The sequence below is a fragment of the Lupinus angustifolius genome, chromosome LG11, assembly GCF_001865875.1.
Source record: "Lupinus angustifolius cultivar Tanjil chromosome LG11, LupAngTanjil_v1.0, whole genome shotgun sequence".
Classification (NCBI taxonomy): domain Eukaryota; kingdom Viridiplantae; phylum Streptophyta; class Magnoliopsida; order Fabales; family Fabaceae; genus Lupinus; species Lupinus angustifolius.
This window is the reverse complement of record NC_032019.1, coordinates 9,474,661-9,546,451: the sequence shown is the minus strand read 5'-3', so window position 1 is coordinate 9,546,451 and position 71,791 is coordinate 9,474,661. Positions and strand designations below refer to the sequence as shown.

Below are 71,791 nucleotides of genomic sequence, written 5' to 3'. Positions count from 1 at the left end.
GTGGTATATGGTATATCATGTATAAAGAGATAACAAATTTGTATGTTTTAAAATAGCTAAATCACTGTCAATAAATATGACATATTACCACAAAACTTACATAGACAATGTATGAGACATGTTAGCTAATAAATATATTTTTAGAGATTTCTCAGTATCAAAAGGAATTACAACAAGTTTTATCACATGAAGATTGTAAGGAAATATGACAAAATCTTACATCAAACTTGTATAGAGAGAAAAAGAGTTTAGATTACTCACTTGTGAAGCAATGTTTAATTAGTTACTTAAAACATAAAAGATAAAGACTAAATCCAAAACTTGCTAATCTTTGAAAGATCAATTACATATTTAAGCATGTATTTCATAAAAATTATTTGCTTAGAGTCAACAAACTTTAGTCACATCTTTTATCCCAAATTTTGTACCACTGTATATAACTCTTGTTTCTCATTGGTCAGAAAGGTAAAACATGAATTAAATATATATTAACTTTATTTTTTTTGACCAATGATACATAAAATGGTCCAACACGATCCAAGTTTTGGCCCAATCATGAAACCTAAAAACTAACATTCTATTAGATATGCAAAAATGAAGTCTCAAACTTGGCACTATAGTTCCTTATGCAGCTTGGACAATATTGAAAACTAGTAAACTATAAGGACTAAATGTAAAATAGTATTGGGCCCATACATCTTGGACTAAATAAAAAATAGTAGAAAAATATCTCATATCATTGAAAAACTCAGTGGCTTTCAATTAGGGTTTACTAGAAATTCATTCACACCATACCCTGACTCTTGAAACCTCAAACTCTTACCAACACCGATTCAGCAAGCAACAGTGTTCAGAAAAAAAATGTCGAAGAAGAATAACCTTGCCAAGAGAAAGAATCAGTATGAATTCGATCTCCGAAGTACGTTTTCACCTTTTTCAAATCTCTCTTTTCCTTCGTTTTCGCCTCATTCAAATTCATGCTCAATTTTATGATCTCTTGTTTTTTGTGCAGGGGAGAAGCAAGAGAAGGAAAATAAGCAAAAGAAGCTCCAGGCAAAGCAAAATAAAATGAAAGTAAGTCTCCCTTTTTGAACTTGCAATTTTTTTCTGAAGGTTTAATTTTGATCAGCTGTGTACAAAGTTGTTAACTTTAGTGCCAATTTTAGTTTTGCGAATGGTGATAATGGATTGAATTCTAACCCTATTTGTTAATATTCATGATAATAATTAGTTGAAAGCTGAATTAACTATGATTGAGCGTGTAGATTAGCTGGTATGTTAAAATTCTTAAATTAGGCTTTTGTAAATGCAACTGTGTTAACAACTCAACAGGGGAGCTTTGATGCCCTTATGGTCCTGTTTGGTTCAAATTTGGATTAGTCGGCACTCTTGTGGCATTCAAACTGTAACTGTAGAGTGAAAGCCAAGAGGAGGGAGGTTAAATTGTTCTTTTTCCTTTTGTGCGTGTTTAAGGATTAATTTTGATCGGCAGTGTCAAGTTGTTGTCTTTTGTGTCAAGTTTTTGTTTACTAATGATGACAGTCTGTCAAATTCATCATGATTTATGATAAAGCGTTATGGCTTAGTTTGACCCATGTAGCCGATTCCACCTAGTTGGATTAAGGCTTGAATGCTTGATAGTTGTTAGCAGTCAATCAAATTCAAAATCTGATTGTTATTCTTCATAGTAATTAGTTTACATTTGAAGTGAGTGAAACTGATCTTGTGAACTAAAAAGTAACCCTTTATAGTGCAATATAATATGAACAAAAGATCCAACCTTTCGAGGGTAAACTAAATTGTCCATTCTTTGCTTTTGATGAATGTTTGTGTTTAAGGATATATTTATCTTTTCTCTTTTTATCTCCTTTGTATTTAGGTTGATGGTAATGACAAGAAAAGGAAGAAGGGTGCAAGTGGATTTCAGGTGGGGAAGAGAAGAGTGAAGACAAGGATGACAGCTCTGGCTAAAGCTAAAGCTGCCCAGGCAATGGAACTTGACAAATGAGGTTTTACTTGTGTTTTAGATGACGCGTTGAAATTGATAGATTATAATGTTATTTTGTGCTGTAATCTTTTTTGTTCAGCTACTTGAGAGCATGGGCTGTAGTATATTAGGTAACTAATTTTGTTCTGGTTGTGCCTTTTTTTCCCCCAGTTTTCTCCCAAGGATCTAATCAACTGTGAACCCTTTACCTTATATCTTTTAATTGATTGATGAAATTTTACCATGATGTCTTCATTTTGCTTGCTTGCTGCCAATATATCATTACTGTCTAATAAACTAGTTGTGGTTGTGAGGGAGTTTAAGCATTTTGTTATCATGACTAGGTTCTTACTTTCTGTGAGCACTGGTGTGGACGTGTGGTCCACTGTTAAAGGAGGGATCCAGTAAAGTGTAACTTATGGCGTTCTTTAGGTTACTATTATAACTTATGTGTATGAATCTCAGTTGCTAGTGCTGGAACATTTGATTATTTGCATTGGTCTAGTGGTGTAAGGCACTGCTAGATCCCAGGATGACCAAAAGGTCAAGGGTTCGATTTCTGGGAGCAACACTTGTTGGGAAGGGCAACCACGTATCCCGAAAAGGATTAGTTCCTTACTCAAAAAGGTGAAGGGATTAAAAACCCTTAAGAATGCTTTTGTGTTTATTCTAGTGGGTAGTGTCAACATTAAACTGCTTAAATTCTGAGCTAGTAAGGTATTGTTAGGGCCCTTTTTTAGAGTACCGGTATATTAGACTGAACCTAAGCATTCTGAACCAAGAATACTTGTTCTTTGTCTTGTTTCAAATTCTTAAGAATGGTAAATATTTTCTTTCAGAGTCGATGTAAAACTGCATAGTTTCTTCACTCTGGGTTCAGGTGGGGCTGGAGCATAATATTTAGTATATGACTGGAAGACAGAATTCTCCTTTGAGTGAATTCTATAGGAAGAAGAAAACTTTTTTAGCACACACTGCATCTTTTTTTGGAATGTTCAATTTGACAATGTATTCTATGTGTGCAAAATTAATCGGTATGGACATTAATATTTAGTAGAATAGGTATGGGTAATGTTGAGGGTGCAACTTTTTATTAAAAAAGAAAAGTCATCATGTAGATATCATCTGAAAACATTCATATCTGCAGCTCCTTAGTTAAGCAATTCTTTAGTTTTTTGAAAGCAAAATGATATTTCTATCTTGAAATTTGAGCTTGAGGAGGATTTCACTATAAGTAGTCAATAGTGCGCTATCGCGATGGGATAGTGGCGTCATGATGGTTGTCAACCTTTCCATGCTTTGAAAGGGCGTGTAGCGACACAGATGGTCGTTGCGCACGCACCTGTTGCAGGTTAAAGAGCAGCGGCTTCATGGGCTAAATCGCGAGTCAGAACCTACTCCAACAATATTCTGTGTAAAACCCTAATTTTTAAAAGGGAAAAGCCCCTTTTGCCCTTTTTAATATGTGGCGTGGTTGTAACTTACCCCTCCATATTCTTCCCTCTTCTATAAACATGTGAGCAATGCATGAAACCCTAAAACACTTTTCAACAATATTTGCAAAACATGTGAAACCCTCTTCCACTCCTTTCCCTCTTTAAGCTCTGCAATTTTGGCCACTCACTCTCATCTCAACCTCCCCCATATACATTTTTAGGGCAAAACTTCTTCCTCTCACTTCCATTCTCACATACCCACTTCTTTCACAACCATGACTTCATCTCAACCTCTCATTGCCACACCATTTTAGTATTTTAGGCGTATTTTCCCGTTAGACATGATAGTCATCCTGCCACCTGCTATAATGTTTTTTGGGTCGACCGTTATATTCCGTTATCCAGGATTGACTCCCTAAATTTCACTTTTCACACAAGTTGACAAGTGTGGGTTACTCATGTTCTTGTACTTGTGGAAGCAGATGCCAGCAAAAAAATTATTCATAAAGAAATCAGAACTTATGGAATGCGCTCTTCACAATGTCTATAACGGCAATCTGGCTCACATGAAATATTTTGCTTCTTTTATGATATTCTTCTCAAGAGACTATGGAAAATATGCATTATTTGTGGTGGGTTGATTGCATGGTCACATGATAAGCTGTACTCTCTAGTATGGGCACTTGTAAAATACTGGTACGTGAGGGGTATATTTAGCTATTAATATACTACTTATGTTCCTATTTATCTATCTATTTTTCCCCAAAATATAATAAGCACAATCATTAGATTTCCTTATATGCATGTTTTTTCCAAAAAATAATAATATTTATTAGAATTAATTATGAGTGTTTCCCCCAAAATTTTCTCTCTATTTTTACTAATTAATATAATTAGAATTAGGTTTAAACCTAATTCCTTGTCTCCTCTTCTATGGGTGTCACCCTTTGTTTGGGGTGTGTTTCATTATCTATTATAACCATAATACCTTCATAGTCTCTATCAAGTCGGTCTACGACCTGAGCTGCCTTGTTGTCATTGGAGTTTCAATGTGTCTACCTGCCCTGTTTTGGAATTTTATTTTCTTAAATTTCAACTATAATGGCTGAAATAGGGTTATATGTGAATGGGGGAGAACAATACAATAAATGAAAATAACTGGACCTAAAAAAAATAAAGATGAGTTGAGTTTGAAGTTGGAAGATGTTTTCTTAATTGACAATATTTTATGTTAGTAAGGATTTGTTTTTCTCATATAATTGCAATGGTTATACCTTTCACATCAGAAGGTACTGTCTAATATGTACTTATGTTGGAAAAAAATGTGTACATGCACCTTGAACGTTTATATCCTTTCTATTTCAATTCTTTAATTATGTAAAGTGCAATGTCAACTATATCTCATATAAAATCATTCCTTTTTAGGAAACATTTAAGTTTCTTCATTTAGTTTCTCCATAGCTTTATTCTAATATTAGTGTGATGATGGCTTATAATAAAGCCAGTTAGGATTACAGGAGTGAGAGTGCTCTCAGGTAATAATAGAGAGAGAAATAACTTTTTCTTTTATATTTTAAGAATAAAAATGTAATTTCATTTTAAATATAAAGAATATAAATGTCAATATATATCATTTTTCCTTTTTCATAGCATTTTCTTACCATAGAGAGAGGAGTCTCACTTGAATTATAGTTGTATTGTCATAAATGGAGTGGTACCTCGTCCTCGTAAAGATTCGGTTATTCTTTAAATTTACTTGTAAACGTTAAATGTTTTGTTGTTCTTAGCATAGAGAGATGTGGATGTAGTTCTCAACAAATAACAAATATGATTTCATAGTCAAAGTGATATTCATATTTTCTTCAGAAATTTTTTTTCTTTACCAAAAGACACCACTTATTCCTCTCAATAGATAGAGATTGAGGGTTGCTTCATCAAACAACATAATTTCCTCGTTGTCAACATCAATCTCTTTAAAACGAGAGTGAAATCAATCTCTCTAAGAATGAGAATGAATATCCACATTGCAACTTAACAATTTTTGTGTATATTAATTTGATCCTCGAAAAAAAACTAAAATTTCAAACTAGTATTTAAAAATTACAAACGTAAGTAAAAACTATCCTGGTTAAGGTAATAAAAAATGTTAAAATAGACCAATTTAACACACATTTAATATTTTGAGTTTTTCAAAATTTCATGACCAAATTATGACACGCAAAAAATTTTGAAAGACAAAAATAGATATTTTAGCTTAAAAAAATTTAAATGGTTTTGTTCCTATTGTATATTTATTAACTATATAATAAAAAAACTCCTTCTAGTCACATGTTATCTTCTCTAACTTTTTTTCTCCTAAAAGGTTATGCTACTACTATGTAGGGGTGAGCAGGACTGGCCCCACCCACTAACCTGACACGGCACAATCATGATCGAACTCGAATAGCATCAGACTGATCAGGTCTAGGATCAAGTTCGAGTTCAAATATAGACCTGATTAATAGAGTTGGGCAAGGACTAAACATGACCTGACCCATTTCATAGTCACCCACTCATCATGTTTGTATGTGTTTTTACTCAAATGTGTCCAGAGTAACGATACATTTGGTTGAAAGTATCATTGGTTCTCTAATTTTTCATTATATATACATGATTAATAATATATATATATATATATATATATATCATTTTATATGTCAAATTCCATATTCATAATAATAAATAATGTTGATAAGTCTTTATCTAAAATCAGTATGCATGATATTTAGTCAGGTCTAGGGTTGGGTCCGAGTTCAAAAAAATGACTCCACCAATATTTAGGACCAGGTAAGGACAAGCCTTAACCTTCCGAACCTAGCTCTCACCCCTCCTACTATGTATTTTGACACACCACATCCTTATTTCTTGTAAATTTCATATTTTAATAATTTAATGCTCATTACTAATTGATCCATATGTTTTATTAAGTTAGAAAGTAATAATCATTGAACATTATAGGATATTGAAATTCTTTTTCACATCTAGACTATTTATGTTTCTCTTTCACGTTTCATTTCACATATTTGTCTCTCACCTAGCTCTTCATCTCTCATAGGAGTATATATGTGTAACTTCATATAAATTTTGATGGGTTAGCAGTTGGGTGAGCAAACATATATAAATCTTATAACAAAACTTTAATACAATTATCTCACTATGTAGTTGTTTAATTTAAATTGAAAATACAATACAGTTTCACATCATTTAATATTTACATTAATCTATTTATACTATTTAACGTTTACTATTACTCTAAGCATTACTGTATTTTTTCACTCCATCAAAACTGTGATATTTTCTTACTGAATTTTAGTATCACTATTCAGATTCTTTAAATTGTAGTTTTTTCCTATTATAATGAAAAAATCAAATTCGAAATTATAGTTTTTTACAACTTTTAACTATTTTTTAATGAAAAAGACTCATATAGTATCATGATTTGATCCCAATTTTTATTAAAAAATCAAGTTTGAAATTGGAAAAAATCATTTCATTTTCTACCACTTTTAAAATATTTATTTTAGAAAAATTACATACTATCATGTTTCGGTTTCTTATTTTCATTAGAAAATTCAAATCAAAATTTTATTTATTTTCATTATGTGTTTGAAATGGAAAATACATGAGTAACACATATGTTCTTACCAATGCAAATATACAGGTATATGTACGTTTTAACTATGTGAATGTACATGTAACATGTGTTTTCTCATCAATGCAAATTACGAGTAAGATATGTGTTTTTAACCATGAGAATGCATAAGTCACATATGTATTCTTAACCATATGAATGTACATGTAATATATGTGTTTTTAATCATGCGAATGCACGAGTAATATATATATTTTTAACCATATGAATATAGATGTAATATATGTTCTTAATCTTGCAATAAAAAATACTACTAGTATGAATGCACGAGTTACTGGCAGTTTTTAAAGAAAAATATGAAATATCTAATAATTTTGATTTAGGTTATATTTTTATTGGTCTGCAATGAGACATGTAACATCATAAATAAATACCCAAGCAACAAACTCCCAAATTTTCTCCTTTTGAATATATCAGTTCCTGCATAAAATCAATCATAGGAAATGGAAGTTCTTTGTATCTAGATAAAAAGAAATTATATCAATCTCAAAGCAAAAGAAGTATAAAACTAAAACTATATTTTGTAAAATAATTTATTATCAAGACAATATGATACACGTGGTAATAATCATAAAATAAAGAAGTTGGATGCTAGAATATGTTTGGTATATTTTGGTGATGTTCTATAACTTTCTCATCCACTTGGCCTCTTAAATAGATTTCATATTTGAGAATGATGTACTATTTGACATTTCAGTCCTATCCTGCAACACATTTAATATAAGCCGCTGTCAAAATCAGATGTTGCTCCACATGATATAATTCGTATTTTAATTAATGGGCACGAGTAGTTGAACCTGAAATTAAATTTACACCTGCTTTGGTCCAGTTTTTTTTGTTACAAAGGAAAGAACGCCAAATTAAACAAGTCATTATAAACTCTGAACCATAGATACGTTGAACAGCTTAATGTGTCAGTGTTAGATATGTATCATATTCACGTATCTGTGTGCTTCTATAATTTATAGAAGGCATGAAGGATCCAAGAAAGAAGAAACTTTCAAACACGAGACGGCATGCAATCCGGAAAGCTTGCTTCACCAAAAAATCTGCAACAATGTAAGAGAGGGTGATAATCCAATTTTACTGCCACATATCCTTAACTCTGAGGTTAGTCATGATTATAATTGTATTTAACTCTTAAAACTTTAAAAAAATTGCAACATATTAACACACTTATAATTGTAGCTAAACTCTTTGGAATTTAAAAAAAAATCATAAGAGCTTAGTATTGGCATAATTTTTTTAGTATGGAGATCCACTTACTTCAAGTGTAAGTTTTTAAAATTTATTTATTATCATAGTCATCAATTTTATGCACATCTAATGCTTTAAATCTACTCACTAATTAAAACCATTAAATTTTCCTAAAATTGATAGTTATGATAGAAAATAAGTTTGAGTAAATAGATTCCTGCTCATTTTTTTTTATCTAAACTATTTGTTTGTTCATTACTTTCTCTTTTCTATCAAGTTAAACAACTAAAGAAATATTTCATTTTATACACTTTTTATTTTCCTAAATATTTTTTCCCTAACTTTTATTTTCTGAACTTTTGTCTTCTGAACCAAATTCAACCTAGAGTTTAGCTATTTGAAATCCAATTTTTTTATACAAAAACTTAGGGTCCCTTTGCTTTGTGAAAATACTTCCAATTTTTATTTTCTATATTCATTTCTTGAAAACAATTTTCATTTTTAAGAAATGAAAATTAGAATTCATGCTTGGTTTCATTTGATATATTTTTGTTTCCAAAAAATGTAAACAATGAAATGTGTTTGTTTTATGCTTTTTCAATACAACATTTATTTCATAAATAATAAAAATATGATTAACTATGTATATTCTAACAAGTAAACATCAATTTTTAGTGAAGTTAAAATTTAAATGTAAACAATTTTTTAAACCCACATTTAATGTAAAGTTTAAAAACATTTTATTATTCAATCACTTTTTATTAAAATTATTCTCTCATACACTTATATCACATATCATAAATAATACATTTATTTAGTAAGAAAAATAAGATATAATATTAAGCCACACTACTTATGAAATACAATTCAAGTTTTATGCAAAGGAAAAAACTACAATTATCAATTATATATAAAGTTTTTCAAGATCTATGATAACTTTCCCAAATTTTGGTTGCAATAGTGTCACGAAAATGAAAACAAACATATTTTCAACCATATTTTCTATTTTCAATAAAAATGAAAACAAAAAATGGGTAAAGCAAAAACACCTTATGCTTAAAATATGTTTTCAATCTAGTAAAGTATGAGTCAATTGAATTGGATTTCTTACAAAGGAAAAAGTGGTCACAATGTAGTACGGTCATTCATTTTTCGTTTTAATTTCTAGGAGTTTATTAAGTATTAGTGTGACGTTGAGGAAATCCAAAAACCAAATCCAAAATAAGACATTATAAGTTGGATTGGAAATGAGTTGAGATATTCAAAATTTGTTTAACACTCGACTTTCAATTAGTCTGATAAGTATGATTGATATGAACCAAATGAAATGAATTTGAGATAAAAATTGAGTTTATTAAGGAAACGAACTAAACTTAAGCTTAATATAGTTTGATTCATTAGATTTATTAATTCACTCAATTATTTAGATATGTCTGTATATGAAAAATATAGTATAAGTATTATATAAATGTATATACTTTTATATTAATAGAAGAATAAAATATATTGAATTTGTTTCTATAAAATCGATTTAAAAGGTTATTTTTATTATATATATATATATATATATAGCATAAGTTTGAGCTAGTTAACCTGCTCAAATATTTATGAATTTTAACCGAATCAAGTTTACATATGAAAAATAGTTCGCATTGAACTAATATCGAAACTTGAATGAAACTAATTCTTATTGAATGGAGTTTAGCTAGGTCAATTCAACTTTACTTAATTAATTTCCACCCAAAAATATAGGGATTATTCCAGCTCGGTATCCTCGGGCTATCCCCTTCTACCCTGACTATCTCGTGCAATATTCTGATGTCCGCGTTGCTCGCCTTAGACGGGTCCACTCGTGGCAAATGCCATAAATGCTCCTAACGCAACATTAAGACATCTAACACACTATTTAATGCACATCTAACATGTTATTTAATGCATATTTGACATACCATTTAATGTACCGTTGACTTGCCATCAATATCAGATAACAAACCACCTGTCACGCTGCCAGAACATTCTACCTGCCCCGAAAATTCGACAAAGGCAGACCCGCAGGTCAAGCAAGGAGAACAAAGAGTACATCCCTTGTACCCGTTAAATGCTAGCCAATGACCAGATGCCATCTCAACATTTCCTAAACTCTATAAATAGAAGAGACCACACACGAAGTATAATTATTTTCATTCCCCTCATTTATTGCTACATTTATTACTCCAACTTCTATCTTACTTACTCTCATTATCTCTCTAGAATAACCAATTGAGTTGAACGTCAGAGAACCCTTTCAGGTACCTCCCCCGACAGGTCCAGATGGCATCCGACGAGATTCCCTGATTCTTCACCTTCTACCACATATTCATCACCAACCTTTCTACACCAGTTACCAACCATTCCCTTTTAGCAACAAAGAACATTGGCACCGTCTATGGCTTACCTACAACATGGTGACCACCCGTAACCAAGCCCAACCACCTAGCCAAGTAGAACTACTCAACACAAACATTCCCTCGAATCATGATACCCCTTACATTGACCCCTCACTCCCAACACTGGTACAATCATCTCAACAAGCCAACCAAAGTCATACACTCAACCCCATCCCAAAAGCCCCCACTACCCAACAACTCCTCCACATGATCCAAAATCAAGGCCAAATTATCCAATAGTAGGCCCAACTACTAGCCGAACTTCGCCAGCATAGACCCGAACCAGTAATGGACCCTCGCGGCCAGTTGCCGATGAGCACTCCGCCAAATCCGCTGAAGCGTCTAGACTAATACCACGACCAAACACGAAAACCACTCAGATAACTCAACCCCCCGACCACAGCTCCTCACGAGAAAGACATTCTTTCACAGAAACCATCATGTCTTCACCACTCCGAAAACATCTTACCCGACCTAGCAACATCGACCAATATGATGGAACAAGTGACCCACAAGATCATTTGGATGCCTTTGAAGCCTCAATGCTTTTACATGGGGTCACCGACCCCATAATGTGGAGCATTCCCCCTCATTTTGAAATGTGCTGCCTTATAGTGGTTTACTTGACTCGCACCAAACAATATTGATCAATGAACCACTCTCGCCAACGGATTCAACATCTGCTTCACAACCAGAAAAGAGCAACCTCGCTCTTCCTACACCCTATCCGGTATATGGCAGAAGTCATATGAACCCCTCCGAGCTTACCTAGATAGATTCAACTCGGAGGCCATGAAGGTTCACACCCAGAGCCCGAAAGTGGCGGTGCATATTTTAGTGATAGGCTTACAGGACGGCCTTTTCAGGCAGGAGTTGGCTAAATATTCAGACCTCACAATGAAAGAACTATGATCTAAGGCTCAACAATTCATCAATCTAAAAGAAACCCATCCTACCTACCCATCCACCGACCATAAAGAATACCAACTCCCCTCACGGGAAGCCAAACACCCAAAAACAAATGAAAACCTTTGAGATGACCCACCACGACAACCCAAAAAACCTAAATACATCTCATACACCCCCTCGATGCTAGTCACACTAGAATCCTTCAAGAAGTTACAGCCACCCATTTAGTCCAACTCCCAAAACCTAATCCGGGCAGAAAATGAGGGACCTAGGACCGCTCCAAATACAGTGATTACCACACCTTCTTTGGGACACTATTGAAGACCTGATTCAAGCTGGGTACCTCCAACAATTTATTGCTCGGATCCGCCAAGAGCGATCACCACCTCCACGTCGATCCAGCCCTCCTCGAAGACGTTCCCCCCAAAAACTCAACAAGAACGCCTTTCGAACAGGGACCAGAGAGACCAATATCGTTCCAACAATAGGCGATAATGGAGTCTAGTAGATATCAACACCTTATCCGGCAACTTCGCCACTAGTGGTACGTTCAGGGCAGCCCAGAAAAGGTATGTGTGGGAAATCATGTAATCAACTGTCCGGAAATCCCACTAGTATCAGGGCCACTAGGTAGCAGCCCGATCTCTTTTGATGATTGTGATTATAGCGTCGTTCGCGGTCATGACGATCCCCTCATCATCACCGCCAAAATGAACAATGAAAAGGTGGGATGTTTATTTGTTAACAAAAGCAGTTCAGCAGATATAATGTTTCAAGATTTGTTCACAAAGATGGAACTCAAAGACATAGATCTGTTGCCTTATGATGGATGTCTGGTAGGTTTTATTAGACAAGGAATCACCCCCAAGGCTATATCGAGATGTGGCTGATTGTCGAAGAACAACCTCTAACCTGCACAATTCAAGCAAAGTTCCTAATTATCGATTGTGTCTCAGCCTACAATGTCATACTCGGCCGACCCACGCTAAACCACCTCGAAGCAGTATTCACCACCCTGCATCTCTGCATGAAGGTTCTCTCATCCGACCTCCAGGTTTGCATGGTTAGGGGGGACCAGTATAGTGCAAGAAGTTGTTATCAGATGAGCCTTCGACCGAACCACACTTCAATACAAGCACCAACCCCAAGAAAAAACAGCAGGGCGTGCACCTAGTGGAGATAGATGCCAGAGCAGATACAAAAGAACTACGCCCTCAGCTAGAAGGAGAAAAAACCTCCCTTTAACTCAGCCCTTTAGCAGAAAATATGGTATATATCGGTTGCACTCTTGACGAAATTTAGAAATCCAAGTTGGTCAAGTGCTTGAAAGCCAACAAGGATCTTTTTGCCTAGTCCGCTGCGGATATGCCCAGAATCGACCCCTTAGTTGCCTGCCATCGACTCACGACCAATCCGGGGGCAAAGCCAATGGCCCAAAAGGAAAGAAAGATGGGCGCCAAGAGATAGAAGTCGGGTTTATCCGAGAAATAGCATATACCACCTAGCTATCAAATGTTGTGTTAGTCAGAAAACCATCTAGAAAGTGGCAGATGTGTATAGATTACACATACTTAAACAAATTCTACCCAAAAGATCCATCATCCGTCCGAAACATTGATCATCTTGTGGACAATTATCGGGTACCAATTCCTGACATTCATGGATGCTTATTCTAGATATAAATAGATCCCCATGTACCCTCTAGATCAAGACAAGACCGCCTTCATTACACCAAAGGTAACTTACTGTTACACAGTCATGTCATTCGGTTTGAAAAAGGCAGGGGCCACATACCCAAAAAATGAGAATGGCCAACACCTAGTAAACTTCACCAGCAAGGCATTGCAAGGCCCAGAGCTCAAATATCAAAAATTGGAAAAGATCGCCTACGCCCTCTTGATGGCAACAAGATAGTTACGACAATATTTCCAATCTCACCCGGTGGTGGTCAGAAGAAATCAACCTATCCGCCAGATTTCGCACAAGCCCAAGTTAGATGGATGAATGATCTCCTGGTCTATTAAATTATCACAATTTGATATACGGTATGAACCCATAACGGCTATCAAAAGCCAAGTCCTGTGCGACTTTGTTGCTGAATTGACCGCACAATCGGGCAGTTCTGAACAGGTATGGACCATCTATGTCGACAGGTCATCCAACATTAGAGGTAGGGGAGCAGGGATCTTATTAGACAATGGCTACGGGGTGACCATTGAACACTAGATCACCTTCAACTTTCCTACATCAAACAATCAAGCAGAATATGAAGCATGCATTGCTGGTTTGCAGTTAGCCAGAGAAATCGGGACAGAAAAGGTCTCCATATGCAACAACTCCCAGCTCGCAGTCTCTTAGATTACGGGGGTCTACCAAACCAAAGACGTGTTACTCGGGAAGTACTTAGCCAAAGTTAAGGAATTGATGGACAAGTTCGAAACGACCTCCATTCAACACATCCCAAGAGAACATAAATTTCGGGCAAACATTTTGTCCAAATTAACAAGCACAAAGAGCCAGGGTAACAATAGATTGGTGATTCAAGGGACAATCCTACAACCAAGTGTCATGGTCGTCGAGCAAATTCAGACCCCGAACGACTGGACCAGTCCGATCATCAGGTACTTATCCAACAACGACCTGTCGGTGGATCAGAAGGACAAACAAAGATTTTTCAGGTACAGTTTATGGTTCACCATAGTCCAAGGTCGTTTATATCACGTGGGCTTTTCTACTCCCATGCCTAAATTCCTCGGCCCCGATAGGGCTCGATATGTCCTCCAAGAAATCCACGAAGGGAGTTGCGGTCATCACCTTGGCACAACATCACTGAAAAAGATGCTTTCGAGTTCACCAAGAAATATGCACCCTGCCAATTGTTTGTTGACCTCCACAAGGCCCCTCTAAAAAGTAAACAACAACAATGACCTCATGGCCATTTTGCATTTGAGGTATGGACATTCTAGAACCATTTCCAGCGGCAATCAGATAACTTAAATTCATGATAGTGGCGGTCGACTACTTCACTAAATGGATCAAAGTTGAACCCTTATCTAACATCACAAAGGCCAACATCCGAATATTTACTTGAAGAAATATCATAATGCAGTTTGGGATACCCACTACAATCGTCACTGACAACGAAAATCAATTTTCTGATCGGAAGTTTAGACAACTGTTGTCAGGCCTTCACATCAAGCAACACTTCACTTTACTTAAGCACCCCCAGACTGGTCAAGCAGAAGCGGCCAACAAAGTCCTTCTCTATGGGATAAAAAGAAGATTGCAAGAAGCCAATGGAGCATGGCCGGAGCAGTTGCATCATGTCTTATGGGCTTATCGTACAACTCCTCACTCCACCATAGGGGAATCACCTTTTAACCTTACTTACAGGTTTGAGGCTGTGATCTAAATAGAGATCGGCGAGCCCACCTTGCGGACAATACACTTTGATGAAGTCACCAACTCGACCATCTTGAGACACAACTTAGAATGGATCGAAGAAAAGAGAGACCGGGCCAGAATTAGTGAAACTGTCGTTAAAAGGAGAGCCATTGAAAAATACAATATAACGTTGGTACCACGAGGTTTTAAAACAGGCATCCTAATGCTCATGAGGGCTGATGTCAGCAAAGCAAAAGGAAAACTAGAACCCAATTGGGAAGGACCTTACCGGGTAACCAGCAAAATCGACAAATGAGCCTACAAGCTCGAGGACCTAGAGGGAAGGAATTCCCCCGTACTTGCTACACGACAAACCTATGACAATTTTTTGCTTGAAAATGTAAATTATACGCTAGACCTTTAAACGGCTGAGCAAATGATGTAACCAAATCGAACTTATATGTTAACGATGTATTAATCAAATGTCTTTTTCAAGTCCCCTTGGTCGCCAACAATATACCCCTCAGAGGCGTGGACCAGTCCCCCTCTGCGGTGGTTCACTCCACAAACCCAAGCCAGAACTAAGTCCTATTGGTCGGCAACAAAATACCTCTCAGAGGCGTGGACCAGTCCCCCTCTGACAGCGGTTCACTCCACAAACTCAAGCCAGGACCAAGTTCTCTTGGTCGCCAACAAAATACCCCTCGGAGGCGTGGACCGGTCCCCCTCTGACGACGGTTCACTCCACAAACCCAAACCAGGACCAAGTCGTCTTGGTCGCCAACAAAATACCCCTCAGAGGCATGGACCAATCCCCCTCTAACGGGAGTTCACTCCACAAACCCAAGTCAGGACCAAGTCCTCTTAGTCACCAACTAAATACCCCTCAGAGGTGTGGGTCAGCCCCCTGATGGCGGTTCACTTTATAAACCCAAGCCAGGACCAAGTCCACTTGGTCGCCAAGAATATACACCTCAGAGGCATGGGCCAGCCCCCTCTGATGGCAGTTTCAGTACTTAATGATCAATCAACTTTCTCAGTTCAACAGTTAACCGGGTAATTGTCACTTAATGATTATTCAACATTCTCATCCAAAGTTCAACAATTAACTAGATAATTGTCACTTAATGGTTATTCGACATTCCCAGTTCAACAGTTAACCGGATAATTATCACTTAATGATTATTCAACATTCTTAGTTCAACAGTTAATCGGGTAATTGTTACTTACTAATTTGGACAACATTCTCATCCGAAGTTCAACACTTGACCAGGTAATTATAACTTAATGGTCATTTGACATTCTCATTCAAAAGTCAATAGTTAACCAGGTAATTGTTACTTAATGATTTATCAACTTTCTCATTTAAGTTCAATAATGATCACTCGAGCATCCACTACTTGAGGAATGTTCCATACTCTTACTTAAGTTTAATAATGGAGATTCGTTCAAATACCACCCTAACACCAATTAGATGTCACTGATTACCAGATAATTAATTGTCAAATTAATTGATTAGTTGATTCGATTATTCCAATCAACAAGGCATAGATATTAAACATAGTAGATAGACAGATCAAAGATCTTCATTGATAACAAGAAAATACAAGTACAGAAACAAAACAAAAATAAACTAAAACCTAATCCCCCCCCCCACCTCTGGTCGAAAATGGGAGGGCAACATGACCTTCATCTTCATCCACGACGAGCCCACCCTCGGGCTGTTCTTCACAACTTCGGCTTGCTTCTCCGTCAACTTATGCAGCTCACTCGAATAAATCTCTTGTAGGTAGGCCAGAGCATTTTCCCCGACCCAGGTGGTGAACACCCTCTCACCTTCAAGATATTTGGCGACTAAAGCCACCATGACCCCCACCTCCCAGGTCCTCCTCAGCAAGTCCACCAGATGTATTCCATCCATAACGCCCTTCACCTTCGGGTTGACCAAGCCCTCATCAACGGACTTGGGGATATTGTAAGTAGTCTTAAGGCGGAGGAGGCCAGACTTACTCTTGCTAGAGGATTTGCCTGACCTCTGCTTCTCCAGTTGTGTGCCCTCCTCTAAAGCCGCTTCAGGAGGGTTGGTGAGCTCCTCAGTCAGGCCAATTGATTGACCAAAAGAAGATTCAGGCGGCACAACTGTGATGGGAGTTGGTCGGTCAACAGTGGTCCCCTCCGAACCACTAGTCTGGGCAGTTTCCCTTCAAGGAGTGGAAGGAGGACCCTCAACTCGGGCAAGTAGACTCGGCCTTAGACGCTTGCTGCTTTCCGCGTCCGTCCTCTTAGCAACTGCCCGCTTCAGAAGCCTGCTTTGACCAGCCTGATCCCCCATGGTCGCTGCTGAAAGAAACAAACAAAAAAGATCAAATAAATATCAACAAATAAAAACAAGATACAGATAATTGGATGCATACTGACTACCTCCTCAAAAACTTGGTCGCCTTGGACCAATTTGTAGTAAAGGATTGGACGACCCTCCTCAACCCAGGCTAGCATCTCATCCGTCATCCTCCTCTCCTAATCATCCAACTGATCATATGAGAAACCAAATGAGTTGACAGGCTTCTGGTGAATCCCCTCGTTCCAAGAAAAAGGAAAAATAAGGACATTACCAGGACCATACGCCCAGGTATAGCGGGTCCCCCGAGCCTCAACATGAAAGTAACCGCCCTTCCAATTCTTTACAGAACCTTCAAAAGGGAGAAATAGGGCACGTCCGTTCCAGGTTGAAGAGACGTCCACCCGCAATGCCCAACCCAAGCTTCATCTTTATTGGAACTATACGTCACCCGAAACATCTAGAAGAATAACTGAAGCATGCAAGGTCGTTCCATGACCTCACAAAAAAGCTTAAACGCCCGAATAAAGCCCCACAAGTTATAGTGCAATTGAGAAGAGGCCACCTGAAGGTGCTGCAACACTTCAATATATCACTCCTATCCGTCGGCAGACTTGCTCGTACATATAAAAGCTTCACCTATTCTTAGTCTCAAATAGATGGAGGGTACCATTGGATATCATTAGTCGGTCGCGTCAGCACATTCACCACTGAACGTGCATCTGATGGGAAATAAGATGGGGTTCTCCTAACCTCTTGATCAACCCACCAATAGTAGTACTCGCTACCTGCCATGTCCTCTGGGATAACAAATTGATCTTACCGATCAGCAAAATTCCGCCCCATAGTAGATCTGTCATCGAAAGAAGTCTCAGAATATGAGTTGAGCATATTATCCAAGGGGAACGACTACTAACCGGGCTAGGCTCGTTGGCGGCGATGGCAACGAGTTATGTTAGTAAAAATGGGTGGAGGTCAGGATATGATCTCCACCTCATCAGGGCTTGAATCTCCGCCTAATGTTGCCATGATTGCTTAGAATATTATTAAAAAACAAAAGAGAGAAAGAAGTTATCGAGTTAATGGAAGTAGAAGATTCTGGAAGAAAATCGGAGATCAGATTCAAGTAATGCGTGTGCTCGGTAGGAGACAATTTCTCAGAAGAAAGCAAACTGAAGAAGAATGAAGGAGAGAACCCCTATTTATAGGGAGAAACCCAACCCCATACCTCCCCAAGGGCCCAGCCCAAAACATACATCCACCTGTTCAGAATCACTCAAGGACAATCGAACGGTGACACAGAAATCTAGGCAGCAGAACCCCTATTTATCGTTCTAGATTCAGACGAAACGCCAAGCATCCCCCTACGTGTCTGATGAAAACCTTTAGCCATCATGACATACCCCTATATCTACCTAAAAACCCTACCCATATTCCATTACGCCAAATCAGAATGATCCAAGCCTATTAGCCCAGTCATCTCTGACCAACCTAATAGATTGAGGACAATTGTTTCAGCCCGGTCATTCCAGGGCTATCAACCTCAAAGAATCTACCAGCCCGATCATCTCTAACCAACCTAGTAGACTGGGGGCAACTGTTCCAGCCCAGTCATTCCCAGACTATCAACCTCAAAGAATCTACCAGCCTGATCATCTCTAACCAACCTAGTAGACTAGGGGCAACTATTCTAGCCCAAGATCCTCGAGTTATCCCCTTCTACCCTGAGTATCTCGTGCAATATTTCGTGTGTCTCCGTTGCTCGCCTTAGACGGGTCCACTCGTGGCAGATGTAATAAATGCTCCTAACTAACATTAAGACTTCTGACACGCTATTTAATGCACCCATACCATGTTATATAATGCATCTTTGACATATCATTTAATGTATCGCTGACTCATCATCAATGTCAGACAACAAACCACCTGTCACGCTGCCTGAACATTCTACATGCCCCCGACAATTCAACAAAGGCAGATTCACAAGTCAAGTAAGGAGAACAAAGAGTACATCCCTTGTACCCGTTAAATGTTGGCCAATGACCATATGTCATCTCAGCATTTCCTAAACTCTATAAATAGAAAAGACCACAGAGGGAGTATAATTGATATTTTCATTCCCCTCATTTATTGTTACATTTATTACTACAACTTCTTTCCTACTTACTCTCCTTATCTCTCTAGAATAACCAACTCATTCGATCGTCGGAGAACCTTTTCAGGTACCTCCCTGACGGGTCCAGACGATATCCGACCAGATTCCCTAATTCTTCACCTTCTACCACATATTCATCACCGGTCTTTCTACACCAGTTACCGACCATTCCCACTTAGCAACAAAAAACATGGATCAAATCCAACATGTTAACATATTGCATGGAACATATCTAAAAATGCATAGGGTTAACTAGCAACACAAACTAAAATAAAAACAAACAAATTTACAAAACTTTCACCCTTATATTTTGAGGGACCAAAGTCAATAAAAATTTACTTCATAAGGACTAAAAACATGTTTAAGCAAAAAATATTGAACAAAATTGGTGTTTACATATCATTTGGTGGTTTGTAGATGTGTGGACAAGATGAAAAGAGCCCTAATAAGAATATTAAATCAAATAAAGGTTAACAAATTTCTAGACAAAGAATGATGGGAAGAGAAATCATAGAGGTAATAATTGGAAATGATTTAGTGATCTGCTCCCAAGAATTTCCTTTACAGGTCTAGGTTTTGGGCCTCAAAACCAAAAGGAGAAAGCTCGTGTTCCAAAAGCAGAAGATACATGACTTTGAAAGACATGTGCAAAAGAGGCAAATCATGAAATCAAAGCTCTTTCATTTATGATTGGATTCGGAGAATCTTCCCAAAACATGTTGTAACCGAAGTAGGCTTATGGATAATGGATCGAATGAGGACTCATATAATAGTCATCAACCAAGATGTATAAATAAGACTTTTGCGCAAGTTACTTATTCTAAATCTTTGGTACTTGAATTATATCTCAGACCTAGACACATACACACCATTAATCAAATGACTGGTTGGGTTGTCCCTATTGGATACCATGACGCATATGTTTGACAACGCAAGTATATTTGTTGTCCCATAATGTATATCATTTCATGTATAATTATTTGTGATTGGTTAAAAAAATGTATTTAAATTAAAAGTTTAATAATTAAATATTTTTATGACCAATCACAAGCAATGATATATGAATTGATATATTTTTTGGGACATAATTGTTCACTCTTTAGACAACAAGTCACAATGGATGTTTTTCTTTGGTGATCATCAATATTATTTAGACGTCACAATGGATGTTTTTCTTTGGTGATCATCAATATTACTTAGACCTCTAGGGCTTTTGTTAGAACGATTTATATTTTGTCCGAACAATTTATATTATTTTTGCATTAAAAAATAAATAAGGGATGTCATATGTGAAAGTGTAGGCCGCTATACATGAAATCATTTAAAAGATGTAGAGGAATTGGCATAGATAGATCCAAGAAAACTGGAAATAAAAAATATGATTGTCAATTGAAAATCATTTAGTGGGCGTTAAAGAAGATAAAAAAATTAGAGAAAAAATGTATCTATGATAAGTTTTATATACTATTATTGTACAATTCTTCATTTATGTTTAATCATTATTTACTTTTAAAAATTAATACAATGATGAATAATGTTGATTATATATAAATATTTACATTAATAATACGTAGATATCACACTAAAAACAATGAATATATGAATATATATGCCATATAATTGGTCAAAAATTCCTATCACTTATATCATTTACATGTGGTATAAATATGAAGTCATCAAATACAATATAAAAATCATTGAAGGTGCATATTATTATTCTAAACTCAGAATTCAAGTACTTCCCGCATCTGGGATGCAGGAATCTACTTCATGATCCGATGTAAGCCAAATCGAGATTTTTGTTTTTAATTAAGTATCGGTTTTAGATACTCGAGATAAACAAAGCAAATGAAATATATAATCTACATACACTATATATATATATATAGCCCAGCTCTCTTTTATAGTGTATAGTTCTTTCTAGACCTCTAAGCTAATTATTTTAAGGAAACTAGTTGTCAGTGTTTTTATTTTAAGATTTTTGTGCAAGCACTTTTTGTTCAAAAATGCATGCTACTACTTCAATTATATTTATTATAAAATAATGATACAAATAGTCAAATACTATTAAATACTCCGTAATTGTCTTGGTTGAGCTTTGGGGTACCTACCTATCGATTTTGATCAACCAAAAACTAATAATTTACTATATCATGTTAATTAGTTATAAGATTGATATAAACCAATTAACCCTACTTTACATGTTAATATCTCATTTTCAAACTTTTTTTATAAACATAAAGCACAAGAGTTGAATGCACTATACTCATCATATTTATCGATATTATATATAAAACTAAAACTTAAAATAACTACCACCATAATTCTATTTTCATATTTTGCCCTTAATATTTTTTCTTTTTAAAGTAAAATTATATAATCCTATATAACTATAATTAATACATCTCATTTTAAGTTGGATATTATAATAAATACAAAATTATAACATGAAGTACATCTAATAAAAACATTTTAATTCTCTAAAATAAAAAATACAAATTTAATACTTAATATTATAAAATAAAAATGTGGGTCAGCAAACTCGAAGTGTCTATCGACACGCTAGTATTATATAACGGGAAAAGTGAATCAATCTCCATCAACTTTATGACTTTCTCAGGTATGATAAAATATTCTCTTAAACTTTATTTGTTAATAAATTTATCAAAGATAGTATTAAATTATAAATAAGCTAATAAAAAAATTGTTATTATTAGACTCACAGTAGTAGAAATAGACACACTAGTACAAGACTCATGTTAGCCAACATTAATGATTGGAAAAAATAGTCGTCAAAATACAAATTGACTAAAATGATAAGTAAATTTTAAAGTTAAAATGGACGTAACATTAATATATAAAAAGTTTAAAATTAAAGAATAATAATATGATTGTTGAAATTAAAAATGCATTAGTAAAAAAATTCATTATTAGTAATGTAACATTATTTTTATGTAGAGATCAATTATGTCAACATTTAAAGTTTAATAAGTAAATTGAATATAATATACTTTATAAGAGTTACTTGCAAACTAAATAAAATTTAAGAATATTTTGTGCACTTTTCACCATTAATAATTAGCAAGTTATTATTATATTTAATTAATAATAAAAAATCATTATGATTTAATAATTTACTTAGTGCACATAACTTGAGTATAGTTCAAGTATAAGTTTGTATAAGAATATTTTGTTTTAGAACATTCCTACCACTTGGATAGGATAGAATGTCCCCAAAATTTCATGGAAATTCCATATTCCATACAGATGCTTCATTTGGTTGGAGAGAAAAAAATTAAGAATAGAGAAATATGTGTATAAAGATGAGTGAAAAGATAGAAAGAAATGATAAATAGAGTGAATTTAAGTGTTCTTTAGTTGTGTAGAAAAATAATTGATTTTTGCTATCTACTCTTTCTAGTACAAAGATTTGTTGTCACAAATGTATCTCAAACTATAATTTGCATCAATAAAAACATGTGGTATCAATTAAAATAAGACAACAAATCTTGATCCCTCTTCCCTCCTATTTTTCCTCCGGGAGAAAGAAATTTTATAGGTTCACTCCATTTTCATTATCTCTCCTTAAACCCTCCCTTAAACCAGAGAAATATTTTTTTTCTTTCAACTTCTCTCATCTCATTTACTTTCTCTTCTATTTTCACTTTACCAAACAAAAGAAGGGCTAACTGATTGTATGGGAAGAGAAATAGAGGAAGATTTCAAAAAAAGTGGGTGAAGGAAGCTAGCCTAACTTTATTGATATTTTGTGGGTGGGCCATTATCATTGTCACATCATATATTTATCTAAAATGCCCTTATCCTATTTCATATCATTTTGTATTTATCATTTTTCTTGTTTTTACCTAAAGCTTCTTAAAACATTTTTTAATCTCAAATACAATTTTAAAATAATTTGTTTGGGACTTCGAGTTGTTTAAAATGTCACTTTTATATAGTAACTTACAAGAAAATAGTGTGAAATGATTTATATAGAGTGATACAAGATTTATTTGATAATCAATTTTGTCCAACTAACTAAAATATTTTTTATTGTTTAAAAAATAATTATACATTTTAAAAATAAACTTTGTGTGAATTTCTTATACACGGTTTCAGAGTTCTCCATCCATCATATTTGTATAAACAAGATTTATTAGTAAAAATAAAACTCACTTTCATAAATATTTTCATATATTAAGATGATCATATCCATTGCAATAACTTATTAAAATAATATTTATATTATAATTTTATGTTGAATTTGAGAGTTTATAATATAGTTTTCTGATGAATTTAGTGGATGAGGAGTGAGTTAATGAGAACAATCCCTAAGTAAAGTTGTGATAATAATAAATATGAGTCATACAATTATACATGAATGATTATGATTAAAAGCTAATTAATAACCACTTTAAAAAGTCATGTATATTTAAATTAAATTTTAATCATTCAAATCAGATCTAATTATTTATAATAATTATCCTAATTTCTCACAATAATAATTGTTTTCACTTGAATAATTAATAAACAAGTTATAATTAAAAAGATAATATTATGTGTACCATTACTTATGTAAAAATTCTAAATCATATATATCTTTTATTAATGCAATATAATCCTATTTGAGTGGGATACAATCATTATGAGTCTCAAAACTCTCCTTATGAAGATTTATTTTTAGTTACTCAAACTTGAAATATATAGTAAAGTTTCATTTGTATTATTAAGATTATTTTTTCACTTTTTTGGTAAGGAATTAATCTCTTTTAGAGTACGTAATTGCTCCTTTCAACAAATGTCGCACCCAACAATTGAACTTTTGACCTTTTGGTCATTGGAGATTTAACGAAGTCTTATACCACTAGATCAAGACATTGTTAGTAAATATTTAGTAGAGTAAGAAAACTTTCCATTACCAAAGAACATTTTATTGTTAACTCTCATAAGCATTTTATTTGGAACTCTAATAAGCATTTTATTGTTAATTCTAATAAAATATATAATTAATTTTTTTATTCATATGATATCTATATATATTAGTACCTGTTATAGATGAATATAAATATATGTACCAAAAAGAAAGATGAACATAAATAAAAAAGCTACATTCACACTGGCCCACTCCATTGTCAGGCAAAATTAGACCTATTTATTTGAGACACACTACTCTAGAAGGAATTAATTCACCCTCCAAAGAAGGGGGATATATCATGACAAGATGATATTTATATAAAATAACGTATTTATTAATAACTTAAAATTTTTAAAGTGATAATTTTCAATATATAATTTCCATCCTAAATCCATAAATAATTCCTCAACCCCTTTATTAGAAACAACATTTTCTTCCAAATTTAACCTCTTTTACCAAACAACATTAAAAAGAGCTTAATGCAACAATTTCCATACTACTTATAAAAATATTCTTACTCCAACGTGACATTTTTATCTTATAATTTCTATTCTTAAATAAGTTAAGAAGATAAAATGAAAAACAGATTTTTAATTAAGAATGAAATATATTATGAGATCCAAATAAAAATATGTTTGGTATCGTGGGAATCCATACGTTGTTATTTTTGTAAAATAATAATATAATATGTAGAAAGAAATGATATTTGCTCATGGAAATACTCCAACTATTCAGCCGTATTCAAATTTCCAAACAAAGAAAGAACAGCTTTTTCTGTTTTAACTTTTGTTTGTTTGTTTGTAAAATCCAAGTGTGAATCTAAGACAGCACATAGCTCACATAACATCATCCATAATTCATTGATCACCCAAACAGGAGAGAGAAATTTTTTGATGTGGTTAAGGACTGAAGTACCATACCCCACTTACACTATTCAATGTTCATTGTTTTGTTTTGCCATTTTTTATAGTTCTGAAGTTGTTTCCCTCTAGCTTCTGTTTTTCTTTGTTACTTCACTTTCACATAAACACACTTTTTCTCTCTCTTCTGTCTACTACCTGCCACCAATCTTTAATTCACCATGAAACTGTTTAAAGTTTTTCAACTCTTACCACTGTTTTTCATTTCTTCACCATAGAGGGTGCTCAGTTCTCACTCATTCTCCACCACACCCTTTTTATCCTCTCTCTCTAAAATGTTAGTAATGTTTCTTTTTCCATGATTCTTACTTTGAAATTGGATTATTGATGCATTCATAGCAGCTTTGTATTTGGGGTGTGAATTTTGTATTACCCAATTCACCAAAGGTTGCAACTTTGTGTGTGATTTTTTGAGTTGTTTTGTTGTACTATGGCATTTCTGTGCTCTTTAGTTGAACTTTGAAACTGGCTTTGGGATATTTTATGACATTGACTTGAAGTTATTTATAAAAAAATAATCTTTTTTATGTGTTTGCATCAAAGGGGTGAGCTTTATTTACAAAATTGCTTGGTGTTTAAGGTTGTATAATGGGTTGGTGAGAGTGGACCATTACAGTTCACCTGGTCTTTATCTTCAATATGAAGTCTTTTTGTTGTTTTTATGTAGTTTGGTACTACTTTGGTAAGGTGTAAACTAGCTTCTGTTTTTGTCTTCTCTTTAATTGGCCTTGTAGATTGTTTTTCTTGTTTGTTTGAATTTCCTTCTAGTTAGGCTTTCAATTCTTTTCATTGATTTATCTTCTACTTTATGGTTACCTTGTGCACTTGTACATTTGAGTGTTTTTTTTCCTTTCATTTTGTTCTGCACATGTAGATATCAAACTTTATATGTATATTTCAATAAGGTGCCACCCTTGAGAAACTTGACCTGTTGTCTGATTTGAAGGTCTTATGGTTGTTCTACTCAAATTAAAGTTGATGTTGATACTATAATTCAAGCACTTTACTTTAGGACACTCTTGTTAGTTATTACACATTTGATTTATTGTTTTATGGTTTTCTGATTTGTGCACTTTTTGTTTGGAAATTTTCATTGACTGTATATGAGAACAGAGCTAGGTGGTAAACTTTGTGGTATTCAATATTGTGGGGTTGAAGTTTCTTGTAAAAGATTCTAAAGCAACTTGAAGTAGATGCATGGATCGAGGGGATCAAATGGCGTTATCCGGTTCTGCATCTTACTATATGCAGAGAGGGATACCTGGTTCTGGACAACAACCTGAGTTACATAATTCACCTAATCTTCGTCCCATGCCGAATCCCAATTTACCATTTCAATCAAACATTGGGGGTCCAATGGAGTCTACAGGAATTTTATCTCAGACGGTAAATGTCGTTGCTCATTCCGGGGCTCCAACTGGGGAGAGTGTCAAAAGGAAGAGAGGAAGGCCTAGGAAATACGGAACTGGTGGAACTGTGTCACTGACATTGACTCCAAGTCCAATAACATCGGCTAGTCATCCTGGAACCTTGATACAAACACAAGGCCAAAAACGCGGTCGAGGGCGTCCACCTGGGTCTGGGAAGAAACAGCAGCTGGCTTCTCTTGGTAAATCTCTTCTGCAACTTTTTTGTTGTGTGTTAAATAAAATAATTATAATTGGAATTTGGAAGTTGAGATGCTGTTTGTTTTGTAAGTTCATATGCTAATATTTGATTTTATATTTTCTGATAATTAAGATTTATTTTTTCATACTGGCATGAATGCATGATCATATCTTAGTGAACCGAGTTAACAATGACTTTTATATTCCAATGTAATTTGCTATAAATTATGAGTTTCTCTGACTTCAAAGTTTTGCTGATTCATGATAGATAGGTTGTTTGCTGAGTTGGTTGAGCTCTATAAAGTTCTAGTTTACTTAGATTAGTGTATTAGTACAAATTATTTATGGATTTTTCTATGAAAGTATCAAGCGTTTCAACCCTCAGATATTCAGTCATTTGATGGTTCTTTTTTAGATTATAGTACTTTTTACAATTTAATATTATTCAACTCACAAACTTGAGCATTGAACTTATCCTTGATAGTTTGAATGTTATTCACACTCACAAAGCACTCAGCCACTTTCAATGTGCAAGTGATTATTTTTTGAAACTACTCAAGTGTTGAAGTCCAACTTTAATCATTTGGATATTATTCACACTCGCAATCCACTTGAGCTTGAAAGTTGAAACACTTGAGTGTTTATTATTTTGATGCATTTACTATTTTGTATGTGTGTCATAGTTGACTATTTATAGCTATACACATTTCTCAGTATATCAAATCTTTTGATCCTGCCCAAGAGAGGGTGCATGCTTTTATTCAGTTGTGTGCAGAAATTGTTGAGATCTCACCAACTTATGATCAAACATTTTGGTTTATTGAGATTAGTGTATAGGTACAAATTATTTATAACCTTGTTCATTAGATAATACTCCTTCTCTTTTGTTGTTTAAGGTTAATGTACACAGATTACGAAAAAATAGAATCAATTAATGATAAGTATAATTGTTGAATGATGATAGAACTGGAAAAAAAGGTTTGACTAAACCTTCAAATGGTAGAGCAACAAAAGTTTTGAAACAAAGAAAATAACCTAAATCAACAAAAGATAAGGAATGGTGGGAGTAATTTGCAATTTATAAATTATACCTATAGACTAATCTCAATAAATTAGCACCTTTGACCATACCCATGATTGAGATTCATATTGAGCTGTTAGATGCATCATCAGAAGTTTTGGTTTATTAAGCTTAGTATTTAGGTTCAAATCATTTAATAGAAAAATGCTACACATCCTGGCATTTTTAGTTGTCCAATTCTCTAGATGCATGTAAAGACTCTTTATACCTATAGATTAATCTCAACGTATAAAAATGTGTGACCGAGATCTCAGCCTGGCCCTTTTATTTTTTATTTAGATTGAATCAATCTGCTTTATGAATTACTAATGCAAATGGATAGTGGGATAAATTACTCTCAGGGGTTTACCATTGCAGCAAGTTAGCAACATTTGATGTTAAGAAACTGAAGAACACCAATTTGATGACCTAAAATGCAGTTTAAATTTTGTTTGTTTATACAAATTGGATTAGTTTATTATGAACTTGTGGTATGAAGGAGCTAGTCAACTTCATGTTAAGAACAGCTGCTCTGTCTGTAAAGGATGAGTAATCATTTGGAATTAGTTTATATTAAATTTGGTTTAAATATGTATATCGTTGTGCTTGATGTTTTAAGTGGCTATTGCCAGGTGAATTGATGTCTGGTTCAGCTGGAATGGGTTTCACACCTCATATCGTCACCGTTGGAGTTGGAGAAGTATGTCTAGATTTTCATGAATTTGTATTAATCCTTCTATTTTGTTAGTATGTGTTGAAAAAATTAACTTACGAACATTTATCAGTATTTCTGTTCTCATGTTTAATAGATGGTGTAAGTAAAACATTTTCGAAGCCAAAGTTTAGAATCATTGGTCTGAGGAAGAAAGCAACACTATGTTGATTTTGTCTCTTGACTTAATAGTATAGTTCTGAGTTAGTGTTCATGCCATGCATACCAATTTATCATTCTCAGGAAAAACTTGATTTTGCAAAATCAAAACCAATTATTATGAGGATATTATATAATGACCGTAAAGTTGATAATAATGGGATGGCATAAAATAGAAGTGTCAGCTTCATCTTTTACCTATCATTTATATGTTCTGCCATTTGTGTAAGTAAATTAAAAATACTTGTTTAACAATTGTGCTTTACTTGTCTGCAGGACATTGCAACAAAAATTATGGCATTTTCTCAGCAGGGCCCTAGAGCTATATGCATTTTGTCAGCCACTGGTGCTGTCTCTACGGTGACACTTCGTCAGTCTTCAACTTCAGGCGGCACTGTCACATATGAGGTTTGGAACTTGTTCCGTGATAATAACACGTATGCTTGGATACACTTACTGGTTCATGAAAAGTTTTATGCATTACACACATATAATCAAATGCCAATCCTTTATAGAGATACTATGATTACAAATGGCAATCCTTTTTAGAGATACTATGATTGATTAGTAAGATTATTTTGTTTTTTGGGAGAGTGGCTTAGTTTGTGAATTATATACATTCGAGGAAGTGAAGTTTTGACTTTATACCTGGATTCTTTTTTGTAGTTTAAGTTTGTTTTTATGCCTGAGACACAATTAAATATTGTATTCTACTGTAAAAAAATATCATGCCATTTTGGTTTCTTGGGTCAGACTGCAATCTTGTACCGAATTCGAAAAGTGACACTGACTGCAAGTTCTTTGCTATCATTTTGAGTTAGAAATATCTAAAATTGCTAGTCTCCCTAGTAATGGTTGATGTTTTCTTTCTTCAGTCAGACCATGCTTCTTTTTTTCTTTCTGTGAGTGGTTACTGAATTCAAAAGGTGTTCACTGCAAGTTCTTGGCTACAGTAGTTTCACATTTGAATTAGAAATATTTACAAACTCTAGCCATTCTTGAAGTTTTTTTATTTATTCTACTCAGTCTTAGTAATGTTGAGTTTCATCCTAGATAGTCCAGAATCAGTTCTGCTTTGTTTCTTTTTCATATCCTTCATAATGGTAAGTTTCTTATATATAAAGTTATGCATAACTATTGGTAGCCTTTGGTTTCAATAGGGGTGTTTCGAGATATTGTGTCTATCAGGCTCTTACTTGCTTACTGATGGTGGTGGCTCCCGCAATCGGACTGGTGGACTAAGTGTTTCCCTTGCCGGACCTGATGGTTGTGTCATTGGTGGAGGAATTGGCGGAGTGCTTATTGCTTCAAGTCAAGTTCAGGTAACCGAAATGTTCTCATTCTCACAACAACCACTTATGAAATTTGAAAGTTTTATCTTTATGCATCTACTCTTCTCAGACCTCACTAGGTGAGGGCCTCGTGCACTTGACTGCCTTTTATCTGTATGCATCCTCCCCGAGTTTCCATTTAGATTTGGTCAGTTATAACTGCAGGTGATAATTGGGAGCTTTATATCGGGTGGATTAAAGGCGAAGAAAATGAGAAAGGAAGCTTCAGAAATTGTTATGGTATCAGATCATCAGGCTGTTCATAATCCGGTTGTCGCGGTTAATAGCATTTCCTCAAATCAAAATTTTACTCCATCCTCATCTCCAAGCCCCTGGCCTGCATCGCGGCCATTGGATATGCGCAATTCGCATATTGACATTGATTTAATGCGTGGGTAACAATGTATACATTTCGGATGCGTGGTCACTCTTCTGTTTTTCTTGTAGTAGTAATGATAGAATGAAGTGCCAACAATAGTGTAGAAGTCAATATGACTTGTGGAATTTAATAAAATGTCACCTATTCATCCATGATTGACTTTGGAACTTGTACTTATCTTTTTTTAGCTGTGAGGAATTTAATTTGAAGATTTCTTGTTTCTCACTAATTACTGTGTCCAATTTGATAGTATTGAACATTGAGCTTAGACGATTCCACATCTTCACATTTGATTGTAATTTTTCTTTCTTTCAATTCAAGCTCTCTAGAATACTATCACTTAAGAGAACACCACAATGTGGACTAGGATGGTTTAAACTATAGAGTAATTTATATTGGATGTGGAAATTAATTGGTAGCTCAAAATCTCAATCACTTTTATTGGGGCTAGTTTAAAATTGAATCTATTTTTTTTTAGATTTTATTAAAACTTTTAAATATTTTGACTTTAATATATTAAGAAAAAATGCTGCATATGAGGATTGACAAGCTCCTCTAAAGTACAGTGAGAAAGTGAAGGCTTAATCACCTTTTCTCTCAAGTGACCCAGAAGAAGGGTGATATAGATTAAAAACAGTAGTGGTTCCGTTCCATTCAAAATTTGTGAATTCCTTTGAAAACTCTTGTATCTACTATATCTTATGCTTGACCAATTGAGAGAAAAATTCACTTGAAAATATCCATTCCCCTTTATTGTGTAACTTCACTTAAAGATTCAAATTAGAGAAATTTCTCCCCCTAGTAAAAATAATTCAAATTTATAAATACATATGTAGATGTATAGAAATTTTAGAATGATGATTCAAATGAGTCTAAAAAAGACGAGGACACATATTTGATTCATTAGAAATGAAAAAATTTAATTTGACTAATTTTTATCCAAATATGGAGCAAATTAGTTTTTTTAAGATAAAGTTATATAGTAATATTGACTAACACAGGACACATAAATAAAGAAACGGATTACTTTGTTTTGGATGGAGGTGTTGTGTTTCCAAATGTAGAGACAGCTGAATAAGGAGAGCAGGTTTTTTTTTTTGCATGTGAGGAAGAGATTTGAGCAATTGAGTTTTACTTATCTACTCCTTTCCATTTTTTCATATTTTAATTTTTCATATTATTTTAAATGTTTTAATAGAATTCTAATACAACTTAGAATATAATATCTATCGATTATCAATGTAAATTTATACACAATAAATATGTTATCTATCATTAATCAGTATTATTTTAAAAAAAAACTAATGATAATAAAATATGAATGATAAATAATATAATAACAATATATAAAACTATATATATATATATATATATATTAATTACGCAAATATTTGTTAGCCAGTAAGACATTCCTTAAGCTAGTATGTTTATCTACACTTCTACAGGCTTTGGTTCATAAATTTTAACTTCATCAATTAGTGTAACATCTTTTAAATAAAAGATTGATGTAAATGTGTATAAATATTTACACTACTATGATTAAAATCTGCATTTTAGCCTTAGAATAATTTAGACCTAATAATGCTAATAAAATAAAAAGCTACCAGAGTGAGAGAGAGGATCAATTGAGTATTCATTACAGATTTGGGGCATATAAGTGCGCTCTGAGAGATAACTGGAGCATTTGAGAAATTGAAGAACTTCCACTTAACCATGTCTCTTATTCTCTCACCAAACCTCAATCAATGGAAAAGCATAAGTTTCAGATTCATAATTTCTTTTCATGCACTTCAATCATACTAAATCTGGAATCATTTTTATTTTAAAATTTTACATATCAATGGTTGGATCACGAGCTGTTGGTGCTAGATCGGCTTGGCATGAAGGATGATAGGGAGAACAAATGAATTTCTTCAACCACATTACCTAATTACTTTTTTATTTTGATTTTTAATTATTATTATTGTGAAACAATATATTTAATCTCGTTATTACTTGATATGTGTACACTGTATTTTGTTGTTTAGGTTTTGAAAGGTTGGTTATTATGAATGTACGTAGAGCAATTCTGATGGAAGAGGAGAGATTGAGGGTTAAGTCTAAAACTTTTGGATTTCAGAGTTTACCAATGTCGGCGAAGATTTCAAGCTGGTATGAGAATTTATCACTTTTTTTTATTTTTTATTGCTCTTTCAGCCGACACGATCTAGTGGGATTAAGACTTGATTGTTGTTGTTTTTAATTGCTATTTTGTAGTGTGTCAATTTGATTGATGGTGTCTGTTTGGTGATTAGTGAGACTGTGAAATTTTTTTTGTATGATGTTTATAGGCAATTAAGCATTGTCATTTATTGCTGAGAGCCAATGACATGACTTCTTTGGGATTCAACTTAATAGAAATTTGTTTCGCTTCTCTGCAAATTATATGTTTTCTTTGAAGGTGAACTTATGACTGCAACTGCCATAACTTTTATAATTTGAATGATGTTACACTCACAATCACTCAACACCCAAGTGTTTATAACCGCTTAAGTGTTTGAACTCTAACTTTTATAATTTGGATATTATTCACACACAAACAGTTGGGTGTTCTGTATTTTCAAATGCCTGATAGTTTCCTAGCATTCTGCTGTATGATAGTAGTTGATAATTTATACATTAATCTCAATAAGTGAAAACTTTTGAGCATTCCCAAGACAGTGGTGCATGTTTTAATTGAGTTGTCTGTAGCAGTGGTTGGGTTCTCAACCATGTGGTTAATCATTTTGGTTTACTGAGATTAGCATATAGGTATTAGGTACAATTTATTTATTACATGTCCATTAGATAATAATTAGCAATTTAGAAGTTTCATCTATACACTAATGTCAATAAGTTTGAACTTTAGACCAGACCTGTGATTGAGATTCGTGATTTTTGCTGAAGTATTTATGCTTTTAGATGCACAATGAAAAGCTTTGGTTAATTGAGATTATTGTGTAGGTGTAAATTACTAGGTTGGGCTCCTGTAAAAATGTCACATGTAAAATGCTTCATATGTGGGTTTTTAGTTGCCCTGGTATGGTAGCACATACATCTAAGCTTTTAGCTCTAGGTTTTATTCAGATTGATGTTAAAAAAATTCTTATTCACTTGCTGGAAAGCCAGGCTCTTCCGAGCTCTCAATTCTCAGGATTGCTTGCAAGACTATCTGCTGTTGCTTTATAGGTGAACCTCACGCAATGGCAAGGTTTCTTGCCTTGTTATCCAAAGGTCATGAGTTCAAATCTTGGAAATGGCTTCTTCGCTTGCGAGGGTAAGGTTGTGTACATCTACCCTCCTAGGCCCCACTAGGTGGGAGCCTCGTACACTGGGCCACCCTTTTAGTATTGCTTTATACATTTCCACAACTGATGTAGAAGTAGAGCTATAGCTTTATCGAGTAATAGGAATCAACCATGACCTAATTCATAAATTAATGCACCAGAAATCAATGACAGGTAAGTATATGTAGCAATGAAGAGTGATGAGATCGTTAGATTTGTTTTGGTTCCTACTAAATGCATGGGTAAGTGTGGGCAACTGTTATCTTAAACTAAGTACTTAATAGTGTGGCAAATTGCAACTGGTTTCGTGGGCCATCACAGGTGCTATTGTGGCCCATCATGGCCCTACCTTGAACAGAGTGTGAAAACTCATTATTATCCCAGCTATTTGGCTATTCCTCTAATTTATTTTGGATTTTTTGCCATTTTGCCACCCCCAACTAAATCTGAATATTAGGGTTAGAAGCTTTCATCCTCTCCCATTCAGCAGCTGAGCTTTCTCTCTCGCTCTGTTCCCCTTGTTCCAGCTAGTTTCCGACCTGTTTCAGTGATTTCAGGCGAGCTTCCACTACTTTTCCCTTGTTGTGTTCTTCAAGAAAGTACTTAAAGCCTTACAGGCTTAAACTTTTGAGTTATATTCAACAAAGCTAATGACAACGCATTTTGATCATTAATCATGAATTTCTTTAATTGTGTTTTTTAGAATTTCTGTGTATGGTATAAATTATTTAAATTCTTTCCCTAGTCATCGTTGTAACGACCATCCCACTATCATCATTTTTGGGGTTGGCCGCAATGTGCTGCGATCCAAGATTGCCTACGTATATCGTATTTAAATTGTTTTTAAGATTGAATTTACAATGTCTAACCTGAAGTGTGTTATACCGCTTTTATTTTTGTTGACCTTTATAATTTATATCTAGATATGATTCAGGGCAAATGAGTTAGCAAACTTCATGTTTAAAGTAAGACCAGCTTGGTTCTGTCTGTATAGGATGACTAACCCTTTGGGACTGATTTATTTTCAGAATTGTTATTTATTTATTTGTGTTTGATATTTTGAATGGTTATTGGCAGGTTAATTGATTTTTGGATAAGCTGGGATGGGTTTCAACACTCATATAATCACTGTTGCAATTGGGGAAGTATGTCACTGGTTTTTAGGAGTTTGTTTCAAGCTTTCTCTTTTTTTTACTGTATGTTGAAAATTTTAACATAAGAACATTTATAAGTGTTCCATGTTTTCTTTGGGCTGGGAAAGAAAGCACTATCTTATCTTGAATTTGTCTCTTGAAGTATTGTTAAAACTAATAGTATTGTATTCTAAGTAAATGTCCTTGTCATATATACTATTTTATCTTTAAAAGGAAACCGTTGATTTAATAAAGTTATGTTGATATTGTCTATGATAGTAAGGTTGATAATAATGTGGGAGGCATAAAATAGAACTGCCGGCTTCATCTTTATCTGTCATTTATTGTTGTTGAAGTACTACTTTTTTTACGTGAACTTGATTATTTTCATGGAACCTGTGAGCATAGTGTTGCCTGAAAATGATTTCATTCGAGCCATACAACTGTGGTCCATCAATTCTTTTCCTTCAATGATTTTAATTAATGATCCACTTATGGATGTGCTATATGTTCTGCCATTTGTTTAAAATATATCAGAAATACTGTTTTAAATTTGTGTTTTACTTCTTTGTAGGACATTGCAGAGAAAATTATATCATTTTCTCAGCAGAGCCCTAAAGGCACAGCTATTTGTATTTTGACAGCCAACGGTGCTGTGTCGACTGTCACAGTTCGTCAACCTTCAACTGCAGGTGGCACTGCCATATATGAGGTTTGGAACTATGTTAGTGATGACATCTGTCTTTGGATACAGTTACAGTTCCATAAGTAATTGCGACTGGTTAAATGGCAACCCACATTTTGTTCTTGCATAACACATGTACATAATCAAATGGCAATCCTTTTATTACTATCATTGGTTGATTACGAAGATGCTTTTGTTATTTTGGGAGTGTCTTAACCTGAGAATTTTATTCATGCATGGAAGTTAAATTAACATCATATCTGGAATCGCAGATTTGTATGTTGCTTTAAGCTTGTTTCATGTCTAAGTCACTTTGGCGCTTTAACAATGTCAGATGCCCAGAATATTTGAACTTTAAGTTCGTTTAGCAAATATTATACTTCATAAATGCATTCTATGTATGTTGAAATGAAACTACATTGGCCATGTTACAATTTAATCTTTTATCGTACTGAACAAGTTTTGTCATGCCATTTTGATTTCTTGAGTTAAACTTTTTTTTTTACTGTTTTCTAAAGATTGGCGCTGACTGGAAGTTTTTTGGCTACAATGTTGAATTAGAAATTGCTAGCCTCCTCTAGTTGTATTCGAAATATCTACAATTGTTAGCCTTTCAGGGCACTATCGTAGTTCCGAAATCAGAACCAGTGTGTCTTGTTTTATTTCCTTTTATGTATCCTTCATGACTCTCTTTACCGTGGTAAGGTTATTATATACGTAGAGTTATGCATAATTATTGGTGGCTTTTTCCTTCAATAGGGGAATTTCCAGATAGCGAGCCTTAAAGGGTCATACTTGCCTACTGATAGTGGTGCCTCCCAAGCTGGTGGGCTAAGTATTTTGTTTTCTTGTCCTGATGGCGGTGCCATTGGTGGAGTAATTGGTGGCGTGCTCATTGCTGCCAGCGAAGTTCAGGTAACAAAAATGTTCACTGCTTCCAGGATATTATATCTTTAAAATCGTATTTTTCTCACTGGCAACTTGTTAAATTTGGAAGTGTCATCTTTACCCAAGCACCCCAGGTTTTCTATTGGATGACTAGATTTGGTCATTTATGATTGCAGGTTATTATTGGGAGCTTCGAATATGGAGGATCAAAGACGAAGAGAAAGAAGATTTAGAACGCACAGTTGCAGTGAACACAAGGGATATTCTGTCACGTAACTTCTATTTAGCATATAATCATGTCATTTCTTCTGCCAAACTCATACAAATACTTCTTTTTATACAAAAAAAGATTGAAGGAAGAGGTCTAATTTTGAGATCATACTATGTAATGACCTCAATGAGAACTTAAGATAATATTTAGAGAAAAATCAATTTTAGCCCCTTATGGAAAATGGTCATGTAAATTGCTATAGTTAACTTTGTAAGCAAAATGCCCTTTATTTGTCTCACTTGATGTAGAGCTTATCACATCATTGTTCTCTGGCCAATCTGTGTAATCCATAATTTGTGAGCTTGAAGTAGGTTAATTCCTTTTGACATGAGAGTATGCAGTTTAATTGGCGAAACCTACGCTATAGTAGGTAATTCACTTCATACTTAATGCGTACGTTTCACGAACATTTCATTAAGCATTTTTTTGAACATGTGGGTTTGAAAGTGACATGCCAGTTCTAGAGTAAAACTTCTTATTTTGACATTTCATTCATGATAGCTTTGGGGGTCCTCGATTTATGGCATTACTCACCTTCTAGTCATTTTATTTCTTACATTTCTGCCACTAATGTCATTTTGAAAGATAAAACTTAATAATTTTATATCCAGTAAGATATTGTAGTGTAAAATGTATAAACAAAAGAGAGTATACATATATGTAATGGGGCTGTTTTTTACGTACACAAGATGCACAACATGGAATGTGATGGTTTGCATCACAACCCATGGTTGAAATGTTGAATCACACTCATCCACCACCATGGTCAACATCCATGTGTTTTCTATATCTTTCCTTGTTCACAGCAATCTTAATTATTCTCTTTGTTGTATTGTTCTGCTTCCCAATACAGGCAATTTGTTACAAGTAAAAAAGGTATTAGAAAAAAAGATGCTTTTGTGCAAAAACACTTCATTCCTTCTATGCAACTTGTTTCTTCTTTTTGCTGTTATTTGCAGCTAGTTTGGAGTGCTTGATGCATGATTTAGGATTTTAATCGGGTATATATACAAATTTCCTCATCAAGTAAATCTTTTGGTTATAAGATATATACTCAAATTAATGCATTTTTAGGATTTTAATCCCATTATATACATTATATATACTCAAATTAATGCTAGTTGACTTAACCATTCAAATTAGTTACTTTTACCATTTTTATGACCCCTTTTACTCATATTTATGATTATTGACTACTAAATTTTGAACTTTTACTCCTCATTATGAATTTGGTATACTAGAAAATTTATAAGGACTAAAATATATATTCATTTTTTATATCAAATTGGTACATACCGAAATTTATAGGAATGGATATGAATATTCACTTAAAATAAATAGTAACAATAAGGATGTGATCATACTCTTAGTTGAGGAGTGAGAATATCATTACTACTGGGGAAATTTACAGAATGAATTTTAAATATTTCATTCATTAAAAAAGTTGTGTGAATGGAAGTGCATACTATTTTTAAATCATAATCAACACTTCTAGAAAAAATTATTTACTGGCAATGCTTAATCTTTCTCCAGATGAACAAATCTCAGACTCTAGGAAAATGTTATTGATTCTAGTAGAGCAACAACCATGCATAACAAAGAATATTATTGATTCTTGATCACTTTACTAATTATAATTAATTCCCAAAAATCACCTGTTACTGGTACATGTGTGGAGTGTGGATGATTTTTCGTTGCTCTTCTATTGTCTTGTCTTTGTTAATTGTTACTTTTATAGCTTAAACAAATGGATTGTAACACAAGCTGGAATAGCTCAGTTGGTTAGAGCGTGTGGCTGTTAACCACAAGGTCGGAGGTTCAAGCCCTCCTTCTAGCGTTTATTTTATTTTCTTATAAAATGGGCCTTTAAACATACACATGGCCCACATTTAAGAAATGCATATTTTAGTTTGAAATCACAATGGCACGTTGCAATTTTACCTTTATATTAAATTTCAATCTCCACTCACTTCTCATGGTTGCTTTCAAGCCTCCCTCAACCACATGTTTACAATTTCATTATCATAAAAGATGTATGCACACCGAAAGTGTAATTGTTTTTTACAATGTCATTGCATCATTCATAATGATGAAAGTTGTTATAAATCTTTATACTGGTAGTTTTATCGGCAAAAGAATTAGCTAACCAATTTCATTATTGCCTTGACATCATCAATATTGGAATCTCACTTGATGCTACTGCTTTAGTTTCTCAAGTTATGAAATTATCACTAGGCCTTTTTCCAACTTATTTCACCACATACATATTTATACTTGGACAAAGCTCATAGAGTTTTGAGTACTGGCATCATATAAAATCCTATCATAGGAAAAAGGCTGCTAAATTAGAAAACTACATAGATTTTCTACAGCATATAAATGTCTGCTTCAACAGTCACCACTCAATAAACAGAGACATGAGACAGCACAAGAATTTTACAAACACCGACGAAAAGTTAAAAGCCGGAATCAAACCTTGGAGACGGAAACTTCATGTTTACAGCATGCTATCGGTGAGAGCGGGCAACCTGCGGAAGAAATTAACTGGTGCTGCTGGTGTCTTATTCCGAAGCTTTGGGTGCCTCATGAAGTAAAATCCAGCTAGAATAATAGGCATCTCAACGGGTGTAACGTACAACACAATAGAAGCCACTAAGCAGAATACCATGAATATGGCAGTGGCACGAGGATCACGCCAGCTAACAAGTGCTTGGATTCTTTCTCCTTGAGTAGCAATATCTCCGACAACGCTCTGAATCCTTCCAGCCACGCTTCTTAACCGATCATACCTCCAACGTATTACATCCGAGCTTTTTGAGGTAGGAAATGTATCGAATTCCTCATCAAGCTCGTCTTGGGTAACTGCATCTGCATAGGAGAGTCTAGTGTTCATATGAGGAGGGTATCTCGGGCGGAACCTCCAATTCCACATTCCTACTACAAACATGTATAGAAATATGGTTGGCAGAATAAGTTCAGGGAAACACACAAGCATTAGAAAAAGAATGTGGACAAGCACAGTTGTAACAGGTTGCCTCCATGTGGAAACTTCTCCCAACCATCTTCCGGCTGAAAGTATTCCTGAAAACAATGTCATGAAACGGTAGAAGTTTGCCTTGCTACGTCTCATGCTCCATAGATGAGAGGTTGTATCAGACATGTACTCAACTACCTCCTTTCTAAGTGGAGGTTCAGCCCGGCTAAGACGAGCAGCAACAACGCTGACAGCCTGGTGTCGCAGCTTTTCCTGTTCAACTATATTCAGTGGCCTTTTATAGTGCATTTTTGGCAAGTGAGGCTTAAAATACAATTGCATCATGTCAACCATAGAGATACAGGAGAATCTTATTGCCATGTGGAGTTCGCCCATCTTCTTGACACCCGAAGGATGTAGCATTAGTAATGGATAAGAGTGTCTGTAAACACGGTCAGTTTCCAAGGTTGAGATCCGGATCCGAACTTTACCAATTTTTGAATCTCCATGGCCATCTGAACTGCCGAGCTGACCATTATCAAACACCCCCACAGTGAGAACTGTAGCAGGATCAAAAACTTCCCAACTGTATTGCTCATTGTATTTTGGACTTGGACTGTCACTAATGGTTCGAGTTCGAACCCATTTTTGCCCATATTTTGCCACACAGTATGTATCTGACGTACCTTTTCCATCTCTGGTTTTCGTTGGGTGAAGTCCATTAACACCTAGAATGCCAAGCTCTAACATGCCAATTGGATTCTTCCAGAGCTGCTTTGATGTGGCTCTAAGATCACTACTATAATAAGTTGACTCGTCAAAAACATGGTACCCACCATCAAGACAGATACTGAGGTGAAGTCTGCTAAAAAACTTATCTTTCTCCTTCTTTTCCCCTTCTTCCCCGTCTATAGCAGATGACATGTACTTTTCAAGGTTATACCACCTAGTACGGATAACTCTATCATCAGCACGCTTGTCAACATTGGTCAAAGGAATAACAATGTTCCCAATAGTCTCTTCCTTGTTGGGACCAACACGATCTTCAACTGAAAGAACCAGTGGTTCATCAAAGGGTTCAGCAGCAACAAACATAAGTTCCTGATCCCAACGTGGATTCATGGTCCTTGTTTGAACTGGTTTTGTTTTCAAAATCTGGTTGCCAATATGTACCTTAACATAGGCATCTGGAAGACGAGAATTATCGGATACAAGTAAATCCTGTGCCTCAATCACTTTAACTCTCACATACCATAATCTTGGTGAATGGTAAACTTTTGATCGAATATGAGAAAAGGCAGATGAAGAGATACCACCAGGAGAAAGAGCATCAGAATGCCAAGCATCAGGAAAAGCCTCATCAGCTTGTGTGCCAAACCATACAGCAAGCATCACCTCCCCTTTTTTCTTGTCCCCCTTCTTGTCAATCCGATACCATTCAGGAGCCAATGGACTATCAGACGGAAACCGTGTCGGAATATCATGGAGATCAAACGTAGCAGTTCCAACAACTCCATCTAATAGCATATTTTTGTCTTTGACCACAACTTCAATAATATTTGCCTGCAGATTATCCCTTGCAAAGGCAAACACCTGATTCCATTCAGGGTCTTGGTTTTTCTCATAGTGCTTGGTCTTTCCTTTGAAGTTTCCAACCCTTACCTCCACATATGGATCAAGGCTCCCAGTTACATCTTTTGATGGAAGGTCACGAGCTCGTACAACTCGTACATAAAGGTACTGTACTGGTTCAACAAGGTCATAGGTGTTGGATTGCCTGTTCCCACGTATAACTCGCCCACCGACAACTTGTCCCCCTCCAAGAAAAGGGCTTGTCTCTTTGAGTGCATAATCGAATGGCGATGATGAACCAGCAGCATATACAAATTTTGAAGGACGCAGTTCAGATTTCATCTCATGCATCCCGTAGTTTTCAGTTGGCTTTTCTGCTGCTGGAGGAGAAGAATGCTGTTGTTTTTCTTGATTTGATTTAGGAAGGTTATGAAATGTATGACTTGACTCATTTTTCTTACGAGAAAAGATGTTCAAGATTGAATTTGTGAAGGATACTGGTGTGTTATCTTGGGCTGAGTGTTGATCTGTGTTGATAGGGGGTTCCATCGAAGGAAGTGGATTTGAAGACCTCACTGACGGTTCACCTGTAACAAACACCTTCAAACCAAGCTCGCCTTTTATGCGGGACAAAATGGCTTTCTTTTCCAGAGGGTAGTGCAAAACAACAGCGTCAGAATGTTGGACAAATGAGATTGCAGTGAGGTGGACCTTACCAAGGAAGACTTTGGAACCATTGCTGTTGTTATGGTGGTAGATGCAAGCGTCAAGAGTGAGGCTGGGTAATTTACTTGGATCGGTAATATTGAAGTAAAATTTCTCATCCCAAACTGGATTCAGATCTTTCTCTTTAGTTGTTGTCCGAAATTTCTGGCCATCAAACTGAAGCTCCACATAAGCACTACATGAGCCTTGCCCATCTTTCGGCATAAGGTCATAAGCACCCACAACCACCACACCTAGCTTGAGATTGCTCATTGTGAATAAATCACCTTCCTGGAAATCTTCAGTACTGAGACCTTATAACTTATACCTGAAAAGGACAGAAATAAATAAGGTTCAAGATTATTATAGTATCAAATATAAATTTCAAAAACTTTATATATGTATCTGGATTCCAGAAACTGGTCCACTTATCTGTTTGTGTGTCACTAGTAGTGTGCTTAAGTTGTAAAGAAGTGCTCCTTATATTTGTTCAATTATCAATTTCATTTTCAATGCAGTGGAAGAATAAAAACAACATTCATAAGGCACAACTCTCAAACTTTTGAGTTCATACCAAAAGATCTAAGTAAATAATTGGAAGTTCCCAACAAATAAACATGATATTCACCCAAATGAAGATAATCTCATTGTTTGATTTATTAATGGCATGAAAATTCTAAAGTAACATTTATTTGCCATTTTCTTTTGAAGAATAAAAATCGACGGCGGAGATCAATATAAAATGAAGCCTTGCAAAATGCCTAAAAAATCATGTGTAAAGAAAAGGACTTAGAGGTATAAGTTAGTACTCAGTTGGTTCCTAATTCCTATCAACGTCAATGATAACATAAGATACGATATGATTCACCCAGAAAAAAGTGAAAAGGGAAAGAAAGGGAAAAAATAAAAGGAGATGCATGTTATTATAGTAAGGTATAAAGATAAGATTCCAAAAGTTTCAACCTACCACACCCAAAACTATCTTCTCCATATTTTATCTTATTATTCAATATTTTCCCCAGTTTTATCTTATGTATTCTATCTTATTATTCAATATTTTCAGCTGTAACAACATACACTTGAGTTCATTAATTATCTAATATTTTCCAAAATTCAAGATCAAACTTTGAAGCAGTGAAGAGAAGCTGATACTTCTCTGAATAACCTTATCAATTTTTACATTGATTTCCCCCCCACCAAATATGATAAATAACGAAAATTAAATAAATAAAAAACAGAGGGAGCAAATTTCTGAGAACCCAGAAGTAAATAATGTATGGATGGCACAAAATATCAATCCTAGTAGCAGATATGAACCAAAAGAATAATTTTTTTAAGACTATAGCAACCAAAAAGAAAATTCCTCATGTACAAAACAAAAGTGTAAGTTAGCAAAAATAGTTAACATGCCCAGAAAAGAAACAGAGACATAGAAGAAGAAACACACCTAAGGTTTGAGGTTGAAGAAGTGAAGATAAAAGAAGAAGAAGAAGAAGAAGAAGAAGAAGAAGAAGAAGAAGATAAGTAAGATGGGGTATTAGGGAGAGAGAGAGAGATTGAAGTATTTAGTAACAGAAGAAGAGAGAAAGAGAAGAAGGAAAAGTTGGTGGGGTTGAGAGAGAGAAAAGAGAAGAGTGGTGGGAAAGGAGTTATGGTCATAGTGTGGGGTCAAAATTGATGTCCAACCAATGCAATTGCCAACAGACACAAGCATAGAACTCAGAAACTTCATAAAATACAGAAATTAATAAAAAGACATATATTATTATGCTTACCAAGGTAGAATGTATTCTAGGACTTTTCACTAGTTCAAGCACTAGTATGGTGACCCAACCTGTCTTAAATAAAGGCATTGTGAGAAGAGAAGAAAAGTGGGATAGACACATCAAAAAATGATTTTAGCTAGTGGAAATAAAAATTGGGATAACAGTTACTTTGGTCCAAAAAAATGAGGAAACTATTCATCATATTCTCATATTTTGTTTTTAATCAACCTTTTCATATCTAAATCATACATGTACAGGTTAGGTGATGATTGTATTTGTTTTTTAATCCGTTTTCGCCTCTTTATTCAATGGTATACATGAGGCCCACATTTTTGTTATTCTTTTTATTGTTTGGACATTTCTTCACATATTTTTTCACCTTTTAACTAATAATTGAAATATATCTACGTTGTTTTGATGCTTTAATCCGCGGTCGTTCACATAAATAGCTAAACATTACATTTAGTATTATTTTTATATAACTTTCCCAATTGAACTCTTGAACACCTACAGTTATTGGGGCAAGTAAGCTTTTTGCAAAGGGAATAATAACATTTAGAAAATTTGTAGAAAAATAACATAATGCTTATGTATTAATCTTTGATGAATCTTAACTATTATGAAGATATGAAAAATTTGAAAGTTGTGTTTCAAAAGTTAAATTGTGATATAATAATAAGGTATAAAGTCTCATATGTCTAGTGGATCTTAAATGTTGTGATGTCCTAATAGTATGAAATGTCTCTAGATCTCACAAGACTCCTAAATCCAAATCACCTAAATTCTAATTATAAAAAATATATGAAATGTTTGAAGTGTATGGAGAGATGGAATATGAAACATATATCACTTGTATTCAAGGGTGTAAATAAAGAAAAAAAAATTAAAAGAAAAAACGTAATATTTTTATATTACTTACTAAAATCTGATTAATCTAATATAGGAAATGAGGACACTAAGGGAATATGACCTATAAGTACGGGTATAGACAACAAATTTTTGCTTCTTAGTTACTATTGTCCATTGCCCTTGTCTTCACTTTCTTGATCAAATCCTCATTTTCTTGTATCAACATTTTAAGGGCTTCAGGTTTATAAGGAGGAGGCATTGTACATGGAGGTGTATCACTTGGTGAGTTTACCATTGACTCCATTAATAAACGTTTCCTTAGGCCACGAATTGGACATGCCATAGTTTCTGAACAAATCTCAATAGCTCCTTCAGGTATAGTTGGTTTGAATCTCATGAGTTTTGCATACTCATTTAATAGATGAAACATATAATCATACACAAATTTCATCTTTAAATTCTCTAGGATGTAGTTAGTTCCTCCTTTGCCTATTGCTTGTGCCTGCAATTAAAATATACATTTCATTTTTGTTACATAAGTTAGACACAGACAAAAATCTAAATAAGCCAAAGAGTTTAAGTGTACTAAGAAAATTAGTTGTTAATTGATTTAATTGGCAATTGGAGCAATTTGTTTACTTTCTCCCTTTTAATTTGTTATATTCACCAATAATCCATTTTCAAGGATATGTTGACTACACACCACAATATGCACCTAAGCATTTCAGGATAGTTTCATAGACATGATATATTTCTTACTAATGATAGTAATGAGCTTATTTATTCTGTTTTTATAAGTAAAATTTTGATTAAAGAATCAAAGTAATAGAAAACAAAACCAGCAAATTATAGGGGTTGTTATTTCAGAAGAAACAATACAACACCCTAACCGACCCAACAATAATAAAACAAGACAAATTCAATTTGATGTGTAGTTCCACATAATAGAGGATTAACAAAAGTCATTTGCAATAACAATATAAGTTTAACATTAGATTAGAAGTTCAATCAAACCAAGACATATTAGGATGATTATGTCTTGGTTTACACTGTATAGGACTCATTAATTAATTGGATATCCCAAAATATTCATATTTCTATATTCCAGGCCAAGTCACATTCAATGTAATATAAAAAAATTATTTTCATTTTTATGATTTTTTTTTAATTAGGTTGTATTTAATTAGATTGTGACATCATTTAGACATAACAAATGGGACAGATTGTTTAATTGTTCAACTAGCATACTCTAAGCTATAGTTTAAGTATAGAAATCTTTGAGGTTTTGTTCATGTAGAGGAAGAATATAATGTACCTTGTCAATGTGAGTATTGCCCCAGTTCACTGCAAACTCAATATCTTCACACATATTTTTGGCGCTGATAGGCCAATAATGTTTCAAAGGTACCATATTTCTTGTAAAAAAGTCATAATATCTAGGCTCTATGAACATGGTCATAGAGTCACATGCTATTATGTACTTTTCACTCACTGACCATGTTGCTCCTTCTACATAAATCTTGTACCTTATTATGAAACCACATAAAATAGAATTATATTTAGTCATACGGTCAAATTCAAAGAGCTTGAAAAGTTTGATTACTAGAAGCGATACTTGTTGGGATGAACAACCACACACTCCGAAAGAGATTAGTTCATTACCTGTATGTGCATTGCTCTTCTACCTTTGTGTTTTGGAAATTATGAGCTTTCTCTTTTAGCCATTGCTGAAAAGAAATGAAAAATCTTAATATTATATTAAAACAGTGCAATTAGTTGAAGCAAAAGCCAAGGATAAAATTATATATTTACTATGGTATATATGCGGGCATTCCAATCATGTTGATCATCAGAGACGTTGCACTTGATGAGATTTTTCCTAATATTAGACACTGATGGGTTACCCTTCCAAAAAGCATAGGGTATCCTATCCTTCCATTTCACCAACTTGTTGCCTTCTTTGATATTCTCTAATGTTTGTTCCCATGGTCTTATGCTTAGCTCAGCCCTATTAACAAAAAAAACATGAGTATAAGTTTTGGTTCCCTTGTTTTATCTTAATTTAATTAAAGGGAAAAATGAAATTATGTTATGTTTCAAACTTGGTGATTCCATACTAAAACCTCACTAAAATGAGTGAAATCGTGACACTTAGAAAAGTTTTCTTTTAAAGGAATCATATACACTCAGAACTATTTATTATAATTTTTGTCTGCACTAGTTAAAGATGATAGATAAGTCAACAAAACATCAGGCCAAAATTATTATAACTGAATGTATAGTATTTTCACTAATACAAAATGTTTTTTTTATAGTCAAGGTATCTCAGCACATAATAAACTAATCTCATTCAAGTAATTATTACTAATATAAAATGTTTAGCATCTTTGAACATACAAGAATTTGTTGTTCTAAACTATGTCTCAAACCAATGATATTGAAGCAAAAACAGGGAAAAAATTATCAATATTTAATTTTTTTAATTAACATAGTATGTTTTCATTGGTCCAAGACATGATTTGTGACACATTTTTGGATAAGTGGTCCTTGTACCCTTAAAACATGTATGTTTATAAGAAATATGATAGGAATGAATGGGAAGGTTGAAAATCAATGATGTAGCAAAGTAATTATACATAGTTGATTTTAACCTCCCTCATCTATTCCTCCTATGTTTCCTTCTACCACACACATTATTCATAACCTGCATGGGGAAGAAGTTATATATAGTTTCTCTTGTAACAATGTGCTAAAAATATATGCACTAATCCCTAATTAATAGTGTATAATTCCAAAATGAATAGAAGCTTTACCAACCCCAGAAGGTCCAATCAGGGAAGACAATGTCAAATGAATTTTTCTCCCCACAATAATGGAACAAAGGTGGAGGTGAAATGTCTGTGAAACTATTTTTCTTCACCATGGTCTTATCTCCACACTGAAACATTATCTCCAAATCTGGTATTTTTCCAGGGTATAGTCTTAGAAGCTGTAAAATACCCCATATTGTGAACATGTCCCTTGTTTGATATGATTTAGCATATTTTTCTATATAAGCTTTTCCATCTATAACCACAAGCCTAAAATGTGAAATATTCTTGCCTCTTTCAACCATGTCCCTAGTGATTCCTGTACTCTCCCATGGTTTGAGATCTTGATGGATCCATCTGAAATATTCTGGACATGATTCAGCTTTTGAATCATCATGCTCAATTTTTTGTGGATAGTATAATGGGCAAGTTGTTGTTGAGTTTGTATTCATGCAAATCAGTGGAGGTTGTGGCTTATTGAAGATTGTTATTGTCTTGAGAAGAGATGTACCAGTTAATTTGGTCTGAAAGATAAAAAGTCATAGGTAAATATAGTGTGATAATTAAGTTAGGTAAAAACATAACATGTATATCCCTATCACATTTTAGTGGGGTGTGGTACAAAATTCATGTTTGGAATAAGTGCTACTACCCTAAGTCTTACACAGAGGAGAAACCATAAAGTGAAGAGTATATAAATGTATGAATCCTATAATATGTAATCCACTTATTATAATTCTATTTTGGCGCATTGGTTAAACCATTAAAGATGTTCGTTTGTCAAAAAATCATCCAAGTAGTATAGGATGGAATGCTCAAAAGATTAAATAAACTATGGTGTCTAATTCATCATCTATAAGATTTTCGGGAGCATCATACAATCTGTATTATGAGTTGTCATTGGTTAAAGAAAATACATTTAAATTAAAAATATAATTATTAATTATTTCTCTAACTAATCGTAACCGATGGTACATTAATTCACATATATTGTACAACATACTGCCAAATTTTTGAGTCATTGATCCAATCCCGTGGGTGACTGAGACGATCTTTTAAAATAGGGGAAGTCCAAAAGTACCCCTGAACTTTATTTAATATATGATTTAGTCCCTCGACTTTGGAAATGTGAAAAACCACCCACGTAACAGGTCTAGGTATAAATTTGTTAAAAATGTACAAAAATAACCCTTACTCAAATTTCAGAAAACACCTCATAAACTCAACTTTAGACGTGAAAGACCCCATAAATTTTAAAAAAATTCAAAAATATTGTAGATTTTGTGTTATGTTAGTTTAAACTTCATACTTGAATTTGAGTCTATATGATGTATTTCCGTACCTAAATTTGAGTTCACAGGTTATTTTTGAATATTTTTGGACCAATTGGCACCCGAACCTGACTTTAGGGATGTTTTCGCACCCAAACCTGAGTGCATGGGTGATTTTGCATATTTTCAAAGTTTAGGACTAGATCACACGTTAAGTGATATAGTGTTTTTCCACTTTTCGACTTAAAATATTAGCCTTATATTGTTGTCATTGTGGATCTTGGGAGAGCTTTCATACTTCATTTCTAGATTTCTTATTCTTTTAACACCAAACCAACTTGACCTGAACAAAATTAAGTAGTTTGATATTTTTCCACAAATCCAACTCTAAATTTACGACCTATAACCACTTCTAGGCTCAAATATCAATATTGTATTGATCCTATTTTTATGGTTGGCAAATACCCACATTCTATCCCATTAATCTCATAACTTTTCATTTACAATTGAGTAGATGTATAATAGTACTTCACTCATGATTTTTTAGTGATTCAAATAAGTTGACTTCAAAATTGGGATAGAAATTTGTAATCGTCGGTACCACAATAAATTTATTATCCACTCACTTGCCTACAATGGTCCCATATACACGTCACTAGTAGGGACAAAACAATGATAGGTAAGAGCATAACAATGGAATAAGAATCTATTATCTTAAATAATATCTCAAATTTTGTTTAGTACCAATAAAATTATGTCAATTAACAAAGAAATATTCATCATTTTTTTATTTTATTTTATTGTCATTTACATGATTTGACATTTTTATTAGACTAAAGTGAGACAGTGGAATAAGTTATTATAATGTTAGAAGCACCAACAAGAATCATGGATAAAATGGAAAATGAACTGAGTCAAGGATGACAAAAAATGATTTGATGCATAAATAAAATATTATAATGAAGTGATATTGTTGTTTTATTTACCATATAATACATAAGAAATATATTATCAATCATACATGTCCTTGATAGCTCTCTGTTTTTTTTAATGTTTTAAGCACAGCCATTATTGTTGTACATTTGCTCTCTCTTTCACTTTTGTCTATTATAGTTTAGGTAGTTCACATACATTAGTTTAGTAGTGCTATGTTTCACTGTATACTCCAATATGTCAAAAGGTAAAAAAAAAAATTAGAATACAATTATTGGGAAAGATAATTATAAATTCCAACATTTACTCTTTTTTTTATGGTTCAAGTTAACTTTGACAAACCAGACATGTGGAATGGTATAACAACAGCCTATGATCCCTCCACTGTCAAGAGTTAGAGGTGTTCGCTGCTATGTAAAACCAGCCTCACGCTTTGCCCTCTTGTCTAGGAGACATGATACTTGTGTCTTCACACAAACACCATGCCTCAACTCTCGACTTGGAGTGGGCAGGCCAACATTTGCTCAACCAATCCCACCTAGCATGACATAGTCATGTTCCATCACCTTAATGCCCCCACTTGGGTTACAAGCTACGGTTACTTGTCTTAATGTAATATGAAATAGAGAATTGGTCTTTCAAGAGATGAAGAGGATAAATGATATTTGAGTTTCAGCATGAAAATTACTCTTATATGAGATTGTATGATAAACTACAACTACAAAAAATAATAATATGAATTTAACATTCAATAATGAGTTAGGGAGAGAGAAAAAAAAAGCATTCGAAGTAAAAACATGCAATTATGTTGCACAAATACAAACTCAGGTGTTAGAAATAAAAGACTTACAAGGTCAAATTCCAAGATGAAGGTGCTTGTAACAAATACAACAAGAATGAGAATGATGAAGAAAATCCATCTCGTCATTATGCAAAATGACTCATAGCATCCATGAATAATCAAATGCGAGAGGTTAGCCTTAGAATTCTATGCACTCTTTTTACAATTGATGTGCCAAATGCATGACTCAACTATTTTGTTGCTAGTTTATTGGTTTTTGGGTTGAAAACTAAATATAGGATCTTATGACCAATGCTCATCACAGTTAAGCATCACGTTTGATAATGTCATGGGTATAGAGAATAAAAAAATTAAAAAAATAAAAGGAGTGTGAAAACGAGTGTTGTTAGAATCGGACCGGACGGTCCGACCAGTCTGACCGCTGACCGGACTTGAAAACGGTTCTGGTTTGCCGTCTTAACCGAATGAGAGTTTGATCGCTTTGAACCGGAGAAAATCCGGTCCGACCGTTTTAAACCGGATTAATCCGGGAAGTAAACCGGACGGCTCACTTAAAAATAAAATAAAAAATGGGACAATGTTCTAATATTTTATTTTACTACGGTCCAAAAAAGATAAAGATATATTATTTCAATATAATACATAATTATTAATTGTATAAAGTTCTACATTTATATATAACTATATATTTATAAATAAAAATTATTAATTATGTACGAAATCACCCGGTCAGACCAGACGGTTTAACTGTTTAAACCGGTTAAACCTAATACAGGACCTCTGTCAGTTTGATGTTGGGCTCAGGTTTCATAACATTGGTGAAAACAATGAAAAAAAGATATACACTTACTAGTTGATAAGTTATCTCACTTATCCACTAAAATTATGATATGTGTATTATATTTTTAGTTTTTAGAAATATTTTTGTAAAAAATATTAAATAAAACTATGTCATAATTTTATTAGGCGAAAGAGAAAACTTATCTTCTATTATAGGTAGATATTTTATTCTCTTATATATTTTTTTTTAGTAAATAAATCAGGAAGGGAATGCCTGTGGACCTAATTAATATGGTATTTCTATTGAACAGCTCATGTATCAAAATTGGTAAAAAAAAAAACCATCAAACCATACTAATTTGGCCACACCATGTGAGTAATTGTGCATTTTAAAAAATGTTCAACGTCATTTTGCTTTAAAAGTAAATAAATTATGGATTTGTTAAAGTATGTTATGTTTTTGGGAATTTCTGTTTTTAATTACATAGATTATAATATAGGTATTTCTCTAATTTCCATTTGAAATTTTGTTGACAAGGTATACATATATTGTGCTTCTTCTTGGTATACATATAAAAAATTTATTTCACTTTTGTAATTTATAATCTTATTATAATTAAATTATAAAATATTAATTCCCTTTAGCATACTAGGATTGTTCCTTCCAAAAATATGGTTTTGAGAATATTAAACTTAGACATTTGAATTACATATGCAGATATTGACACATGACCTAAAAATTTTATTTACGAACCAAATTTTAATTATTTTTTAATTAAATACTATTAAAATTTATCAAACTATATTTTTTTCTTTATATTTTTAGTACCGGAAGGTCGGGAGAGGATCTCAACCTAAACATTTGGCCCTTGTACAAAATTTTCAGATTATCTTATATCATAATTATAACTATATTACTCACACAGGAAAAAACAGATTAAATCTTATTAGGATTATATGTAACACAGTATAAACAATAATTTACGAAAAATAATAAATATTGTTAGGATTAAGTGCTTAACAATGATTTATGCTACTTCAATTATTTTCCCAGTAAGTTGATTTTTTTTTTACTTTCCCTGTGTTTAAGTTCCTTTTGCTTAGTATCAGAAACAAAATATTAACAAAATTCTTCATATTTTCCACCATACAAACAAAAAAGGATATGATTAACATAAGAAAGTAATAATTAAGCAATAGATGAGTTGAAGAAGGAATAACTTAAACACACTGAGTAGAGAAATTAAGAGGGTATATGCATAAGAGAGTAGGAAATAGATGACTTACAAGGTCAATCCAGTGAACAAATAAAGTGGTTGCAATAAACATGAGTAAGAAGATGGTGGACAATAAAGCTGAGCGTGAAACCCATATTTTCACTTTAGAAAATGATTCATCATAGTCTTCATTATTTGCCATGGATGAAGTTCTACCTAAGCTTCAGAAGTATAGATTAATTATTGCTAAGACTTCACATATATATTATATATATATATAGATAGATTATTCCAACTAGCCAAAATGAATGTTGAATACATCTAAACTATTGATATATTATTGACTAAAATTATAAGATTTGGATTTCTTCAATAATTACACCTCTCTTGGTAGTTGTTGGAGTCATGATTATATACATGAGTACATGTATTGTAAACCTTTTTATTTATATATCATTACACCCAAATGATATGTTGTAAAGAGGTATGAAGGCATATACAATAAGTATTTAAAAATTAATTGTTTAGATATTAATGAGCCACTATGAAAGTGAGGAAGTTATGAAAGCATATTTCCAAAAGTTTGAATTCAAAGAATTTATGTTTCAAAACTTTACCGAAGGAAGTACGCATGACAAGTTGACTTTTTTTATATTTAGTCCATGTTCAAAACTTTACTTATGTTTATTGTACAAGGTAGGATTATTCGGTGTATTTAAAAGTGGGAGGGACACAGGTACAGTAAAACACGAACCAATTAATAACAACTTGTTGAGTATTATGGGTGAAAACAAGTTAGAAGGTCTATCATGAGCCTATTATTTGACCTATAATAGATTAAATCAGGTTAGACTTTTTTTATGAATAAGTCAGACTCAGGTTTTTTAAAAAGCTTATTTAGTTTAACAGACTAGATTTTAGGCCGCCTAAAAGGTCTATTAAACTTAACAAAACAGTCTATTTAGTAATATTATATAACAATGTTCAAATTATGTTATTTTAATATAAGTAATATTATTATAAAAATGTATACAAAAATATAATTTAATTATTAGAATTAAATGATGTTAACTAACATTGGGCCTATAAACCCATTTAAATGTAGACATGATAGTCTATTTCATAATCACATATAGAATAATATGTCTTTAAACAGACTAACAAGTCAGACTACACTTTTAAACATATCATATCTAGACTTTGATTTTTTTTTTAATAAGCTAACAGGTCAGACTCATTTTCTTATATGCTATATAGGTTGAACTTGTTTAAGACAAAGTTTAACCTGAACCTTACATGTTTCCATCCTTGTTGAGTATATCATTGAAGTCTAGAAGCAATGCTTATATGGAACATGAATTTGTTGTTCCAACTCATTTCTTATAACGTTTTTCTAAAAAATAATTTTAAAATTTTAATTGACATGATATTTTTATTAGCAAAGGATAGTATATGATATATGATTTCGAACAATAAATCTTTATTCGTTTATGACACTGTTTGCCAAACCTTTAAAAAAGTTTTTTGGCTAACTTGTTATTTTTTGAGTCACTCAAAAAACTATTAGAAACATTCGGTATATAAATATTGAATGTAGTTTGTAACTTTTAAGAATGAGCTTATAGCATTTGAAAATTACTTGTCATAAAAAGCGACTTCAGCTCTGTTTAGGAAAACTAGTTTGTAGTTGTGAAGGTAGCTTAAACCTTGTAGCTGTGAATGTAGCTTATTAAACTAGAATTGTTCGGTAAAATCAATTTTATAACTAGCTGAAATTTAAAAATAATTAAAAAGAACATACATTATTTTTTATTTGAAGTAATTAAATACATATACAATTTAAAACAATCATTTAAATGATTATTTTAAATTATTTATGTATTTAATTGTTCAATTAATAAATAATAAAATAAATAAATAATGTATGTCATTTTTAGTTTTTTTTTTTAAATTTCAGTTAGTTATAAAACTCATTCTATCGAACAATTCTCGTTTAATAAACAACATTCACCTCTACAAGCTAGTTTCCCTGAATACATCCTATGTGATAAGATTCAAATAAACTTTGGTTGTAGTATATGCCATAATTTTCTTTTATGTAACTTCATTTTAATTTTATTTCTAATAAGTTTTATTAATTAACCATGATTAGGTAAGGCTGGATAGTTACTATGAAGCAACAACTTAAATTAGCATCAGATTGATACGGCCATTTTAATTGGAATTTGTTGTGAAGAATTTTTCCTACCAAACACCCTAACCTTGTTAGGTCAAGTCTAGTATTGTTTGTGCTTATAAGCATTGTAGGGTATGATATATATTGAAAAGAAATGTTCAAAAGTTTGTGTTAAATATAGTATGTAATGGTTCACGTGATCAACTTAAATATCGTGTGTTAAATATAGTATGCAAATGCCATCATTTTTGTGCTGTTAAAATTGTGTCCTTTGAAGTTAATAATTTAAAATGTAAAATGGAAGGGGCATTCCGAGAATTGAACTCGGGACCTCTCGCACCCTAAGCGAGAATCATACCACTAGACCAAATGCCCATTTGTGTTATTCTTTCGCTTAGTTTTAATATTCGAAGCTAAACTCTTTGGTTATATTGAGTTTGATTAAAAATGATTTTCAAAATTATATGCACTATATCCGGATTAATGTGATACTCAGCTCACTGCTGCAGAGGCATCAGACTTTGGTGAAAATGAAGCCCACCTTCCTCATTCATTTGTTTACCATATTCTAAACATATTGTGGGATTGAGAATGTCAATTAACTATTATGGTTGCAATACCAATTACATTCTGATATTTAGTTGTCACTTTTATTTGGTTGGTTACTATTTATATTAGTATTATCACAAATCTTTTATAGGGTCTCAATATGTTGATGGGTATGCCAAATCAGGCACTTTAGTCCCTTCAAACCAGGAGGAAAATCTCAACATGAACATACACCATATATTTTTAAAAAGCAATTGTAATTTATTTTATTATGGAGAATAACTATATTCTTAAACTCATTCATTGTTTTGACACGTGTTTTATTTCACTTCTTTTTAATTGTTTTTATTTTAAAATATATTATAAAAAATAATAACACATGTGTCAAACAATCAATGAATTTAAGGAGATATGTTATATTCTGATATGAATAGATAATTTATTCTCTTCCTTCTATAAAAAGTATGAGAGAATAAAATATTTGTTCATAACAGGGGATAACTTATCTCCTCCAACCAGTAAAAGTATGACATGTGTATTGTTTTGTGTTATTTTATAAATATTTTTGTAAAAAAAATATTAAATATCACATATGTCATAATTTTATTAATTGGAGAAAATAACTTACATCTTTATTGCATGAAATACATTATTATGGAAGTATAATTTTTAGGCTTAAAGGCAAATGGATAATGAGATGCATATGCATCTATAAAATAAAAGTATTTTTTTAGAGTGATTCTGAGCACTAGAACTTGATATAAATAACTAGGGGTAAGCAAGATCTGGTCCAATCTATAGACTTGTCTTAATCTGATGACTTAGTGATAGGTCTGATCCGTCCAAATAAATAAAAAATGATCGACCCGGTTAGAAGGGACAAACCCTCGTCAAAAAAAGGACAGCTTCGAGTTTATGTCCAGATCACCCAACTTATCCCTTATAATTATATATCAAGAATAGTTGAATAAGTATCTATCAATGTCCATTATGTTCAGCTCACATAACTCAAATATCTACAAGTTCATGCAACATATCCACGTCATTTATCATATGATCTTTATTCCTTATTGTGAACATCCAAGTGTTATCGTATTCATTTTTTTTGAACTTTTGAGTATTGACATGTTGTTATTATTTCAGTTCTCATTTCTTTTTTATCATTTACAAGAACACTTCAACTTATGTTGACAGTTGACATTTTAAATTGTTCTAAAATTTTCAACGTCTTCTATAATTTTCAGTCACATGATTACGATATTTTTTAGTTTGAAACATGTAATTTATGATTTGTAGTTTATATACTGATGTATGTGGGATACATGTTTTAGTTTAATTTATATACAGATTGTGCATGCTTAAATATTTGAGAAAAAAAAACTACGTTTGTCATTTTGTCATTTTCCAACATGAACTCGTTTCTATCTTGATCCGTCTTATTTTGGACTCGTTCTTCACGCATCTCATCCTAATTATAGACGGATCAAAGTTAAAAATTTGATTTGATTAATATTTAGGGACGAGTGAGAGACATGTTTAACTCATGTCATGCTTACACCCTATGAAGCATAGATACGAATACATGTATCAGATACGATATATATCCGATACGTCGACACACATTTTTTAAAAGATGTAGGATACGATACGTTCAGGGATACACGTATAAATTAATAAAAAATACATAAAATATAATAAAATTATAAGTGTAAATCCTCTTCTTCTCTCCTACCCTCTTTCTTCTCTCCTACCCTCTTTCTTCTCTTCTCTGTTAAGAAATAAAGGTAAGCATTTTATTTATCTTCTCTATTAATACTCATACATCCTCTTCTCTTTATAAACATACTAAGCGAAAAGAAACTAAGAAGTAAGAAAGGTAAGATTTTTTCTGTTTGCTCTTCACAACATACCTATGGCGGTAGAGGCAGTAACACTAAGCACCGGCCGATGACGTTATGGATCGGAAAGTAACAGCTATTCGAGGGTCAATGTGGTGTGATGATAAGTTAGTATGATGTGACCTTTAAATAAGTGAGTGTTTATTGAAAACAAATCAAATCTATCTTATCATAAAAACGAATCTATATATCCTATATTTTATTGAAAACAAATCTATATATCCTATATTTTATTGAAAACGAATCCAATACGTGTCTTGATATTTATTTTTATTTTTTTATTTTTTTTATTTTTGGATACTCTATGAACACGTATCCTTCGCGAATCTGAACGTATCCGTATCAGATACGTGTCGGACACCGATACACGAGGGTATTTGGCGAATCCGTGCTTCATAGCTTACGCCTATAAATAACTTAAGAATAAAAATTAACCACCTGCAATATGAGAAATTCTCTGAGTTGACAATTCCATATAAATCCGTCACGTTTACCATGGAGATTGAAGTGAAATTTTCATATTTTGGGACTAAAGTGACAAATATTTAGGAATAAGGAACCTGAATAATAATTTATGCATTTTTATTTCAATTTTGTTGGTTATAATTTATACTATTTTTTATTTCGAAAAGTGGTCCATCAACTTATTTTGTTTTCAAATTGGTCAAATAATACCAACTAAACATTATTCTATTGTGTAAGATTCATTAGATCATCAAATATCTTAATAGATCAAAATTAAAAGTTTGATTTATCATAAAAATAAGAGAATAAAATATCTTATCACATTAGAATATAATTTACTTCTTTAAATCTATTAAGTATTTGACATCTGTGTTATTTTTCTTTTTATAATATATTTCAAAGTGAAAATTTATTGAATGAAATGAAATAAGACATTTGTCAAACCTTCAATAAATTTAAGGAATAAATTAGAAATAAATTTGTATAAGAAAATATTTTATTCACTCCAAATGAAAAAAAATACTGTTGGTTGTATAAAATAATTCTTTTTTGTCAACCAACCTATTTTGTCATTAGTTTTGCAATTCATTTGGTATAATTATAGAAAACTAATTGAGAAATTCTACATATATTTTTATCTTAAGTAACTAAAAAAATTAAGGAATTTTAATAAAGAATCCATAGAGTTTTGAGAAATATACCTAGTCATAAAAATCAATAGAAAATTGAGAAGGAAGAAGAAGATGGCTAGCGGCGGTTTGAAGAAGTTGTTGAGTTTAGCAATCACAGAAGGTGTGACTGAAGCACGAGCCAGAATATTCGGTCATCAAATCAACACTACCGGTCAGAAATCTGCTCACAAACTTCTCCGGAAGAAGCTCATTGGTGAGAAAGTTGCACAATGGTACCCATATGATATCAAGAAAGATGACCCTCTTGTCATGGCCCGTCAAGAACAAGAGTATTCTCTCTCTTTCTCTTCACTCTTAGTCTTTTTTCTCATTATCTCACAGTTTCTGGAATGCCCACTATATGTTTGTGATTATGTTTCTGTGACACTATTCATGTGTCCGTGATTTTTAGTGTGTGAAAGTTTGCGGGGTTTCCTTATTTTCGTCAATGAATGGAATGATTCCATCAAGATTTTATTTTTCTTTTTGGGGTAGTTTAGGATGAGGGGATATAGTTGACAAGATAGGATTATGAATGAATGGGGGTATTAGGGAGAAAATTGTTGCAGCTATGGTAGAAAATATGATAGAATCTCACCATAGCTGATATGAACATGTGTGAAAAAGACTTATATAAGCCCCCATAAGGATAGCATGGAGGGTATCCCACTATAGGTGAAACCATTAAGTAGGATTTAGATTTAAATAGTTTGTTTAGAAAGATGGTTTATAATTTGTGATAGTGTGTATTATGAAGATGGTTGACTTTGATTTATGTAGCTGATCCCTATTGTTGTTAGTATACAAAATGTGTGCAACATGAAACCCATTTGCACAATTTCGTTATGGTAAATGAGATCCATCATTTTGGAAGTTAAGTGCAGTGGTGTGTGGTGTGGACTGAACAACAACAATATTGGTTTTGAGCGAAGTTTACTGCTTTCAAACCAATATGGTAAGAAAAAAAGTTCAATGCAAACTATATTTTGTTTTTCCTTTACAAGTTAGAAATCACCTTATCTCAAGGGGCTGAGAGCCTGAGACAATTATAACTCCCTATTGTCTATCCACACTCTTTACTGACCCATCATAATTTTGATTTTTTCTTGATATAAATTATGAGCGGTTAATTAGGAATGTGGATGGACAAGAGTCCCAATAGTATCAATCACCCCTATCAAAGATGGTGAGTTGATGACTATTTCTGTTTACTTTTAGTTATAAGTGCCCTGCTTCTTTCACATTTTGAAAACATCTTAATTCAGGTAAAAATTTCTTTCTGGTTTCCCCTGGGAATTTAGTTATGTTGTCTTGCATCAAATGCACTCTAGTATTGTAATTGATCTCCATGTAGAAATTAAGCATCCAAATTTTTTGAATGGTGGTGTCCTTTCTTTTGCGGTCAGAATCATTGTTAGATTTTACTAGTAATAATGTACATTGATTTCCACTCATTCAAGACTTCTGATACACTTATTCATGTTCTTTCTAGACGCTTGTCGAAGCTTGAAATGTTGAAGCGGCGGGGAAAAGGACCTCCCAAGAAAGGCCAAGGAAGGCGTGCTGCCAAGCGCAACAAGTAAATTATACTTTTACCTGTGGCTGGAATGTATTGCTGGTACTGTTTTGAGTTAGAGACAATTAGTTGTTTATGTAAAATTTCTCTGAATTTGGTTCCTGTTATTGGAATGATTGGATCCATCTTGCATTTTTTATCTGAGAGTTATTGTATTTACACCTGAAACCATTAACCTAATTTGGTTGGTGTTACTAGGTCTCTGTCCAATCTTTGTGAATTAACTTTACAGAAATTGATTCAGTCTACCTTGGAAGTTGGGTTATAAAGTTAAGCTAGCCTTTTCACTTAAATGTTATTAGAGGTTTGCTACAACTCATAATTTATCATTCTACAAATTCTAGTCTGGTTTTGCATAAGAAATTGTAGTTTCAGTTCCAATTCCATGGGGTGATTCTATGTTTTGGATTGAGTAGTTCTCCTAACAAATTAGCCTAATTACATGTGCTAAGTCAATTGATACATGTCGTTTTTTTGTTAGGAAAAATGTTAGGCTGATTTATTAACTGGATATAGCATAATTGAACAAAGAAAAGAAAGGAAGAGTTTTTTGTGCTATATTGTTTTATGACAGCAATAGCTAATAAGGCTATAACAATTCTAAAGTTGAAATAGCAATTAGTAAGGATTAGGAATTGGGTTTGAGTAATTTTTGTTGGTAAATAAAAGTTTAGTGAGTTGGGTCATGTTCGTGTATAATTTTATAATTGGATCTGAAACTGTCAATGAGATTGATAAAGACCTAATTAATTTTGCATGGGGTTGGAATAGGCTGCAAAAAGTGATTTTTTCGACGAAAATTGTGTCATCAATATATTTTCGCAAATAATGGAATAAGTAATCATGGTATGACCCATAAGTAAAGCCCATAAAACATAGGGCATAGCAAATAAAAATCTAAAATAGGGTTATTATATTTTTAACTCTCAACAGGCTAACACTTACAAAAAAAATATATTGTTGTTCTTCTACTTTCACACTTAGTCACGGTTATTCTCATGGAATATTGGGAGAAAGATACAATATTGATGGCCAGTATTTTTTCATGTTTAATGTAAGAAAAAATTATTCTAAGGTGCCCATGTCATCAGCGAGTAAGACTCCTCTCTATTAATTGAGAAACAAGTTATATTTTGTAGTGTACTTTGAAGGTGAAAATTGTAATTTCAATGAAAACTAAGGGTCATAAATGACATTATCTTTTGGCTTGTTAGTGCATTTTCCCATAACTTGTCCCTCCATTAATAGAGAGGAGTCTAACTCGTCATTAGCACACCTTATGCAGTGTACCTTATTTTCAGCGATACGTAAAATAATATTGTAAACAATTTATTCTGAACCAGCAAAACATTCGTCTAGTAGTGCAAGAGCATATTAGATCGTCAGTATGATCAAAAAGTTAAATATTCGATTTCTGTGAGCAACATTTATTGATAGGGGCAGACATACACTCTGAAAATGATTAATTTATTATCTAAATGGTGAGGAGATACCCTTGTTATTATAAAAAAAAAAACTTATTATGAATGAGGATAAAATATTTCACACCCATTCATTAATAGGCATTTGTAATATTTTACATTTTATTTTCTAATTTATTGTAAAAATAAGTAAAAAGTTGTTAAATATCATTGTCTAATTAGTGTGATGAGAGAAGTTATCTCCTCACTAGAAAATACATTATACTCTATTATGAATACCCTTGTCTTTCACTTCCACTAGTTCAATTTTTTTCTTATGCGGTAGCTAAATTATTTAAGGATAAAAACGCAATATTTGTTTCAACACGCCATAGACAGGGGCTATAAGGTACACGGTGTCTAATTTTGCTCATAATATAATATAGTGTGGAGTGGCTATTAAATCTCTCACATATCATTTTGAGCTTGTACTTGAGCAACACAGTAAAAAATTAATGAATAAGAAACTTTTATTGTGAGTGAAAGAAGAAGAAGAAAATTTTACAAGTAAGAGAAGTGTTCCCATTCTGATGCAAAAGTAAAAGAGAAAAATCCTATAAATAGGAAGTCAATGAATAACTAACTCTACTAATTTAACTACTTAGATATAACGGAAAACAAAAAATGGAATGTTAAAAATGGGCTTATTAATCAGAAAGGCCGAATAACCAAAAACAACAAAGAAAAGACAAAAAAAAACTTCTTATCCTCACTTAGCCTCATCTTCACCCATTTCTTCTTTATTGACAAGATGGATAGAATGAGAGCCATTATTTTCTAATAGTCCCCCACAAGCTGGCATGTGGATGTGAACCATGCAAAGCTTGAAATGAATATTGCAGAAAGGTTGAGGAGACAAGGACTTCGTAAATATGTCTGCAACTTGAGAAGCAATGGGAATTGGTAGTAAATGAATGGTGTCTGACTGAATCCTTTCACAAACAGTGGCAGTCTATCTCTATATGATTGGTTCTTTCATAGAAGACTGAGTTTGCAGCTATATATAGGGTCGATTGGTTGTCACAATACATCACAACAGGTCCAGAATGACCCATTCCAAGGTCTTGAAGAAGATGCATAAGCCATTGGGTTTCACAAGCAGCCATGGCAGTGGCTATGTATTCTGCCTCAACTGAGGACCTGAAAACCACCTTTTGTTTCTTGCTTTTCCATGATATGAAAGAGTTTCCTGTATATAAGCAATATCCAGATACTGATCTTCTTGTGTAAATGCAGGTACCCCAATCAGAATCTGTGTAGCCTTTGAGCTTGAAATCACAACTAGATGGGAAGAAAACTCCTATGTTGATGGTCCCTTTAATATACCTCGGGATCCTTGTCGCAGCCTCAAAATGTTTATCAGTAGGGGCACAGAGAAATTGGCTCAAGTGTCCAACTACAAAACTTAAATAGGTCGAGTATGAGTTAAGTAAACAAGTTTACCAATTAACCTTCTCTAAGTGCTTGGATTTGATAAGGGGTCACAACATTTGGAATAGATCAACTTGGCAGAATACTCCATAGGAGTTGAAGAAGGCTTGGCAACTAGCATTCATGTTTCTTGCAAGAGATCAAATGTATATTTCCTTTGGCAAAGTAAAATACCTTGAATAAATCTTGTTATCTCCATTCCTAGGAAAATTTTTAACTTACCTAGATCCTTTATGATGAATTCAGAATCAAGTAAATGTTTTATATGGTTTATTTCAATCATGTTATTTCCAGTCAAAATCAAATCATCAATATATACAAGTATGACAGTGAAACTAGAATCAAAAGATTTAATGAACAATGAGTAGTCAGGAGTAGGTTTCAAATAACCTGATTGAATAAGGACACCAATGAGCTTATCATGTCACTATCTACTAGTATGTCTCAATCCATAAATGGATTTCTGCAATTTGCAGACAAGTTTTAGGTTCTCAACGTGAACACTATGGGGGATTCTCATGTTGACTTGCTCCTTTAAATCTCCATGGAGAAAATCAGTATTTATGTCCAATTGATGAAGATGTCACTTATTGGCATAGGCAAGAGAAAGGATGGTTCTGATTGTGGTTATATTCATAACATGACTGAAAGTTTCTAAGAAATCAATTCCCTCAGTTTGTGTGAAACCATTAGCCACAAGTCTTGCTTTATGCCTTTCTATATAGCAATCCTTAAACACTCATTTGCATCCTATGACCTTCTTATTGTTGGGTAGAGAGGTTATGATCCATGTTTTGTTCTCTCTCAGAGTAGTAAGCTCATTCTTGATGTCATTCCTCCAACACTCAGATTTTATAGCCTCATTGTAATGGGTAGGCTCAATGTTGGAAGAGATGCTCATAGAAAAATGTTTGAATTTTTGAGACAATCTATCATATGAGAGACTATTGACTAGGGGATACTTAAAAATAGAACAACCAGTGCTATTGGGATTGCCTATTTTAGTAGAGGCAATCATAGAGCAATGATAATCTTGTAGATAATAAGGTCTTTGTTTTGATCTAAGGGAATGTCTAGGCATATAGGAATTTGATGTGTCTTGATCAGCCATATCATTATTGTGACTGACAGAGGAGGATTGATCATGAGTGATGTCAATAGAGTCAAAACTTTCATCTTGATCAGAAAGGTTGTGAATATTATTGTCCCTAGAACTGTCCTGGAATTGCATAGCAAATTCAGATGTAGGATCAATTAGATCTTAGTTATCAGTAGGACTATTAGGTGTAAATGAGTAAATTTTGTCAACAACAGGCTTAGCTAAGAAGTCTTATCAGGACTAACTTTGGTTTTAGTGATATCTTTGTAAGGAAAGATGTCCTCATAAAATATAGTGTTCCTAAATAAGAATATTTCATAGGAATTGATATCCATCAAAATATAGCCTTTTACCCCTTGCTTTTATCCAAGGAAAACACATTTTCTTGATTTGTAGTCCAACTTCTTCCTATGTGAGGTGCAGGTGGATGCATAATACAAACAACTAAAGACCTTTAAGCTTGAGATATTAGGTATAATGTTATGTAAAACAACTTAAGGGCTTCTATTGGACAAGTATTTGGTAGGTTGTCTATTTATTAAAAAGATAGCATGATTAATGGCATAGTTCCAAAGGCAGTGTGGTAACTCAGATTGAAAAATGAGAGATCTAGCCACACCTAGGATGTGTTGGTGTTTTCTCTCCACTATACCATTCTGTTAGGTTGTCTCTACACAACTAGTTTGGTGTTCAATCCCATACTTAGCATATAACTCACTTATGCTGAATTACTTACCATTATCACTTCTAATGCTCTTGATTTTGTGCCTAAATTGGGTACTGACTAATGAAGCAAAATTCTTAATTAGGTTAGGAACTTCCGATTTAGCATTCATAAAGTAAATCCAAGTGAATTTTAACTTGTCATCCACAATGGTCAAGAAGTATCTATGTCCTAAAGTGCTAGGCATAGAGAAAGGGCCCTTATATCCATATGCAGAAAATCAAATATATGAGCATATATAGAAACGCTATTGTTATAAGGTTGTCTCTTTTGCTTAGATAAATGACAAACATGGCATAGCAAATCAAGTTTATTACATTTAATAGCAGAATAATAATTTTGCATCACTGTCATTTTCTCATGTGAAAGATGTCCTAGTCTATTATGCCAAATGTTTGAATCATATCATGTAAAAGAACCAATGATTTGTCTATCTAATGGTGTTGTTAATGACTTAGCATGATTCCTTATAGCATACGATCTTGCCTTTAAGTCAGTTACACCAATCATCTTCAAAGAAGACAGATCCTGAATTTGACAAGAATTTCCAAGAAAAAGTTAATTTGCAGGGTATAGTGTTAGTTAATTTTGAAACATAAATCAAATTATAGTAAAAAGATGGAATGTATAGCACATCAGTCAAAATAAGATGTTTTGAAAACATTATACTTCTTGGTATAGAAGTTAAAATTTGATTTCCATTAGTCAGAGTTACTACAATAAGTTTTATGTGTTTAAAGGTTTGGTAAAAAGACATATTATGACATATATGATATGTTGCTCCAGTATCCATGATCCATTCAAATGACTTACTTGCATAAGCTAATAAATGCAGGTTACCTTTCCCCTTTGAATCATGAGAATGTGTATTAAAATTGTTGACAGTGTGACTAGATTAGGATGTTGATGACTACATAATCTGATCCTTGACTTCATTCTCCATCTCATCATTATGTGTAAACTCCCCCATTGTTTTAACATTATTAACATTGTTGTTCTTGAAGTATCCAGGTGAGAAACCATGTTTCTTATAACATTGATCTATGGTATGTTCTGTTCTATTACAATAAATGCATATCTCGGAACCTCTTCCACTTGAGGATCTCCCTGAGTTATTCCCAAATATTGCCTGCATATAAGGTCTTCTTCCTCTTGTATTCTGATAGGATCTACCTCTGCCTCTTCCTCTATTCATAGTACCATTGAAACCAGATTCATTTCCATTGTGGCTGTAATTATTTTTTGCAGAATTCATCAACACGTTTGGCTCACTGTAGTGTGAATGCAGATGTATTTCTTGATGAGTTAGTAAAGCAAAAGCCTTGTTAATGATTGGTAAGGGGTCTATTAACATTATCTGAGATCTCACACTCTCATACTGTTCATTCAAGCCTTTGAGGAAGCATATCATATAATCATTCTCCTTTTAAGTCTTCATAATTGGTGCTAAGGTGCAGTTACAAGAACATGGAGGACTGGATTTGAAGCTATCCGGTTCCTGCCATAGTTTTTTAATATGTGAGTAATATGCCCCAATTCCCATGTTTCCTTACTTGTAAGTGTGTATCTCTCCAAGTAACTCAGAAATCCTAAAAATATCCTCTTGATAGTATTTTTAATTTTGCCATATTTCTACAGATGTTTCCATCCAAAGAACGCTTTGTGAAATTATGACATCAATTGATTGTATCAGCTTGGAGACAACTAAAGTATTGCATATGCCCCAATTGACAAAGGTTGGATCATCAACTTGAGGTTTTGGAAGAGAGCCATCGATGAACTATAATTTGTTCTTAGTTTTTATAGATCTGGCCATAGCTTGTGACCAGAAGTGATAGTTATCACCATTTAAGAAAACTAAAACTAGAGCAACACCAGGATTCTCACTCAGATGTATGAAGAAGGGGAGCTAGGATCTTGAGCATGGTTAATGGTTGTGATAGTTCGGTTATCCATTTAATCAGATTGGGTTCTTGAGTTTTGAAGACATGAAAGAGAGGAGATAAAGGGATAGCGATAATGAGTTATGAAAAACAAAGAAGATGCAAGAATGATACCAGCAACAATATGTGTTTATTTCAGTGAAGAATGAGTAATGTGTGGCAGCGACAAAAGCTTGGCAGAGCCTCTTCAGAGAAGAGACTCTGATACCATATTAAATCTATGACATAACATCTTGAGCTTGTACTTAAGCAACATAACAAAAGATCAATGAATAAGAAACCTTTATTGCGAGTGAAAGAAGAAGAATAAAATTTTACAAGATAAATGTTTCTATTCTGATGCATAAGCAAAACAGAAAAATCCTATATAGGAAGTTAATGGGTAACTAACCCTACTAACTTAACTACTTGGGTAAAATGGAAAACAGAAAAATGGAATGTAACAAATGGGCTTATTAATCAGAAAGGCCGAATAACCAAAAACAACAAAGAAAGGACAAAAAAAAAACTTCTTCTCCTCACTTAGCCTCATCTTCACCCCTTTCTTCTTTATTGACGAGATGGATAGAATGGGAGCCATTATTTTTTAATAGTGGCTATTTGTTCTACAAGGATTATAATTAATAACTTGAATTCCATTCATTTTTTTAGTTGTCAAGGTGAATTTATACATCATTTCGATTGCTTGAGAGTGAGTTGGGTCTTTTAAGGTTGACCCAAATTAGAGATTTTTAGTTGTCAAAATACTCATGAATTCTATTAGGCTCCATTTGGTTATACAAGAAAAAAAATAAGAAGAGAGAAATATGTGAGAAAGAAATTGAAAAGAGAGAAATATAGTAGATTTTTGTGTTGTTTGGTTTTGGATAAAAAGAGAATAAAGAGGAGAGAAAGATTTCTCTCAACTCTCTCGAATAAAGATATGTTATCCTACACAATATTGCAAATCTTGTATCACACCAATAAAAACATGCAACATCAATTAAAAATTTAATCACTCATTTTTTTCTTCCTGTTTTTGATTCATTGTCATTGGTATGAGACATGATTTATGACATAATTTAATTTGAGATAACTAATCTTCATTTCTTTTTCTCTCCACATAAGAGAAGAAACAAATGAGATGGGCCTCACTCCACATTTTCTTATCTCTTCCCATATTCTCCTCTAAACCAAAGGAGAGAAATATATCATTTCTCTTTAACTTATGTCCTCTCACTCTCTTTCTCTTCTATTTCTATTGTACTAAATGGAGCATTAGAGTCTGGTTACGAGATGGAATTTGGAGGAAAGTGGAGTATTTTGAAGCCATAAAATACATTTGTGAGATAATTCTTAAGTCTTTCATTTTTCTTTATTCTCCTCCAAAATTCAACTCTCAAATTAACCCTTAAAGTTTGTGGAGATGTTTTTAGCTTCTAGGATTGTTTAATTAAGGATGATGGCTAGGCTTCCTTTGTTTGCTTGGGATACTATGGTTGATTAGATAATTTTTTCATCCATCTTGGAATATATACTCAGGAATTCATTGGCAGGTTTTTTACCTCCAAATATACTATTTTTGATGTATAAATATAGAAACAAATTGGTCTTTAATAATAAAAAGGTCTCATCTATTCTTAGTTATTTCATGCCATTAAGATAATTGTCAACAACATGGCTAACCCTCCTTGTAATTTTAATGTTAATGATTATGTAGGAAATTTTAATTGTTGGAGTTCTCTGCCTTTAGGATTCAGCAAGCTTAATTTATATATATATATATATATATATATATACTAGGTGTGAAGAACTATTTCATAGTGATATGAGAACTTCAGTTTAATGTTTAGTTGCCATTCTTGAGTTTTCTTCTGCGATGGATGAGCTCTAGGTTTTTTTTGAGGGCTTCCCTATGCCTTTGAGTTTTTTTGGTATTGCAAAGAGTATTTCATCAATCTTATGAGTAAAGAACTAATTTTATTCAGAGTTACTCACAAGAATTGAACTCTTGACCCTTTGATCTTTCTAGGATCTAAAGAAGCCATGTAAAATCTATATTTAACATATATTAACTATTTAAATACTTTTTTATATTTCATACATAATAGTTACTTTTAATGGTTGGTAGGTAACATTAAATTTTGTGGAGATATTTTTTCTTACATGCATGGAAAATTTAGTAGCACGGGTAGAAATAATTATATCTTATTTTTTATTAAAATATCGTTATAACTTAATTTTAATTATTTAATCAATACTTAATAATAATTTGTTACTTATTTGATAATATGATAAAGAAGAGTTAATATCTAATTATTAAAACATTAAAACATTCCTTATTTTAAAGTCAAATTTTAATATAATAATATAAATGTAATTCTTTTGCATCAAGCGTCTCAACCAATAGTTATAAGTCAATTCCTTTTTAGATAGATAGATCATTGAAGTGTATAAACTTTTTCAACAAAATATTTTTGTTTGATAAAATTGGACTTCTAGATCAATGGTTTCATATATTCACTATGATTTTATTATTATTAGATTAACCCAAACTTAATTTCATAATCTATGTTTAATAATATTTAAAGACATTAAATGTTTCTTAGATTTGATAAATGATAGTCCGAAGTTAACATTTAATATTTAGTATCATTAATCGACTTTAACAAATCATTTTATATAAGCACTATATAAATAAATAATAATCACATTTTGTTTATAATAATTATTGGTCAACCCTAATATATGTGGATTACATCTTCTATCACAATTTGTTTATCCTTATATAATCATTTCATTCTCATTGGTCAGAAAATATAAAGTTAATATATATTTAATTATTTTTTACTTTTTTAACCAATTAAAAACAAATGTATATATAATGTTATAAACTTTGGGACAAAAGATTGAGAGAAGATTTGACTCATTGTGCATACCCGTGTATTTACAAATTACTTTTTTAATTAAATTTTATATAATATAGTTTTTTATTATTAATTTAAAATTATATATTTTATTATTATTTCATAATAAATTATCATGATTTGATTATAATTAAAATTTTATCATATAAGTATGTTATTATTCATATAATAATTATTTTTATATATTATATATTAATTATTAAAAAATATATACATATATAATTATAATTTAAAATTCATTTGCTACTCATTAATACTAACTACTCCCACGATTACATACAAATAGTGTTGAGTTAGAAATGGAAGAATTATGTCCGAGTCAGCTGGTTACCATCCTAAATAAGATCTCCCTATGTCTTTTAGCGTACTAATAAATTTGCCTACGAGTACTTTTACTCTTACCCATAGGTTGATTTTTTTTGCTATCCTTCTTATCTTACAATTCTATTAATAACCTTTTGAGTAGATTTTAATTATGTAATGTAAATAAAATATATGCTGAAATAAGTTATCTTCTTCGGTCACTAAAATCATGACAAATGTACTATTTAATTATTTTTTATAAAAATATTTTTAAAACTAAATAAAATAGTACATATGTCATATTTTTACTGACTGGAGAAGATAAATCATCTCCTAGTGTGAGGAGATACTTTATTATGTTACGTAATTACTATTCATTAGGATATAGATAATACTATGGGTGGCAACAATAAACTAAGTTTTATTTATATATATGAGGAAAATAATTAAAATAGATAATTGATTATTATTCTTACTTGAAAGTTAAAATTTAAAAGATGATCAAAATTAAAATTTAAGTAATTTTTAATATCAATCACTATTCATATTTATTTCTTTACAATATTTTTTTGAAAAGTGTTCTAATTTTAACTTTTGATATTTTTCGATCTTATCATTTGATCCCTCAAAAATTGAAAAATACAAAATGATATCAAAAATGCAAACGTAGATTAAATTGATTCATTTTAGAGTCAAATTAGTCTATATCATGTGTTATAAAAATATACTAAAATGACTAATTTGACATACATTTAAAATTTTGGGAAACCATTTTGAATTTTTCAAAATTTGAAAAACCAAGCTAATAAGGTTAAAAAACATGATAGATTGAAAAAAGTAAATTATTTTGTTTTTCTTTTATCTAACTTGACACCCTAATAAAAAAAGTGCATCAACTTGTTTGGGTCACCATTTTTTTGATTAAGCTGTATAATATACCAAATCTCCCATGGATTCATTTTCAAATCTTTCTCTTTATCCTCTATTACTTTTTCTCTCACACACTTTTCTCCCCCTTTCTTATCTCCATCCCCACCATCCAACATTCCAAAAGATATGAAACACAAAACTACTCATTCATGCAACAAGTTTCTCTAATTTTACTGGACCTTTCCAAATAAACTTAATATGTATGCACTGATATTGTAAAATGGATGATTAATAATGCAGTAATAATATAAAATGAATGATTAATAATGTATTGATAATGTAAAAATTCTTACACGGTCAGTGTATACATATTTTTTTCCTTCCAAATATGCTTATAGTTTGTTAAATAAAATGTCCATAAGACATATTGTGATCTATAGCTCACTTATGTTTAGTTTCACACATCACAAGTTTGGAGTGGAACGTGATTCTTAATGTTGATTTTCGTCTATGCTTATGCAAAATATAACAAACTTAAGTTTATCGCTTTCGTGTTTTGTTTCATGCCGCAAAGTATGTCATGTCTCAAATATTGAGATGCTTGAAAGATGAAATTGAAATGAGAACGAGAAAACGAGAGATCATCCACCATTAATTTTTGGTCATTATTGACTTTTAAATAAAAGTATTATAAATGAATGGTGAATAATATATTGACTATGTATAAATTTTTATACTGTCAGTACACATATTTTATACTCTTGTATAAAAGAAATTAACTCCATCATAGTAAAGGTAGTCGAAAGGCTAAGTATGACAATATGTAATATCCTTAAAAAACTATAGATAAAATAAAGAGCAAATGTTACATTATCCTGTAAAAAAACAAGAGTATATGATCTATGTATTGGTAATGTAAATGTTTATAAACAATTATCTGTTATTTGCATTGTTTTTATGGATTTAATATGTATATATTAATTGTGTAAATATTTTTACAATGATAAAAAATTGTCAATTATTCATATATTAATCACTATTGACTCTCAAATAAAAATAATATAAATATATGATGGATGATAAACTAATAGTGTAAAAAACTTTATAATCCATAGATTTTAAACTCTACTTTTATTTGAGAGTCAACTATGAT

At 32.9% G+C, this 71,791-nt stretch overlaps 6 protein-coding genes, 1 long non-coding RNA gene and 2 other non-coding genes across 25 annotated transcripts; 5 read left to right on the top strand and 4 right to left on the bottom strand.

Moving 5' to 3' along the window:
• On the top strand, positions 754-2,248 carry LOC109359346. Of its 2 annotated transcripts, XM_019603973.1 has the most exons (4): positions 754-919; positions 1,013-1,074; positions 1,880-2,034; positions 2,097-2,248. In XM_019603973.1, exons 1-3 carry the CDS (start codon positions 862-864, stop codon positions 2,006-2,008), a joined length of 249 nt encoding a protein of 82 aa, XP_019459518.1. In that variant the 5' UTR covers positions 754-861; the 3' UTR covers positions 2,009-2,034; positions 2,097-2,248. The 2 variants fall into 2 exon arrangements, with proteins under 2 accessions (XP_019459518.1, XP_019459517.1); XM_019603972.1 differs by having other exon boundaries at positions 1,880-2,248.
• Positions 25,163-30,776, top strand: LOC109360282 (AT-hook motif nuclear-localized protein 9-like). Of its 9 annotated transcripts, XM_019605051.1 has the most exons (7): positions 25,163-25,627; positions 25,866-25,879; positions 26,509-26,978; positions 28,657-28,725; positions 29,173-29,304; positions 30,057-30,218; positions 30,393-30,776. In XM_019605051.1, exons 3-7 carry the CDS (start codon positions 26,556-26,558, stop codon positions 30,624-30,626), a joined length of 1,020 nt encoding a protein of 339 aa, XP_019460596.1. In that variant the 5' UTR covers positions 25,163-25,627; positions 25,866-25,879; positions 26,509-26,555; the 3' UTR covers positions 30,627-30,776. The 9 variants fall into 9 exon arrangements, with proteins under 9 accessions (XP_019460596.1, XP_019460594.1, XP_019460595.1 ...); XM_019605049.1 differs by lacking the exon at positions 25,866-25,879 and having other exon boundaries at positions 25,163-25,635; positions 26,472-26,978; XM_019605050.1 differs by lacking the exon at positions 25,866-25,879 and having other exon boundaries at positions 25,163-25,639; positions 26,472-26,978.
• Positions 25,166-37,211, top strand: LOC109360283 (AT-hook motif nuclear-localized protein 1-like). 5 transcript variants are annotated; one of them, XM_019605059.1, is made up of 6 exons: positions 25,166-25,175; positions 27,329-27,336; positions 34,233-35,056; positions 35,619-35,756; positions 36,489-36,644; positions 36,794-37,211. In XM_019605059.1, exons 3-6 carry the CDS (start codon positions 35,015-35,017, stop codon positions 36,848-36,850), a joined length of 393 nt encoding a protein of 130 aa, XP_019460604.1. In that variant the 5' UTR covers positions 25,166-25,175; positions 27,329-27,336; positions 34,233-35,014; the 3' UTR covers positions 36,851-37,211. The 5 variants fall into 5 exon arrangements, with proteins under 5 accessions (XP_019460604.1, XP_019460606.1, XP_019460605.1 ...); XM_019605061.1 differs by lacking the exons at positions 25,166-25,175; positions 27,329-27,336 and adding exons at positions 32,242-32,608; positions 32,668-32,757 and having other exon boundaries at positions 34,369-35,056; XM_019605060.1 differs by lacking the exons at positions 25,166-25,175; positions 27,329-27,336 and adding an exon at positions 32,242-32,757 and having other exon boundaries at positions 34,369-34,468; positions 34,989-35,056.
• LOC109360284 lies at positions 26,869-28,528 on the bottom strand. Its single transcript, XR_002109152.1, has 2 exons — positions 27,472-28,528; positions 26,869-26,978 (listed from the first exon to the last, which is right to left on the bottom strand). It is a non-coding gene; the product is annotated as an uncharacterized LOC109360284 (long non-coding RNA).
• On the bottom strand, positions 31,299-50,873 carry LOC109360281 (O-glucosyltransferase rumi homolog). 2 transcript variants are annotated; one of them, XM_019605046.1, is made up of 7 exons: positions 50,619-50,873; positions 47,568-48,088; positions 46,567-46,762; positions 46,417-46,481; positions 46,070-46,280; positions 44,886-45,256; positions 31,299-31,310 (listed from the first exon to the last, which is right to left on the bottom strand). In XM_019605046.1, exons 1-6 carry the CDS (start codon positions 50,694-50,696, stop codon positions 44,912-44,914), a joined length of 1,416 nt encoding a protein of 471 aa, XP_019460591.1. In that variant the 5' UTR covers positions 50,697-50,873; the 3' UTR covers positions 31,299-31,310; positions 44,886-44,911. The 2 variants fall into 2 exon arrangements, with proteins under 2 accessions (XP_019460591.1, XP_019460590.1); XM_019605045.1 differs by lacking the exon at positions 31,299-31,310 and having other exon boundaries at positions 44,857-45,256.
• Positions 38,652-38,725, top strand: TRNAN-GUU. The gene has a single exon. It is a non-coding gene; the product is annotated as a tRNA-Asn (tRNA).
• Positions 39,106-43,678, bottom strand: LOC109360279 (FT-interacting protein 1-like). Of its 3 annotated transcripts, none has more exons than XM_019605044.1 (3): positions 43,587-43,678; positions 39,369-42,467; positions 39,106-39,335 (listed from the first exon to the last, which is right to left on the bottom strand). In XM_019605044.1, exon 2 carries the CDS (start codon positions 42,410-42,412, stop codon positions 39,386-39,388), a length of 3,027 nt encoding a protein of 1,008 aa, XP_019460589.1. In that variant the 5' UTR covers positions 42,413-42,467; positions 43,587-43,678; the 3' UTR covers positions 39,106-39,335; positions 39,369-39,385. The 3 variants fall into 3 exon arrangements, with proteins under 3 accessions (XP_019460589.1, XP_019460588.1, XP_019460586.1); XM_019605043.1 differs by having other exon boundaries at positions 39,106-39,336; positions 39,373-42,467; XM_019605041.1 differs by having other exon boundaries at positions 39,106-42,467.
• Positions 55,047-55,118, bottom strand: TRNAP-AGG. The gene has a single exon. It is a non-coding gene; the product is annotated as a tRNA-Pro (tRNA).
• LOC109359278 lies at positions 58,321-60,176 on the top strand. The gene is made up of 2 exons (XM_019603887.1): positions 58,321-58,616; positions 59,819-60,176. Exons 1-2 carry the CDS (start codon positions 58,399-58,401, stop codon positions 59,907-59,909), a joined length of 309 nt encoding a protein of 102 aa, XP_019459432.1. The 5' UTR covers positions 58,321-58,398; the 3' UTR covers positions 59,910-60,176.

Bases quoted from the DNA above. Each gene is read 5' to 3' on its own strand.
- LOC109360282 (XM_019605051.1), top strand. From the start codon at position 26,556: ATGGATCGAGGGGATCAAATGGCGTTATCCGGTTCTGCATCTTACTAT. The intron at 29,305-30,056 runs GTTTGGAACTTG...TGGTTTCAATAG, and splicing joins GCGGCACTGTCACATATGAG to GGGTGTTTCGAGATATTGTG. The intron at 30,219-30,392 runs GTAACCGAAATG...TTATAACTGCAG, and splicing joins TTGCTTCAAGTCAAGTTCAG to GTGATAATTGGGAGCTTTAT.
- LOC109359278 (XM_019603887.1), top strand. From the start codon at position 58,399: ATGGCTAGCGGCGGTTTGAAGAAGTTGTTGAGTTTAGCAATCACAGAA. The intron at 58,617-59,818 runs GTATTCTCTCTC...TGTTCTTTCTAG, and splicing joins ATGGCCCGTCAAGAACAAGA to ACGCTTGTCGAAGCTTGAAA.
- LOC109360281 (XM_019605046.1), bottom strand. From the start codon at position 50,696: ATGACGAGATGGATTTTCTTCATCATTCTCATTCTTGTTGTATTTGTT. The intron at 48,089-50,618 runs GTAAGTCTTTTA...TTTATCTTTCAG, and splicing joins TCATCTTGGAATTTGACCTT to ACCAAATTAACTGGTACATC. The intron at 46,281-46,416 runs GTAATGAACTAA...TTTCATAATAAG, and splicing joins GAAGAGCAATGCACATACAG to GTACAAGATTTATGTAGAAG.
- LOC109360279 (XM_019605041.1), bottom strand. From the start codon at position 42,412: ATGAGCAATCTCAAGCTAGGTGTGGTGGTTGTGGGTGCTTATGACCTT.
- LOC109359346 (XM_019603973.1), top strand. From the start codon at position 862: ATGTCGAAGAAGAATAACCTTGCCAAGAGAAAGAATCAGTATGAATTC. The intron at 920-1,012 runs GTACGTTTTCAC...TTTTTTGTGCAG, and splicing joins GTATGAATTCGATCTCCGAA to GGGAGAAGCAAGAGAAGGAA. The intron at 1,075-1,879 runs GTAAGTCTCCCT...CTTTGTATTTAG, and splicing joins CAAAGCAAAATAAAATGAAA to GTTGATGGTAATGACAAGAA.
- LOC109360283 (XM_019605059.1), top strand. From the start codon at position 35,015: ATGGGTTTCAACACTCATATAATCACTGTTGCAATTGGGGAA. The intron at 35,757-36,488 runs GTTTGGAACTAT...TTCCTTCAATAG, and splicing joins GTGGCACTGCCATATATGAG to GGGAATTTCCAGATAGCGAG. The intron at 36,645-36,793 runs GTAACAAAAATG...TTATGATTGCAG, and splicing joins TTGCTGCCAGCGAAGTTCAG to GTTATTATTGGGAGCTTCGA.